Consider the following 72,089-nt stretch of genomic DNA (forward strand, 5'->3'; position numbering starts at 1 on the left):
CATGCACACGGTCTAACTTTGCACTGAAAATTAGAATAAAAAATAGCCAAATACAAACACCAGACTTTTTCATGTGACATCAGGTTCTACCAGGAATACGACATTTGAAAAGGCTTTTTTTATTTGGGAAATGAAATTAGTTAAAAACAGATAATAAACTCTGTTCATATGAGATTGTGTTGAGGATTTGGGCACAGTATCACATAAGAAAAAGAAGAAAGAGGTATAGAGTAAGAGTTAGGTAAATTCATCTAAATACATGTTTTCTCTAACAAGAGAGTTATAAGAAAAGGAGTGGAGGCCACTGTCTACACAGATTATGATGGGAATGGCATCCCTGAGAATTGTGCAACATGGTAGCTCTGGCTGAGCCTTAGCAGATGCCCCGGGTGAAGGACCAAGATAGTGCATCTGCAATCTTCATTTATCCTTACTTTCTCATAGAAGTGTACACCAAGAGACACAATGAGGAGAAAGATGTGAAAAGAAGTTATCAACCTATTAAACCTATTATCACTCTAAATGAGAGTGATCATATAATTCTTGTTTCAAACTTCTGAAAGTGAAAAGAGACGCTATCAATAGTTCAGCCAACCAAGACTCTTCTAGAAACTGGGATGTATGTTCACCCTAATTAAAATCCTCTGTAGCAAGAAGTCTTAATTAACCTTGACAAGAAGGAGAGTTTAAAAAATAAATATAATTGATTGACAATGAATTCCCCTTCTGCACTTTTTCTCTGAAGTAGTTTTCTATGGAAATATATGGTTTTATATTAATTGTCTAGCTAATGGTCAGCACATCTAAAAAAAAACTTGACAATTATTTTATTTATCACATGCATTTCTTACATATTTTCCAGAAGAAATTTCTGGAAATCCCAGAAAGGGATTTCTAAGAGGAAAACCCAAGTCATAAATGTTTTGGAACTTATGTATTTTCCTTCCTGGTTATCAGAAAACTAAATGTTAGAAAATACAATTTTTTTGCAAGGAAAAATTACCCTACAAACACTAGTGGTAATTTAACTATTATAAACGTGTAGAACGCCTTTCACAAAACAAAGACAAATGAATAATTATTAGTGATCAACATGAAGAACCAGGACATGTTGCAAAAGAAACATGGAGAATGCTGTAAGATCTCATTTCTCCTTATTACATATCCATGTGCTAGATATTCGTTCCAGTGAAAAAACCAATACCCAGAATTCTGAAATGACTTGCTTAGAATTTTACCTGGTACATCATTTACAATGATGTGCTGGAATGTATAATCCCAACTCTTCCATATATTTGATATAAACAATCCAACAAGCTGCTCAAATTCCTTCCATGATTCCGGTTATAAATTGACAGTGATATATTCCAATTGGAATGAAGCTGTAGGCTTATATGGCAGGCTCCATCTTAGACAAGTCTCCAAAAAGTTTCAGCAGACTTTACTTGTTGCAAAGTTGAGGGGTAAAACCACAGGCCTGAAAACTGTCAGGTTAGAATCCCAAAGCTGTTGGTGTTCCTCACATAACTAAAAAAGTTAGAATTCCTTTTTGAGGCAATAGATAGTGGCTAGGTCAGCCTCTGTTTCTCAAGGTCATTTGTTATGAGAATGAATATGGGAAAAAAAGAAGAAATCCTCTTAAACAGAGAAAGTGAGAGAAAGCAATAAGGCAAAGGAAAAGGAAGTGCTAAGAAATGAGAGTTTCTAGCTTAATGCAGTTTTGTTTTGATTTGATTTGTTGTAACCTGAGAAACATGGTGGCATGGAAATATCAAAGGTAGATTTTTCAAAGAGAGTAAGATATGAGTCTTTCTTTGTAGGTGAAAGTGATACTAACTGCCCCCACCCTCTGGGTTCACATGGTTTGAGTTGTTTTTTCCAGTTTCTATGCTCTGCAACATCCACGCAATGTCTCCTGCCATGAGACACAGGTACAGACTTGAAAGCCTGGCTCTTTGGGTTAATAGATATTGCACAAAAGAGTCGTTTTGTTCTCTGTGCAGAGCTAATTGACCTACACAGGAAACAAAACTTCACAGCAGACCTCATTAACACCATGGCCTACCCAAATGAGATAACAAGTCTAGGTCTAAAACATCACGATGTTAGCTGCATAAATGTAATTTTTATAGCAAAGGTCTCAATAAATATGGGATACTCCTGAAAAGCTCTTTTTTTTTCCAAATGAAAATAAGGATAGTAAAGAATGCAAATACAACAGAAAATGTGAAAATTTTCCCTCATTCCACACCCCAAGAATAATGATTATATGTATATCCTTCTCAACTTTTCTGGATATGTAAATTTATAACAAATAGAGATTTACAATTTTAAGCTATATCGAATAATATGAAACATACTGCTCCATAGCATGCTTTTTACTTGTTTTTTCTATTTATTGTAATATTGAGACTATGTTTCCACATGTGTACACAAAAATGTGTATAATGTTCTTAATGCAAATTATGGATGCATCATATTTTATTTCAATAATTCCCTATTGATGTACATTTCACTTGTTTCTAAATCTTTGATAATATAACAAAACCTGTAACAATAAAGGCCTTGTAAGTACATCTTTTCATGCTTGTCCTATTATTTCTCTGAGATAAATTCTTAGGATTGGAGTTGGAGGAATTCTAGGTGAGTAAATTTCATGTCAAAAACTTAAAAAAAATTTCTTTAATGTAGGTTTTCTCTCTGAAAATGTCTTTATTTCAGTTTTGTTCTGAATGATATTTCTGCTGTGTTTAGAATTCAGATTAGTCTGCTGAAGAAAACATTCCACAGTCTTCTGAGTAAGATTGTTGTTGTCGAGAAGTCAGCTCTCAGTGTAGCTGCTGTTCTTCGAAGGTAACCTATCTATTTTCGTTGGCTACTTTTAAGAATTCTTTGTTTGTTTCCTACAGTTGCACTCAAACATCTTCAAGTGTGGATTTCTTTTATTTTCTTTTTTAACTTGAGCCTTAAATCTAACGTGCTTCAGCAGTTCTGGAAATTTGTAAGTCATTATGTCTTCAAATACCGCATCTGCCTCAACTCTCTCCTCTTCTGGAAACTTCTCACTATCACTTTTATATCTTTTTCCAACTTTTTGTCTCTTGGTGCCTTGTTCTGATAATTTCTTTTGATGAAACTTCCAGGCTAGCAGTTCTTTCTTTAATTACGTCTCAGCTGCCATTAAACTCATGCTTTAAGTTATTAATTTTGATTATAGTATAGAAAAATGGCTTTGAGTGCTTTCCTTACTTGTCTGGAATCTCACGTTCTAAATTTTGTCTAGAAAATAAGTCATTATTCTATCTCCCCAATGCTGTTGAGAAGATTCTTTAAAATATTTTGTCTCAGGTTTTCGGTTGTTCTTATCTGTCTAGCCTGCCATCACTGAAAGCTTGTTCAACACATTTAGTCTTTTTTTTTTTTTTTTTTTAGTAAGGTTATATATTCTGTTTTTAATGCTTCCTTTGTTTTCTACTTTTTGATATTTGGTCTAATTTTTTTTTTTCCTTTTAGTTTTCCTCCCCCTTTGGATCATCTGAAAGTTCTATAGCCTTTATTTTAGTCCTATAATCTTACTTCTATAACACAAAATAATTTGCTTAAACCTAATTTCCTTGATGTAGACTCTTTGGAGGGCATCATTAATTCTCTAACATAAAAACGAGGAAATTAGCACAATTGTGCTTCCTTACTCATTTGTATTCCTCTATTTTCTGTTTCTTGTCTTGTTTTTACAATCCTATGGTTTGTAATGCTTACGTTCTATTTTGTAACACGGTGGTAGGTCCAGTTTGTATGACTTGGTTCTATATTTAAATCGAGTCAATACTAGATTTGAAAAGAGGCACAGTATCTACCAATAATATTAACTTAGGGGAGAAAGATCTTGGGAAATTGGCGCTTTCAATTTGGGTTTGTTGTCTCAGAACAATTTCTTGCCCAGGTCTACTCTGTCCGATAGCTCATTGCTCCTTAGCCTTAGGAGCTCACTTCTTGGGCTGGGCAGACCACGCTGGTCAGTAAGTTTCACTGTGCAGCCCCCTAGCTCACAGGTCATTTATTTGGTGACTTATCTCTGCTCAATAAATTCTACTTGCTGGTTCCCTTCTCTTTTCCTCACCACACCTGAGGCTATTTCTCCAGTGTTGGAATTAGTTGGGTGGGAAGAGAGAGAGAATAAATATGGGTGTCTTCACAGGTATTTCAGTTATCTTCTTACATCTCCCACCATTTGGTAGTGTAGAATTTGACTCTCACACTCTCCCTTCCCCACTCATGATCCTGATTCTTGTAGTTAAAATTTTTAAAAAGTTGGTTAGCCCCTTGGGGTACTCTAATTTTTTTATTATTTTTTTTGATAGAGATATAATTAACATATAACATTATATTAATCTCAGGTGTACAAAATAGTGATTCGATATTTATATATATTGTGAAATGTATCTATTACCACATATAGTTACAAATTTTTTCTTGTGATGAGCACTTTTAAGATCTAGTCTCTTAGCAACTTTATTATTTATTATCTACTCTCTTGGCAACAGTATTATTAACTATAATCATCATGCTTTACATTACTCCCATGATTTATTTATTTTATAACTGGAAGTTTGTACCTTTTGGCCACATTCACCTATTTCTTCCCACCCCACCCCTCCGTCTGGCAACCACCAATCTGTTTCCTGTATCTATAAGTTTAGTTTTTTGTTTGTTTAGATTCCACATATAAGTGAGATCATACAGTATTTGTCTGACTTATTTCACTTAGCATAATGCCCTCAGGGTCCATCCATGTTTTCCCAAACGGCAAGATTTCATTCTTTTTTATGGTTGAATAGTATTCCGCTGTATATATGCCACATTTTCTTTATTCGTTCATCCATTGATGGACACGTAGGTTGCTTTCATGTCTTGGCTCTTGCAAATAATGCTGCAATGAACATGGGTCTGCAGATATCTTTTTGAGTTAATGTTTTCATTTCTTTTGGATGAATACCCGGAAGTAGAATTGCTGGATCATATGGTAGTTCTATTTTTAAGTTTTGAGGAACCTTTATACTGTTTTCCATAGTGACTGCACCAATTTACATTCTGATCAACAGCGTACCAGGGTTCCCTTTACTCCACATCTTTACCAACACTTCTTATTTATTGTCTTTTTGATGATAGCCATTCTAATTGGTGTGAGGTGATATCTCAGTTAGGTTTTCGTTTGCATTTTCTTGATATTTGGTGATGTTAAGCATGTTTTCATGTACCTGTTGGCCATCTGTACGTCTTCTTTGGAAAAATGTCTGTTCAGATCCTCTGCCTATTTTTTTATGGATTGTTTTTTGCGATTGAGTAGTATGAGTTCTCTATATATTTTGGATATTAACTCCTTATCAGATATCTGATTTGCAAATATTTTCTCCCATTCAGTAGGTTGCCTTTTCATTTTGTGGGTGATTTCCTTTGCCCTGTAGAAGCTTTTTAGTTTGATGTAGTCTAATTTTCTTTCAGAGAAATTTATACTTTAACCAAGACCTGGAGGGCAGTGAGTTAACTTTTGAAATTCTCTTTGGTTTTGGAGCAAATTTCGCTGTATTTTCAGGTTTTTTTTTTTTAATAGTTTATGGTTTTGATTTTCACATGTTTTGGAAAGTTTCATGGGAAGGAACAGACTAAACATCTGAATTCCACTATCTTTTACAAAATATACCCGAGTCTGTTTCTGGAATCTTTATTCCTATATATTGACCTGGTGATCAGGGCCTGCACCACTACCACCCTCCTTTAAATACTGGAATTTTGTGTGGTATTTTGATATCTGGAGGGCAAATCTACTCCCATTATTCTCTCTTCAAAATACCTTGGTTAGTTGCCAGCACTTATGTGTCCAAAAGAGCTTTGCAATCAATTCACAATTCTGAAACAATAACATTAAAATCTTGATTATAAGTGCATTAAATTTTCAGATAAACTTGGAGAGAATTGACCTTCACTCAAATAGAAAATTGGTTGACTAAGTAAAATAATGTGTAAATTTCGTACTCATTAAAAAGAGGTAAAACTTATTTGTAACTAACTGAAAAGGAAAATATGTGATTTCGTGAGAACAGCGATCATGTTAATCTTATTCTTTCAAATATTCCCAGAACCTAACACAGTGCCTGGCACAGACTAGGAACTCAATAAAAGTATAATGAATCAACAATTGAATTTAGTAAAAGTGAATTCCTCTTGTAGAAATAGTGTTCTTGGTCTATAAGACTTTGAAAAGGAACTGCTAACCCTAGTTGATCTAACAATAAAGTACTTTGAACCAAATAATCCAAGAAAAGAAGGAAACAAGCACATTATGCTCCACCGTTTTTCCTTTTGTCAACATCTGGACCTTTTTTGTGGCGCTTTGCAAATTTTAAAATGGCTTAATTTAATTGGCTAGGATGCTCTTGGTGGAAAGGGGGAGGAAGAGTAACTTACATATGAGTGAACAAAAGTATTGTAAATAGCTCTGTTCCTTACATTATGGTTTAAACAACACAGTCACGTTCTTCTCTTGCAGAGCATGACTTTTTATGGAATTGATGGAACCATACATGCTGCAAATACTATCTGGGAGTTTACGGGTAGAACTATCAAAATCTACTGAGAACACCTACCTAATTCTATAGGCTCTTCTGACAGTTTATGTTTCCCAGCAAAGCTAATAGGCTTTTGTATTCATTTACTCTGGAGTGAGCTGGGAACTCCTCTCCAGATCTTGCCCAACACAACAGGACAGTTTCCAAACGACGGTGAGGGATACTTTGCTATGTTAAGGGCTAAATTTCACACTCTTTAAAAAGAGGTAAAGTTTCCTTGAACTGTCTTTGGGATCCAGTAAGCCTTTCTCAGGTGTATGACCTGGATGAATAGAAATGGAAGAGGGACTTCCCTATGGTCCAAAACACTCAGGGCAGTCATTCCCTGAGGCAATTAATGTTGAGCTGCATCAATGTCAAGATATTCTCATGTAGATCAGTCTTAGTCAATTTTCTTTGCTCTCCTTTCATCCTTGGAGTTTTGTCTCTTTGTTGCTGACCCTGCTGCAATGGGTCCAGCTGAGGATGATTGCTTTGCAGGCCTCCATGGCCACATGGCTTTGGCCAGCAGTCACCAATTCTGTATTATGCACACCTGCACATTTCTTTTGTTTTAATTTTCCCATGTTTGCCACCTGTGGCGTTTTAAGAAACACCGGACCTACAGTGTCTTGTTTGTTAGGCAAACCCACTCATTTACTAGAAGAGGACATTATATAACGAAGAACTGAAATGTCAGCCGCAACCCCTGTCTGCTCCTCCTACTGTGTATTTCCCCTGCGAGGCCAAATCTTCCTCACTAACCCTATCCTTTCATCTAGGATAGGCAAGCCCTGGAAGATGTGGTATCGTGTTCCCATAAATATTCTCACCCTACCTCATGCAACTCCCAATAATTCAGAATGTATATGCACTAATGAATTGATAAATAAGACAATGTAATCAACATTTTTATTGATCATCTGCAGAAACATAAGAGAATTTTGACCATTTATTCCTTCAAAAAAAAATTTACTGCAGGCCCTGGGCTACCTACTGGAAATAAAGGAAAGAACAATACAGATATGTTTCCTAGACCCTAAAATCCCTAACCCCAGGACTTCAGACCCCAGGCTAATAAGATCTATAAAAATCAGGATCTTCTAAGTTTCTATATGGCAAAAACCAACACCCTATTAGTTCAACCAGCCAGCCAAACAACAACTCGTCCCACATAATATAGTTAATTGATGCTAAATGATGGAGATAAAAAAATAGGAAATGTTCTTTCTTTTATTTCCTGAGCATTTCAGCTCTTCCCAAGTTTCATTACCTGTAGGACCCATAGTACTCCATAGCACATAACTGCTTGGAACTGGCTGTTTTAAATCTGCATTAGGTAACTGAGAACACAATGCATGAAAAGATCAACTAGAGAGGAAGTTTTTTGCCTTTTTGAGATTCTGGCTTTTTTTCTCCTAAACTATCTTATAACCAGTTATTTATAACTAGTATAATGAATAAATATTATGAGGAACATGTTGAACTTAAGATGAATATTGTTGTAATTTTACTAAGCATGCCAAGATGTCAGTTTAACTTCATCAGGAAAACTATTTCAAGAATTGGCGGGTAATTGGAATCTGTGTACATGCTCAAGTGAATGGGAAAAGAAGAGAAGGGCATAAAACAGGAAAGGCAGAGCATTTTGATATTGCCTCCAACTTTATTTTTTATTTGAACAAAATACCCAGAAAAACTGGGGCTTTTAATCAGCTGAAAGCATTCTTACTCTTAACTGGCTTTCTTCTTGATTGCATACAAATTAGAGAATATCAATCCAATAACATAACAGAATTAAGCAGGAACTAAAACATAACACTACAACCACATTCAGAAACAGAAATGTTTTGACTGTGGCATCTTCAGGAAGAATTTGAATATCCACATGGATTACATACTCTTCTCTTCCTACACCTGATCCCTTGGTATCCTCACCCTATCCCAAAGTTCCAATTACCACCTCTTAAAGAAGACACTCAGGACCAGAATGAGTATCCCTAGTTTCTCTTCCACAACCGGAATCTTGATTTCATACTACATTAAGGCTGTTAGTTGATTCTTTGCTATCAAAGCTATGTTGTTAACAAGGATATAGTTATGTTTTCTTCAAAACATTCCTTGCAGATGAATCTCTAAGTCTCCATGAGATTTATTTTCTACCACTTGTCCATGAAGTATTGTGTGTAATCCTGGTCTACATTGTGCTTATTCCTATTGGTTAATTACTTATTTGTACAGTATTCAACAGTGATAGTAATAATCAGTCATTCATTCAACAAACATTTATTGAACGTGTGCCGTTTCCCAGGCTCATTTGCGATATGGGAGACTAAAAGGCAATGAAATCCAGCCCATACCCTTGAGAATTTTGTTGTCAATTGGAAGAGCTCTGACATATAAACAGGTAAAGTTACAATAATATGGGATTAAATGTAAGAATAAAGGTAGAGACAAAGTGCTCTATGGATGTAGGGAGAAACTAACTTTGTCATGCAGTGGTAGGGAAGAAAAACTGATTTTTGATATGGTTCTTGAAGGAGGAAAAGATGTCCAGGGTTAGAAGAGAAAAAGGGGACATTTGATGCAGAGCAAACAGCGTGTGCACTGGCCATGGAAGGATAATCATCTGTTGCGGCAAGTCATCAAAGACGGTGATTAGTTCAGTGTGGCCGGGGCTTGGAGTATGTGGAATAGCTGTTGTAAGTTTGTACTCCAATCACTTTTAAAATGGCCTTTCATGCCATACTCAGAAACTTGAGTTTTGTTTCTCAGGCATGTGTAAATGTCTGAAATTTTAAGCAGTCGAATGATGGAAATAGATTTCTTTTAAAAGGAGGACACCTTTGGGAGCTGTGTGGAGGATGGCTTTGAGGAGGATACTGCAATAACGTCAGATATAAAACCAATGTAATAATCCAGGTGAGAGTTGATGGAGCTCTGAAGCAAGGAAAAGCAGAAGCTTGGCAAGGAGAGGAAGGGGGCGGTCTCAAGAGAAGTTTCTGAGCAAGAATTGGCAGGACTTGCTAACGGTTTGGATATAGAGTTCCAGAGTGAAAAAGAAATAGTGGATATCTTTGGAATTTTTGGCTTGGGAGACTGAGTGCATCATGAAAGATAGTAGGAGAAATAGGTTAGTAGAGAGGAAGGTGAGTTTGACCTTGGATGTGTCCATTTAACAAGTTTGTGGAACATCCATGTGGACATATCCATTAGGCAGTGTGAAATATGAGTCCTTGCTGGGCAGAAAGACTAGGGATGGAGTTTTATGAGTCATTAGCAAACTGATCATGATGAAAACCAGGGGCTTCAATTTAGAAAAAGTCAACTGGGGTGCCAGCCTTGTGGCCAAGTGGTTAAGTTCACGCGCTGCCCTTTGGCGGCCCAGGGTACCACCAGTTTCGATCCTGGGCGCGGACACGGCACTGCTCATCAGGCCATATTGAGCGATTGTCCCACATAGCACAACCAGAAGGACCTACAACTAGAATATACAACTATGTACTGGGAGGCTTTGGGGAGAGGAAGAAGAAGGAAAAAATGAAGGTTGGCAACAGATGTTAGCTTAGGTGCCAATCTCTAAAAAAAACCATAAAAGAAGTCAACTCATTTCTCTCCTACTAGGCTGTGGAAGGGACCCTAACTTTCATTCCTGGATGTTCTGTGTCTTAGGCTGTACTCGACACACAGAAGATTCACTTTTCTCCTGGGCTGGCAGGGATTGGGAAGTGATAAGATGCCTTTGTTTGTTACTCACAATTCCGCTGAGATAGCCCCCTAACAGATCTGCTTGCCTGCAGCCTTCCCCACTCCAAGGCTTTCCGCGTGTTGCTCTCAGACTGTTCGTCCTAATTAAGTACTGGGCTAAGCAAGTCTCACCATCATTTTACTCGAAGATCTTTTAAGCTACCTCACCATTTCATATATTAGAAATCCCTTCCTTTTCATTTGTTTTTATTGCTGTAACTTTGGTTTATAAAATTATATAAATTTCAGGTATAAATCATTATATTTTGATTTCTGTGTAGATTACAGCATATCCACCACTCAAAAACTAACTACAATCCAGCACCACACACATGGGCCTAATCACCTCTTTCTCCCTCCTCCATCCCCCTTCGCTTCTGGTAACCACCAATCCAATCTCTGTTGCTATGTGTTTGTTGTTGTTTTTATCTTCTACTTATGATGGAGATCATACAGTATTTGACTTTCTCCCTCTGACTTATTTCAAAGCCCTTCTTTTTCAATGGTACTCTTTCCTTAACTTTTTTCTTTCCCATGCATCCTACATAGCATCAACTGCCTTTCCTCAAACATGGCTCTCTTGATGGTCTGAAATGGTGCTTTTTTCCTTCTTTCTGGAATACCCTTCCCATTTGCCCATCCCTGTCACAATCATCTTGCTCTCAAGAACGGCTCAAATATCAGCAATCTGTACTCCTATAGAGTGTTGTACGTCTATCATAGCACTACATGACATTATGCCTTAAATTAGTGTGTTTGTGGTTTATATCACACAAACAGTTTGAGAAAGTTTGCCTTGTTCATTTTTGTATTACCCCGGATTGAACCATGCTGCCCCTTACAGGGTAGCTGTGCAGTAATGGTGGACATTGTCTATACTCCCCATAGTCTTGTCTCTTTAACTTTATAAAGGCGAATATGATACCTCATTTTGACCTGGTGTATTCATTTTGATTCCCAGATCAAAGTTTTTCCATTTTTAGTCAAAGTGACTCCCTGCTTAAAATTTTTTCCCCTTTATCTCCATCCACAGCCAAGGCTAACAATAGATAAGAACTCTGTGGTTATAGAATCACCAGCCCACAACCCTAGGCTTCTCTTTCTAGAGTGGAAAACATCAGGAGAAAGAGGATGACCCCAGAAATTTACAGTTTATCCTGATAATGAAATATATTTTCATATTTAGGAAAATAACTCCTTTAGAAGTTCCCAATTTCTTTGGGAAAAGGAACAAATAAAAATATAGTCCAACCAAATGAGATTTGGGTTGATATAGCAAGATAATAGAAAATCTAACCTTTACAAAAATATGTCCAATTTTTTAGTTTTCCTCTCTGGTAAAAGGAAATCTAGTCAATTTTCATGGACCTTAGACAGAATCAAAGATCAGTATGTTGAAGTTAATCAGTAACTTGAAATGCCTTTTTCGTGCATTTGGAAGAAAGAAAAGGAGACAGATTGCTGTGGAAGTGTAAGATGTTATTTCTGCAAAAATACTTGTATCTCTACCAATTTTAAATGTCAGTTTTCTTCTCTCTAAGTATATTTTACCTGTCTACTTAGATGAGATTCATAACTATCCATGTCTGAGGAATATTATCTTTCTCTTATATGTTTTGCTGTAGAGCATTTTGTCATACTTTGTGCACTGTATGTTGAAAATTCTGAAACTATATTATATACTAGAAACAATTCAAGACTTAACTTGAAAAAAGAGTCACAAATTGAACTGGAATGAAAAATAATATATTTTTGAAAAGCAAACCAGTAAGAGCTGTACCTGTTATGTTCTAAAATAATAGGTTACATTTCTTTAATCCTTGAAATAGTATTTATGTATTATTTTCCCATAAAATATAACATGTAGATACTATTTTGGAATAGGATGAGACTTTGGAGGTCACCTAGACCGATTGGAACACTCACGCATAAGGAAATCTTAAGCTTGGAAATGTTCAGTCCCCTGTCCAAGGTCGTGCAGAAATCAGTAGTAGAGTTTAAATGAGAATTTAGCTTGTGTGATTTCAGATCTGTGTCTCTTTACTCACATTATGGTGTCTGTGTTGCCTGAGGTGAAAACTAGGCTGTCTAGTATGACAATCTGATTTGACTTAAATGGAAACAATGGGGCAGAGTATTTAAAATCAAAGCTGTCCCCCCAAATCTGGACACTTGATAACTAATATGCAAGTTTATTTGTGTCTTAATTTATTTGTGCCCCATAGTTATTTTTTTCCAACGTGAAGATTATATTTTTGCACTTTATCAGTTTTCATGGTCTTTTTTAAATGAGCCAAACAGAAAAATAAAGGAAACGAAACACTGGTGCTCCACACTTAGTGAATAATTTTAATACCATCTGAATCTCCCTCATCAAATATTAAGAACCCTCAGTACATGAGGCTATTCAAAGTTCAATACAGTGGATCCTTTTGATCTGCGATCTACATGCTAAAACATGCACTAATGCAGAGCATCTTAAAAATAAAACACACAAGGAAACAATCCACTTCAGAGTTGCTAGTTGGGATGGCACTCTGTATTGAACAAAATAAATAAGATGCCATTATCCTGGCTTCTTGAATTCTTGAGCTCATCATCAAACTTATGTCATCTTTGTGTGAAATTATAAGGGGGATAGCCCTTCAGGAACAAAAGCTTTGAAGTTAGGTAAAAACATATAATAGGAAATATGTCCCTAAACATTCTGAGGAATATCTCTCTCTTTTTTCTTTTTTTGCTGAGGAAGATTCACCCTGAACTAACATCTGCTGCCAATCTTCCTCTTTTTTTTTTTTTATGTGAGCCACTGCCTCATCATGGCCACTAACAGATGAGCAGTGTGGTTCTGTGCCTGGGAACTGAACATAGGGGGCTGAAATGGAGTTTCCCAAACTTTAACCACTAGGCCATTGAGGCTGGCCCTGAAGAATACTTTTTTTCTTTTTTTGCTGAGGAAGATTCATCCTGAGCTAATATCTGTGCCAATTTTTCTCTATTTTGTATGTGGGTTGCCACCACAGTATGGTTGCCAAGGAGTGGTGTAGGTCTGTGCCTGGGAACCGAACCTGGCCTGCTGAAGAGAAGCATGCCAAACTTAACCACTAGGCCACAGGGCTGGTCCCTGAAGAATACATTTTTGAAGAGTGAAATCCTGGCCAAAAAAAGACCTCTGAGTTTGGATTCATTATTCATGGTTTTGAATAGTCAGGGTTCACAGGTCCAACCTGTACTTGACAGTAATTCTATGTTTTCCCAAGCTCCATGGTGTGCACAGCTGCTCCTAAAAGTAAGGAAGTACTGGTGGAGGTGACACATGGTAACAACACTTTTTATTCCTGTCAGGTTTGAAAGGGTGAGAATTTGGAAGAGGTAAGAATCTATGATGATAGTCTTAATTAAAGAAAATTATTCAGTCATACTAACACTTGCAAAGCCATCTGAAATAATAATTTCTTTTAGATTCAAAAACTTAGAAGGTAAGTTTTCAGTTTGCAATTTTTTCATAGGTCCCTGAGAGCAGCCTGGGAGCCACTAACAACCAACAGCTGAACCTGAGTAAGCTACAAGGATTGGTTTGGAAGGCTGAGAACCTCAGCTGACCCCCAACTCAGTTCTGTTTCTTGTACAGACTATTCTAGTCCTGTCTCCCTAGCGTTCCTGATGTTGCGTTTCTAGCTGATCCTAACTCTTCACCTTCTAAAAGGATGTGTGTCTCCATGGCCCTTCAAAGCATAATGGAAGGAGAGAGAGAGTCGCATCCTGGTTTTGTCCCTTACTGACTATGTGCAGGTAGGTAGATGAGTATGCTGTTTAATTGCTCTGAGCCACACTTTTCTCATCTTTAGAATGGGATGATAACATCTTCTAGGTTTTTCTTGTGAGACTTAAATGTGGCAGACACAGAGTAGGTGCTCAATAAATAATAGGTATAAGTGTATATATTCCACCTCTTCAACTACCAGGCAAAAACTCTATTCCAGGGCTAGGGTTCTCTTCCTCCAATTCAGACCTCTTCAGCTCTGCTGTGTTTATCTTAGTCCCTGAGCCAAATGGATAGCAGCTGGTTTTGCATGGAAGGGAGTAACAGTGAAGACAGAGATTTTCTCTCCTATCTACCTGGGATGAGTTCTGTTCTGAGGCACCATATCCCCATTGATCTAACCGTATGGACATTCCGTGTATTCATGCCTGTCGGGCCTTATCCATTGCCCCAAAAGCGAACCTTGCTAAACCTGGTGTTATTTTCCCTCTTAGTCTTCTTTCTCCTGTTGACTTCCCTCCCAAATCTTTCCCATGTGCTCTATGGAATTTTCATTGTCTTTAAGTAACCCTTTCTTGGGCCCCTTTCTTTGATTGAACTTTATCTCTGCCACAAAGATCCCAATTCTCTTTTTGTCATGCCAAATCTAAGACTCAGTCATCAGACCTCATCTCAGTTGAATTCTCACCACTTTCACCACTACTGTCTTTGTCGAAGGCACCATCATTTGTTGCCAGAAGTGACACAATGTTCTATAACTCGGTATCGGCTTCTACCTTTCCCTCCCTATCAGGCATTCTCAACATAGCAGCCAGAGTGATCCTTTTAAACCAAAGTCAGATCATGTCACTTTATTAGTGCTCCAGGGCAAGGAGTCACTTTATCTGTGACTCTCTTGTGCTTATCTTTGGAACTTAGCAGACACTCAATAAATATTTTGCTGAGCAATTAAAAACTAAGAGAAGAAAGAGGAGGAAGAAATACGCCAATCACCACCTCCTCTCTTAATCTCTTGACTATCTGTAACAATGCCTTATTTTATCTTTAACTTCTTATAATTTCATTTGATAAACAAACCACCAGCTAGAGAGGTAGGGCAGTTGTGTAAACTGAGACCCAGAATGGTTAAGGGATGTGCCGAAGGTCACAATGGCAGTGAGATTGCGAGCTTGGACCTGAACTCAACCTTTTTCTTTCTAATAGCGTGCTTTGTCTGTTATGCAATATTTCACATACAAGTTTGGGGGGTTTCCAGGCTTGTCTATCCCAAGGTGTGGTTTTACAATATATGTCATCTTTGGAAATATCTCCTGTGAAGGCCAAAGTTTGACATTATAGGAAACTGTAAGGTGGACATGGAAGCTTGGCAGCCAGCTTGGACCCTCTTAACTGAGAACCTCTTTCCTGCATACCAGCTTCAGAGTACACATCATTCAATATAGAACCTCAGAAACAGGAACAATCATTTGTTCGCAAATAGTCTCAACCCAAATTTTAAATCTGTGAATGAAAATGGTCTACTGTCTAGGAAATCTAATTTTGTTATTAGTTTTCATTATTACATTAGGTCTGTATACTCAGGAGAAAAATTGGCAGAAAACATCTAACTAATTAAAATCAGATATTCAAAAGAAATTTAATTTTTTTGTTTGAACTGATAATATGAGGCAGTGAAGCTAAACTTCTAGAAGCTGTGTTCACTAGATGAATTCATGGTGTAACAAGATCTGGGAGTAACATAAACTAATTTACTTTACCTCGTAAGTCATCATCTTCCTTCAGACCAATGCTGACGCTGGAAGAGGTTGTGGGGCAGTGTGGGAAGGGGGAGGGAGTCAGAGTTAATTTTATTACATGCTTCCTAGAGAACGGGTTATTAAACAACAAAAAACAACAGTGACAAGAGCAACAATAAAACTATACCTTTCCAAAGTGTACAGAAGATTAAGATGATATTGAAATAAATTTATGCACAGCTTTTCTTTTTCCAAATTGGCGATCACGGTCAAGTAGACTTTCACAATTCTTTGTAACCAACTCTGTTATGTGTCCACTTGGCAGTTTCAAGTTTTGCCACATAAAATTGACCTTGATAGTTTGTTCCTTCAAGTATGTTTGTCCTATTGCTTGAACTAGACTATGATGAGACTCTTGTTCATGTTATGTCTTCATACTCATTCAAACTCCCGTATCTCTAAATAATTTCCTGAATCTAAAAGATGCTCAATAAGTATTTTTGAGAAATTTATTTTGCATTCCAAAAAGAGTGTCCTGTCTAGATCTAAGGGTTTCTAGCCTCTGAAAATTGAACCCACATAAACAAAAGTGTTTTTACACGCTGCTTCAAAAAAATTTTTTTTAAGTAGTAGTAGGCATCCACTGTATGGCATCAGAACTTTTTATTTGTGCCATTCCAGGTAGGTTGACAACAATTGCAATAGAATCATGTTTTCTCTTTCCAGGAGCAGATCTAAATAACAGAATACACAGTCTCACCAAGGTCATTGTCAAAGACAATGGGGCTCCTCTGCTTAGCATTAGGGAGCTTTGATTTCCCAGTTCTTGCCTGGACCACTGTGAACCTGGCTCATAGACAAGGGATCACTCCTTAAACAAAACAAATGAACGAATCACAGACTCACAGCCTGGTGAAGCTACTTCTTTGGTATTCATAGGTTTTATGTAAATAGCTACAGCCATTGGTGGGACAAGATCTTCCTGCACAAGACACTCCCGCCTGTCCAGGGCTCCTCTGATCATTCTGATCCCATGGCCTCTCAGCCCTGACCTGCTCCATCCACTACATACCCTGAAAAGCGTTCTTGCAGCGGGCAACGGTCCCTGCAGAAGCCTATTTCACATGTCCGCAGCAAGAAGAACAGGAGAGTGCCTTGGAGAGAGTATTTTGTAAGCAATGGGAAAAGGTATTACTGTTACTAGTTCTTCTGGAAGCATATTTGCCTATGCAGATTCATCATCTGTAATAATTAAATGCAATACTTTTGTTTCTGGCTATGTATTGTAGTTTGGAAAAGCATGACAATATTCAATTAAAAATAACTTTGAAAATGTATACAGAGATCCTTCAGCTGGCTAAATATTCTATTTGAAGACAGATGAATAAAATAATTTTAATATCAAATCTGGAATATGCTTTTTAGAAGTAAAGAACAGAGAATCTTTTATAATAAGGTAGCTTGTCACCTTCTGGGCATTTTCAGATCATCAAATGATACGGGTGTATTATAGTATTGAAAAGTGTCATCCTATTAAGCGGTTATAGCAAAGTTGCAAGACACAAGGTTAACATACAAAAATCAATTGCTTTCTTATTTACTAGCAATGAACAATTGGAATTTGAAATTGAAAACACAATATCATTTATATTAGCAACAACAACAAAAGAAATACTTATGTATAAATCTAACAAAGTATGTACAAGATTTATGTGAGAAAGACTACAAAATTCTGATGAAAGTATCAATATTGGCTCGTCAATTGTAACCAATGTACCACACTCATTCAGGATGTTAATAATAGAGAACACTAGGGTGGGGGGCGGCGAAAGGCGAAAGAGTTTTATGAGAATTCTGTACTTTCCGTTCAATTTTTCAGTAGACCTAAAACTGCTTAAAAAATGAAGTCTATTAAAAATAAGTGCTATCCAAGGAATATATATTTAAAAACTGCTGGTATATTAAATATAACCCCTAGATAAAAATGCATCCCGAGAAGCAGTACAACATATTGAGATGATTCTCGGAGAAGCAGCAAAACACACTAGGTAAGATTCAGACTTTAGAAGCAGAAAGATCCGGGTTCAAATCTAAACTCTGCAAATTACAAAAGTTGTGTGAAACTAAGCAAGTGACTTTATTTTTTCCTGAGCCTTATTTTCATCATTGGTAAAGCACGCGTAAGAACAATTACCTCATTTAAATGAGAGTATGCTGGCAAACCACATAAAACGCTGTGTGGCACCCTGGAAATGTCCAACAACTAATACTGTCCGATCCTTAATTTATGCAGCTCCATTTAAAAGCTGTCCGAATTTCAAAAGCTAACAGAATCATGCCAGCAATAAGAAAGATTATTAGAGGAAAGGAAAAGTCATTAATTTGTTTGGCTATACTTATATTCTCGACCATTCAGTAGATTTGCTTACTCAAGCTTTGTGAGTTTTGTTACTCATTCGCAATTCTGAAAAATGCTTCAGAAATCTCTTTCCAAAATCTCTTTTCTCTTCTCAAGACCATAATGCACACACACACACACACACACACGTATGTGTATATATATCTCAATACCTCATGTTTTGGATTTCAATTGAAATATCTTTCTCTTTTATTTAGAGTTTGTGAAAAGATTTACATTTAACAGTATGTAATGTTGGTGACTTAGAGATAGTTCTCAAGTTCTCTTCTGAGTATTACAGAACATGTGTGTGTAAAAAAAATATATATTTAAATCATTTAAATGTGACATAAAATAGTCCAAATGCAAGAAACTAAAATGAATTCAATGACCATTCCATCCCTGAATTTTTTTTCTTTTTTTTGTGAGGAAGATTGGCCCTGAGCTAATATCTGTTGCCAACTTTCCTCGATTTTGTATGTGGGACACTGCCACAGCATGGCTTGATGAGTGGTGTGTAGGTCTCTGCCTGGGATCTGAACCCTCAAACCCCAGGCTGCTGAACGGAGCGTACAAACTTAACCGCTACACCATCAGGCCAGCCCCTCTTCCCTGAATTTTAGTGAGACATTTACTGGGGGTGTTTCCTAAATTCATGAAGGCAGATGCATCTCAGAGCTTTGAGGGCCATAGAAAATATTTTAACCTCATTGAGTAAAGCAAAAATTGGGCTTTTGTTCCTTTTGTTTTGATACTTGCTGTAAATCACTGAGGTATTAAACTATGTTACAAAGCACACGCAGCTAATTGCAGTAGGTGCTGGTAAGGAAAACCAGAAAGTATTGTTTATATTAAATGAGATAACACATGTAAAGGGTTTATCTCAGTTATTCTGCGTAGCAAGTATTCAATAAATGTTATAGTTGTTCTAATTCATTTTCTTCCTTTCCTTATGTTCATTTTAAAATGTTTACTAGTTATGACTTCGATTTATGACTTGAAGTGACATAACATCTCAGTTGCCTCAATCACAAAAGACAGAGGAGAAACAGAGGGAAATAGTCAGAAAACATCTTTGACTAAAATACACCCACCTGTTATGATGACTGTCGCTCCCTCTCTCTCCATACATGCACGTGAGGCAGTACAGAAACATGAGACGAGATCTTGATCTAGCAATAATAACTGAGTTCTATTTACATTTGCTTTTTATAACTAAAAACGTCATCCTTTCCATAGGAAGTATTTCTCTCTTTTGGAGTAGGGAAGGCACATTCACAAAAGTAGAGAAAAAAAATCAGGTAAACATCTTCATCTCCTCAAATATTATTATCCTGGCATTTTATCTTAAATAAGAATCCCTTAATAGCATATATGAAGGCATCTTAATAGAGGGTCAGCAGGGCAATTTGGAGACCCACACATCCACTTTGATTCTCAGCTACTGAATCTCTAAAGCAGGGATATTAAAATCTCGTCTGCCCACTTCACAGAATGTTATTGGAGAACTAAATTTAAAAATATAAATTGTATATTTGCATGATTATTGCTTATTTTCCCCTCAAATATAAAATGTTTTTTAATGACATTACGACTTACAGCAAATATGTATTAGTTGAACAGTTAGATTTTATAGGAGGTACATTTAATCTTACAAGATAGACATTTATTTTGAAGTGAGTTTACCTATCCTTGCATTTTCTTTTCTTTTTTTTTTTTTGAGTAAGATTAGCCCTGAGATAACTACTGCCAATCCTCCTCTTTTTGCTGAGGAAGACTGTCCCTGAGCTAACATCTGTGCCCATCTTCCTCTACTTTACATGTGGGATGCCTACCACAGCATGGCTTTTGCCAAGCGGTGCCATGTCCGTACCAGGGATCAAAATCGGCAAGCCCGGGGCTGCCGAGAAGTGGAACGTGTGAACTTAACCTCTGTGCCACTGGGCTGGCCCCAATCCTTGCATTTTCTTTGACACGTACATGTATATATGAGGTGTAACAAAGCAGGGAGGCTGGTTTCTTTCTGAGTTTTAATTCTCTAATGTGGTCATCCAATAAACTAATATGTGGAGCATGTGCCAGGCCTTGGGCAGGATGCTGGTGACACAAAGGGAAAGAAGGTGTGGCCTTACTCTCAAGCAGCTCATGGTCTAAAGGGGGAGATGAGCACTCAGAAACATAATTATATTACAGAGAGTGAGGCCACCAGGGCCACGTGTACACAGAACTTCTGGGCACATGGACATGGAGGCTCCTGACACAACTGTAGTGGGTGGCAGTGGCGTTCTTTTTTTTTCTTATGCTTTGCTTTTTGGTGAGGAAGATTGGTTCTGAGCTAACATCTGTTGCCAATCTTCCTCTTTTTTTTCTTCTTCTCCCCAAAGCCCCAATACATAGTTGTATATCCTAGTTGTAGGTCATTCTAGCTCTTCTCTGTGGGATGCTGCCACAGCATGGCCTGATGAGCAGTGCTAGGTCCGTGCCCAGGATCTGAACGGGCGAATCCCGGGCTGCCGAAGTGGAGTGTGCAAACTTAACCACTTGGCTACGGGGCCCCCCGGCAGTGCTGTTTTTTAAGGAGGCATCTTTTGACCTGGGTTTTGAAACGCAGTTAAGGGTTCCACAGTTGGAATAGAGTCTAGGGTGATAGGGCACCCTAAGCAACAGGAACAGAATGCACACGCGATGCTGTAAAGGCCTGAAACTGGTATAGAAGTGCTTTGTGATCTGTCTCATGGCTTTTAATCTATATATGTTGGAGTTAGAAAAGCTCAACGTGCTGTCACTAACATGGGTATCTGAAACATCTACTACAGGATGTTTACCAAATGAATCATTATCACGGTTCCTGTTGTGGTTGAATTTTTTGTTTTTAACCTCAAACCCCTAGTGTGAAAAGTGTCACTTTTATTCCCACCGTCAACTCTTAGTGATTGTTAAGAATTTCTTCTTTGACCTGGACTATTGTCTGGAATCTCCACTCCAGTCTTTGACCCATTCATCGTATTACCACCAGAGGTATTGTAATGTAGCTTAGAGCTTTTATTTCTAAAAAACAAATGTTCCTGTCATTCCTCTACTTAAAACATTCAGGGGCTCCCCATTGCCTACAAGATTAAGTCTTACTGTGGGAGACAATGCTCTTTACAAGCTGGCCCCAATAATTCTTCCCAACCTTTTTCCGAAATCATTTCTTTCTACTTCTGGCCAGGTCCCCTAAGCTTACACCATCGTGAATCACTCATTGTTCCTTCCTACCTTACGCCCTTGTCTAACTCATGCCTTTGTGCATGAAATGACACAGCATGTTGAGACAAAGGTAACTTGCTATGGCTGGAGCCCTGGGTGGGAGGGGAGCAGGGGAAGAAGATGAGGCTGGTGAGGTGACAGGTGTGGAGCAGATGACAGAGAATTGCAAATGCTGTGCTAAGAAGTCTTGGTTCTATTCTGCATTCACAGTACTTCTCAAACGTTTTGTCTGTTCCAAAGTGTCCTAAAGAGGAAAGAAGAACATCCTACGGCCCACAATGGGTTTTGGGTACATAGTCTAAAGTGGGCCATCACAAGTGAAAAACTTATTTGAAGTCTCCTTTCATAATTTTGTATTCTACTTTGTATTCTCCCACTAGTTTCAATACTAAAATAATATTTTAAATTTCTTACCATCAAGTAAAATTGAATTTGCAACAAGATGTTATCCTGGGTTTTTAATTCTCCCAGTATCTTGCCAGAACTGCTGGGGAATGTGTATTCCACATTAAGAAGCACACTTGTGTGATGGGGAGCTATTGGTAGATTTTAAGATGTGGTGGCTGCAGCAAACTTGAGGTTAAATGTTTAAACTTAGAAAGGGAATGAATTAATATTGTTGGAATTTGGAAAGGTCACTCTGATAGTAGTCACTCTGATAGATGGGTTGGAGGCATGAGAATGTAAGAGGAAGAATGGATCGTTTAGGGTGCAAACTGGATGGTGATACAAGCTACTGAAGAAAATTCCCTGTTTTTGATTTCTGTATTTGAGTAGATAGTATTATTATTTATCAAGATAGATACAAAAATAGAAGAAGATTTTCAATTTTTTACTTGAAAGTGTGAGATGAATTTGGGACATACAGGTGGAGACATTCAGTAGAAAGCTGAATATTAGGTTTGGAGGTAAGTCTGTCTATCTATCTATCTATCTATCTAATCATCTATCTATTTACTTTTGGGAATCATAAATCTTTAAGTGGAATTTAAAGCCATGGGAATAGATGAAAATGCCCAGGGAGGTATTATAGGGTCAGAACGACAAAGTGTTGCATAGAAGATCAAAAAAAAAGGAGAAGTCCGTAAAGAAAGCAGAAGTAGTAAGGGAGAAGAAGCCCCTATGAAGGAATGCTAACATTGTAAACAGATTTAGACACCTCCTAACATATTTTCTGATTTAATAGATTAAGAAGTCAAGGCTTAAAAAAAGCAATTGATTGCCCTAAGAACTTTGTTTTATTTTCTCATTCCTGGTTGAGCTTTCTTACCATATTTTAATGATCTTGTTTTATCAATAAAATTTTTAGCGTTTTACTAATCTCATATCCACCATGACATATAGCAAAGTGTTTCACAAAGAGTAGTCACTTAATACAGTTTTTTTAAAGAAAGAAATGAATTAACAAATGACTTCTTGGAAATAAGAGTGGATCACAACTTTATTTTGGGCAGATCAAATTAAAATGTAAGTTTAATAGTGGAATTTAAAAAATCACAGCAACTGTATATTAAAATATCGGTGGAAAAATAAATTAACTACCTAAGATCCATTGCAAAAGGAATTTTCAGTAACATTTCCCCAGACACGTCTTCTAAGTGGAAGGGTTATTTTTGGCGGTCGTTTACCTCCCTCTGGAACTTCTCTGCTTGCTCCTAGAGTTCTCTTTCCCAGGCCCTCCTCCACCTCAGTGCCCCAGACCTCCTGCTTCCACACCACCACACCCAGGCCTGCCTTCTCCAAATGCCCACACGTCAGCATCACCCCTAGAACTCCAGTCACAGATGTCAGAAGAAATAGTCAACAATTTCAGATCTCCTTCTGTTATAAGTGAGTGGATTCATCCAGCTTTAAACGCATGACAACTGTGTAGTTTTCAAGGAGGGCCCCCTGGTACTAGGGTTTGGTTACATTCTGCTGGGGAGTCCCAAGATGAAGTAGAAATAGCACATTCTTGTACTCAGAGTGTCAGAAGGTGGGTGGCTCCCCTGGAGTAGAGCCCATTTTCTACGCCACATTTCTGTCCTCTGGAAAACAGAAGTTGAAGCATTTAGAATGCTGCCCAGGCTTATTCTTTAGGCACAAAAAGCAGTGGGCTCGATTCTTTGATATCATTCTCTAAGTAACGGTTAGGTTGAATAAGGCAGCATTTGCCTTTTTTTTAAAATACAGGGGAGCCACTCTCTCGGCATCTGAGAAAACTGAAAGTGGCCGCTTGCCAGAGATCTGTGCAGCTTACTGGCTTGGTGGGTGGAAAAAAATAGCACAGACCAACGTGAGGGAAACATCTACTCCTCCTTCCAGCATGTGCCCATCATGCCTCCCCAGAAACGCTGGACAGATGACGAAGATCACCTTGGTGGCACTTCCATCTGAAATCAGAGTCTGTGTGCAGGAAGCCTCCAGTGAGAGGGGGTCTCAGCAGTCATGCACATCGACATTTAGAAGTCAGAGTGCTGTGGCTGAGTTTTGCATCTGTGTGTGGCAAGTATGAGAAAGCACATCTGACACTATGCTAACGACAGTAGTGTCACAGTGTTAAAAAGAGGCCGGAGGGTCAGAGGAGTTAATTACCTATGTTAAAAACTCCAAATGCTCAGCGGCATTAACAGGCATTCTGTAGTTAATTTCAAAAAAGACTATTTTAGTTGAAAAATATGATCTTAATATAGACATCACTAGTTAGAATTCCATCCATAGTTATTGCATTCTGTGAAAATTATCTTATTGTACTAATAATGAGTTTGGAGACAGTAAGCTACATTCTTTTGACCAGATTTCAAGGAAAATAAATTGAGAGTGCAGAAAAGACAAAGCAGAGAAAACAATACCTTTGATATCTTGCTTATTACACTGCAGTAAAATGAATACCACATACACTCTTGGTGATGAAGATGGTTTAGTTTACTTTGAATTGAAAAGACAATATAATATAAAATAGTTTTTTGGTGTTACAGATTTTCTGGTGTACTGGGATGACATGGATTAAATAATAGCATTTCTCTGTAATGATAATCCTTTGAAAAAAATATCAGAGACATTTGGGCAATTTAGAGGAAACTTTGCTGCCATTAATTGAGTTTTCCTCTTTAATCAGTTTCTGGTGCATGTCAAGATGTACCAGCCCTGTGCACAGATGAAGAAGGGAGATGAAATGCTGTAAGTGACCTGATTTTTCTTATCTCCCAAAATAGACCTATGGTCGCACTTTCCTCTTATTTCTTCTGGAATCCTCCACTGTTGCCGTGTGGAGGCTACAGAAAGGGATTCCCTCCAGGCGTGTAAATATGTCGTATACAATTGAACCCTGAGAATTTATCTATGAAAGCAATATACAAAAACCAGCTATATCAAATTATCTTGAACAGACAGAATGTTGTTCACATAATATGAGACTTAACAGTATCCAATTTGAATGAATTAATGTTACTAAAGATTGTTTATTGTGTGGGAGGATCACAGAGGCCAATACTGATAAGTATTCATCCAAGCATGGGGGAGGGGCGTGGGGGCCAATTGATGATCAACTTCCACTCCCAGTGGCAAGGCTATCAGGTTTGTGGCACTGGATGTCCTGGGCTACCTTCAACTCATGACATTATATACTCAGTTAAGGTAACTTCTCTTCCTTTGATTATAAGCTGACCAGTCAAACTTCTGCTTATGATTTGGCTTCCTGTATGGAGGCAGAATAGTGGTTATATCAATTCTAGTACTGGCGACTTCGTGGCAGGCCTATTTGTAGTTAGATTCTGGTTTTAGACATCTGTTTGCAAGTTTAATTACCGTGAGTTTACACTAAGAGCCTGTATTTGCCCTGAAAACATTAGGCTTCTGAGCTTGAGAGGCTGAGGGTGAAAATGCTGTTGCTGTGAGGACGCTTGGAGGCAGCCGGCCAGTTTTCCTCTGCTCACACTTGTATGCGACACCTTTGGCCAAGATAAAGACTAGTCACACTTCCATGTTAATTCAGCAAAGGTGGGGACATTGGTTCTAAAAGTAAGGTTCACATGTTACCAGGAAGGACAAAGAGAGCTTAAGGAAAGTAGGAGAAATAGTCATTGTCAATTAATACAATTTCAGCTGGTGATTAATAGTCTACGTGCAAGCTAGGCATGATCTTGGGAAGCACTCGGGAAGTTATAGAACTTATTTCACTCAAGTTTATGTTCTAGCCAGTCTTTTAAACATGTTGCAACAATCATAAAAGTGCCCACTATTAAGGGCTGACCTGAAGTTTATGGCTCACCAGAGGCCAGTCCTCTTGGTTGCGTGTTTCTTTCCAGCCATGAGCAGCTGGGAGGGAGAAGACACAGAGGAGGTGGAGCGTTGGGTTTAACCAGGGTTGGGATTTTTCCAAGTGAACATGCGAAGGGAGCAAAGCACAAAGGAACTGGCGGTGTGTGCCCAGGAATGTTTATGATGATTAACCATGGATTTTAAGCTGGATAAGGAGGGGAGGAAGGACATGAGAAGAGTAGGAGAGAGTGAAATGTGATAGGATCAATGGATTGTCAGTGTTGGGGAGGCTGAAGGATTGATGGAGTATTGATACTATAAGATGAATGGAAAGTGGTGGTGGGAAAGTGGGTTGTTTGAGAAAACCCATGGGCTCTGGAGCCAGGTGAACATGAGTTAAAAAAAAAACCATTCTCTGACATTTGCTATGTGATGATGCAAGTTATTTAGCCTCTCTCTGTCTCAGTTTTTTTTTTTTTTAATTTCTAAAGTGGGAATAATAATATCTATTTTGTTAAAAAAGTTGCAAAGATTAAGTGATATAATGGATGTAAATAACCGAGCACAGTGAACAGCAAATATTTGACCTTTTAGTAAATGTCAACTCTTAGATTTCCACTACACAGTAAATGCTTTGAAAGCAGGAGCGTCTCTCTCTCTCCCTCTCTCTCTTGCGCTCTCTCCCTCCCTCTCTCTCTCTCTCTCTCTCACACACACACACCCAGTACAATAAATGTTTGCTCAAAGAGAGCATTGAGCTAGGCTCTGAGGCACTGGGAGTAGGTGAGCGAGTCTGGATCATGAGGCTTCTCAGGGACCAACCCAACAGGTTGGTCCAGGGCTGGGTTTTGATGAAGGCGCGGGTAGGTGGGAGGAGCTTGAACACAGTAGGTGAGAATTGGGAAAAACAACAAGCTTTCTTACTTTTTAATTGTGGTTTTCATCAACCATAATTATGTTTGAGGAAAATATATGGAACCTGAAAGTTCTGATGAGTAGTTTAAAAAAAAAAAACACAAGAAATACTTTGAAAAAAATTTGTTCCTCGCTGTTCTTTTGAGGAGTACTTGCTTGGGAAGTGCTTTATGGGTTCCTTGGAGAGTTTTTTCTGTATATGAGCATCACAAGGAGGAGTTATCCCCTGATGAGGCAGATGGAGTCAGTAGACATTTTCTGGAAGTTCACCATGCTTGATTGCATCACGCTGGGGGGTGGGGGGAGGAAGAATGGGGGGTGGGGAGGGTGGGATTATCCCTGAGGGAGAAGGGTGAAGGGTGGCTGTTCTGCCCTGTGCTGTAATTTCAAGTTCTCTCTTTGGTAATCAGCTCATTCAACAGTCTCCAAACTTTGTAATCACAATAGCCTTGCTGGAGACAATCGTTCTGGGGCTCAGTAATGAGACATATTTGAGACATTAATGACATATGTCTGAAGTCCCGAGGTAAGTTTGAAGAGACGTCATTATGACAAGACAGAGCAAAAGCTAGTCAATGACTATGAAACCAATAGATAAATGGATGCATCGAACGCCTAGTTACAAAATAAATAAGTCCTGGGGATGTAAGGTACATTATGGTGACTATAGTTAATAATACTATATTGTATATTGGAAAGTTGTTAAGAGAGTAGATCTCAAAAGTTCTCATCACACACACACACAATTTTTTAAGTACGTATGGTGACAGATGTTAACTAGACCCATTGTGGAGGCCATTTCACAATATATACAAATATTGAATCATTATATTGTATACCTGAAACTAACATAATTATATGTTATATGTCAATTATATCTCAGTAAAAAAATAAATAAATGGATGCATACATGGAAGAAGTCATGCTTTGAGAGAGAATGTTGACTAATTCAGGGTGGGATTAATCCATCAGGGAATGAGGGAAATGAGGACAAGGAATTCTACAAACAGAGCTCTGTGACTGGAAAAGGAGTAGATCTGTTTTTTTGTGCTTTAGGTAGTAAGAAATTTTGATTACAGAAATGTCAAATTATTCCAGAGAGATCTTGGAATCATGCACAGAGATGTTTGTGAGGTCGTGAGCAAATGGGATGCAGACAAGAATCATGAAGTAAGAGGAGGAAAGTGTGTAAAAACGGAACCCTGGACAGGGCTGGCCCTGTGGTGTAGTGGTTAAGTTCAGCACACTCCACTTCAGTGGCCCAGGTTCATGGGTTCAGTTCTATACCACTCATTGTCATCCCAGCTGTGGTGGCGACCCACAAACAAAATAGAGGAAGACTGGCACAGATGTTAGCTCAGGGCAAATCTTCCTCAGCAAAAAAAAAAAAAAAAAAAAGGAAACCCTGGAGGATTTAGGAAGAATGGGAAGGTGAAGAAGAGGGGTATAGAAAACTAAAAAGGTTAGAACTATAAGAGACTGCTAAAAGAAGTACTGAAGGATGTGTTAGGGAAGAGGTGGGGCAAAGCAGGGCAGAGTTGGCTTCTTGGTGAAGGAGCTTTACCCCCTTTCTGGGAACTGGACTCTGGTATTTCAGTTATTGTGCTACATCTGTCAGGCACTCATTACGTCTAACACACCGGTGACTGCTGGACTCATTACATCAAACTTCAAAAAATATCAAGGCTGCAATAAGAACTAATCCAGCATTGCATAGTTTTATGTTTTTCTTCTAAACATTAGATGCATTAGTCACCACACGGAAAAAGCAGTGAGAAGACAGATGTGCCAAAAGTAGTAGAGAAAACATGTCAACATTCAAAGAATAATTAATGAAAAGTGTTGCTGTTTTAACGCCATAAATGAAAGTCAGTTTCAGTCTTCCCTAGTTCTTCTCAAGAGTACCCAGGATCTCCACCCCCTGGATACAGCCACACCTGCTTTCTAATCTAACCCTGCCCTAGGTACAAGTTTAATGAAAGCTTCTTCACTATAGACCTGAACTTGGCATATGACAAATCTGGATAAATCACTCAGGCATCCAAGTCCTCACTAAACTGAGGCATTCCCGGCAATCTTCATCGTTGATTTCTAATTTTCACTTTTTGTGGTTTGGGTTTTTACTTTCCAGATCTTCACTGTGACTGGGCCCATGCCTGAAACCACAGTCAGCTTGGCTAAGTTCCCAACGCATTGCTTCCCTCTTCCTGCCTCCTTCTCCTTGGGGATTAAAATTCTCCTCTCCTCCCCCATCTTCCTACTCTCCCCTGCCAGGTGAGAAAGCTCCAGCTCCTGAGTTGGCTGAGTGTGTTCAGGATCAGGTTCCCGATTCCCCTTCTTGAGGAAGACAGTCTCAAGAGAAACCAAGCGCTGCAAACTCAAACTGAAGGGTTGGTTAGACAGGCTGGCTGTGACAGTGAGGGTTAGTTAGGGAACCTGAAATGGAATATTCTTCCTGGCACGGAGGAGTCTGTTGACCTCCAGACTCTGTGACTTAAGACAGCTATGGATAGTTTCCAGACCCCACTTGCAAGTGGGCAGGGGCGAAGCTTCTAATTCTGCCGGGCTGAGTCAGTCATGGGTGCCCAGATGGGTGTGGCTGAGAACACAGATGGCAGGTAATCACTAGGGGAAGTGGGGCTGGGGCTGGGATGGCCTGAAATTGACAGCTGTGGTTCTGGTTCCCTTAGGCAGGCACCCCTTCCCCTAAGGACCGTGCAAGCCATACCATCATGTGCTATGTTTTGTGTGTTTGTTTCCCTTTTGTTATCCCTTAGTTATTAATAAACAATATTGGAAAATAGAATTACTGATGCTATTTTCCAGAGGCTTACAGATATTAACGCAGACCTTCTTCATCCTTGGATGATTCTTGTTGCTAGGCTCCCCACTCCAAAGGACCCCTTGGGTGGGGCTGGGAGCAGAGTCAGCTGACTTCATCTGTCCTTAGATAGGAGGACTTGGGCTGTTGCTCACTCCTGCAGGGCCTGCCACAGAAACCTTGTTAACCCCTCACCCCAGGCTCTGTTTTAGACATACCTCCCCTCCTCACTGTGCTTAGGCTCAGCCAGAACACAACCAGCACAATAAAAACTGATCACATCACTGCCACTAACTGCCTCTGTGACCTTCAGCAAATCACAGCGCCGACATTCCATGTTCCTCATTTGGAAAAGGAAGAGGGAGGGGTCGGCTACGAAGGACAATGAAACTAAGCCGCCGCGATTCTATGAGATTTTAATTATTACTTCTTGTTGGCTTTGGTTTCAGTGGCTTTAAATCAAATTATTTATAATAATTAACCATGATTATATAAGGTTAATTCTTCCTTTTAAACCGTCTTAGTAAAATCAGAAACATTTAACTACTGCTACCAGCTCTGTTCTCTCTCTTCCCACCCTCCCTTTCTTCCCCTCCTCTGTCTTCCTCCTTTTCTTCCTTCCCTTCTCCCTTTCCTTTATCTACCTTTGAAACAAAGAAGTCAGAAGTTTGAGTCATCTCCTTGCTGGGACAGATCATTCCAGCATAGAATTAGAAACCCCCAGTTTAGCTGTATTTCATCTGGAGGTAAACTAATTAAGTATAGGAGGAGAGTGAATAAAAGCAGAGACTTCATGGAAACTGTCTTACTTTTGTTCCCCAAAGACGCAGTTTTGGAACTTAGTACGTGTAGGGAGAGCAGCCGTGACGGTGTCGTAGAGATCGGACAACAGAGGCAATGGATGAAATAAATTATTCTTCCAAATTTAATAAAAAGAAATTCCTAGTTTAGGTGATCCCTATTCATAATTTATGTTTTTAAACCTCTTGGGATCTATCTATCTATCTAATTATCTGTCTATCCATCTATGTATCTATCATAGTCTATCTATCTAGAGAAATATCTATGTTTTCAGAGTGTGATGAGAGGTCAAAGGTTGTGATTATATATCTTTTCTAAATGACATTAAGCCAAAGCAACATTTAAAAAGTGTAGTCTTACGTTACCCGCACGAAGTCACCTGAGATTCTTGCTAAAAGTGCAGAAATCTGTGTGCGGGCTGAGCATCAGTATTGCTGGCAAGACTGCCCCCCTCCCCCCATCATTCTTAAGTACCTTGTACTTCCAGAACCCTGGAGTGGAGACTGTAAACCACAATGCATCACATAGTGGAAAGGACCGTTCTGAAGTGGTAGCTAAATGGTTGTGAGGGGTAAACTGACGTCTGGGAGCCACTGCAAATCCCTTGGGGATATTAAAATTATGAGGGAATAAAAATGGAAGGATATAAATGAATATGTAGAAAATATCTTTAAGTACTACATATCAGTTTATTTATTTTTCCTCTTAATAGGCATTGAAGACTTTGTCCTGTCCGTTCTTCAAAGAGATTAAATCTCTTTCCCATTAAAACTTGCCAGCCTGTTAGAGCCCGTAGAGCTATCTGTCTTCTAGAATAATAATACTTTTTTTTGAATTTATCTCAATGTTCCATAGACCACTAATTTATGAACTATCTCTACCACCATAAAAAAAATTGTGACATATTTACAAAAGTCCAGCATACATAAATTAGGGACATACTACAAATTATATTCTTACTATTTAAGCTCCACAGTGCTCATTAGCTTATTACAGATTATGAGAATTCTTGCAGCAACAAATTTCTTACCTTTTTTAAATCAGAGTTTCTGAAACTTATTTGACCAAAGAGCTTCTTTGAAAAGCATACATTTACCAACACCTCTCTCTCTCTTTCTCGGGAACCTGGTCTATATGTTTTGTGTTTGTGAATTCTGTGAAGCCTTGAACTATCTCTTACATTAATTATTGTTTAGCCCTTTATGCATTTGTAACTAAATTATCTCCACTCAGTATATGTATATGTCATGTCGGGTTGTAAGTTTAGTGTATTTTATTGAGTGAATTATCCTGTTCACACCTGCTAGTGGGACAACTGCTAAGTGGCAGCATTATCTTTTTTGATGGGAGTGGACTTTTCTGGTGCCAGTTAATGCGGGTGAGGTAGGTCCTGAGACAGAAAATGAAAAGTGAGATATCAGGCTTTAGGTAAGGCAAGAGGGAACTCCATTCCCTCCAGGTCTCGCTATCTTTCATGGTTTTTAAATGATCATTATTATAACGATGATAACATTAACTACCATGTATTGTGCACTTATGCTCTGCAGTGTGCCAATGACTTGTTATTCCCTTTAATTCTGAAAACAGCTCAGTGAGGAAAGCATGATGAATGCCATTTTCCAAAGGATAATAGATACTGATTGGTTTAAGGCTACACAGATATGTAGCTAGTCAGGGATTTGAACTCAAATCTATCTGACCTCACAGCCCATGACTGTGATCGTTCACCTGCTGAAACTAGAAGTCCTTGAGTGTGCTCCCAAGGTGCTAAGTTTAAAGGTGGCCTCTTCCAGATGGAGTGAGACTACGAGCTCAGCAGGGAGGCAACTCCCCAAGCTGAAGATCAACACATACACATTCTAAGCCACATTCTATTGTTCCATGGTTGGTTTGTGTGTGTGTGTGTGTACGTGTGTTTCTCTTTAGTTCTCCCTTAGCTGCTAATAAACTACATCTAAATATTCAGGCTTTACTTCAGTAATGCTATCAGTAATTTAAGGAAAGATAAGATGGCCATAATTGGATCATTGAGCTAAAAGGGGAACAGTTTATCCACTCAGAATGGCAGTGACTGTGGTTATTAGCCAGACGTTGCCAAGGAGAAAGTCCGGAGGAAAGATTGGTGCCTGCAAGAGTTGACTGCTTTCGCTTCTCCTGAGATGCTCTTTCTAACATCTAGAACTTCTTTTTAGAAATTTTGCATTTTTTTACATGTCTTCTTTAGCAAATATGTAGTAAACTACTTTAAGGAAGTGTTAATTTTTATTTTCCCTTTTAAGAACTCATAACACTTAACATGGTAACTTGTACCAAGTAGCTGCTCAATAAACACTGACTAATAAGAGAGAATAAGCCTTTCTCCAAGTTGGCAAAGCATATTTGGGAATAAAAGAAAAAGAGAAACTTCCCTCAGCACATTGAATGTGCCAGACTGTAATTCTGAGATTCGCGATGAGCTGGCACATCATTGTTTTTGAAGTATACCCACTCTCTTAAGGTATATAGACTAGTTGAGTTTTTAGTTGCTGATCAATTATGTGGCATTTAGCCTTTTATGTTGCATCATTTAGCAGCAGGCTACTAATCAGAATTTCATTTAGCTTTCAATTGCATGATATCCTGAGACCCAAAATGGATATAATTTCAGGAAGGTGTTTTACCAAATTATTTTTGACCTGACAACGATATCCACAAAGCAGTAATTTGTAGCTTTTTATTATATTGAATGGTTTCTACTTAATCAAAATTGTGTCTCTAGTCTAGAAATTATTTTCTAAGAAATGCTTTCTTGCTAAATAAGACTGTTATACATGCAGGGAAAGTAACTCTAGCCACTGACTGCTGCCGCACACTGAGGAGAAAACGCATTTCCATAGAAATCAAATACAATTTTCTTAGGTTCCATTCTAATGCCATCCCTACTGAGATGATACCTACTTCTCCCAAAGAAGTCAAGAATGAACAGCTTTAAGTTTAAGATACACTTGGTTCAAGCCTCTGCTAATGGGTAACACTGAACAGCATGGACCAGGGAGTAAAAATAAGAAGAAAAACAAATAAATAAAAAAAACTTCCAAACACATGACTGGAATAAAGATCCCTGAACTCCATCCAGTCCCAGCTTTGCCCTGTCTTGCTTTGTGGCTCTGGGTCCTACACATTACAAATGAAGAGGCTGAAACGTGCCCTTCCCACCTTTGTTGTGAAGATGAAAGTTGAGTACCGTTGTGGATCTGGGGGGCACTCTTAAAGATCAGTGCAGTAGATCAATTGTAATGAAATAATTAGTACTGACACTCAACCCCATAGGTAAATTACTGTGGGTGGGATAATGAGGCTTTTAGCCTACCAGGGAATTAGCAAGGTGGAGCTGGCACTTCCACTCATTGGTGGTGGTGAGGAGGGGTGGGTTTCTCAGCATTAAGTTTTTCTCTTACTAGTGGAAGATTCTGAGTAGTGCTTCTCTGTTTTTTACAATTGTTGCCATGCTGTTTTGCAAATGTCCTAAGATTTGCAGATACACTGTCATTCGCTAGTCTGAATTTTTAATCACACTTTACATCTTGTATTACATGTGAAAAGGCAGAATAAGTATTAAATTTGTATCAATGTCACTGGAGACATATTTTTATATATTAATTGGTGATTAATCTTTACTTTTTTGGTTGTTGTAGTTGTTATTTTGTGATACTTTCTCTATTCAAGCAACTGATCCACGAGACATCAAAGAACAGAGAGAAAAAAGAGGGAAATATTTGTCTTTTGGAATCTTCAAAAGTTAAGGTCAAAACGTAAGGCCAAGTTTGGAAGAATCTTTAATCAGCCACGGTTGGCTTTCCCAATTATAGAGTCTAGACTGGGGGAGGTGTATAGCCTAGGGGAGCTGAGAGCATTAGAGGTTGGCTTGTTCCCTGGAAACCCTTTGCCTGTACTCTTTGGCCTGAAGCCCAGGACCTGAAAGAGGCTGGAAACCTGAGACATAGTATAGCGTGGTGCCACCTTTCCTGAGTAGGGCTCAGGAAAACAGCATGGCTCAGGAGCAGAAGAAATGTCATGAGCAGTGTCTAGGCAGGCAGACCTGCATCAGCTCTCTGGGGTCCCCGCACTCCCCAGTGTGGCATGAGGAGAAGCAGACCATCTTCCCATGCTGCTGAAACTGGCGCAAACACAGCACGGAAAGCTAGCAGACCTCAAGTAGCTTAATAATCGGTGTGAGATAGAGGTAGCAGGAAAATGTGCGGACCCATCACCAAATCTCCCCTTCCCCCATGCCCCCATTGACGCCCAGGTATTTTGTCAGACCCCCTGGAAAGTAAGATGCAGCCCTGGCACATCATAATTGGATGGAAATGAAGTTTTGTCACGTGGGGGACTATGAACTTGATATGGAAATCAATTTTGGTTATAGATTAATAAAAATAATGCACTTACACATCTGATTTTGTGCACCCAAATTAGTTTCCACAGAGCGACTGTATGAACACCCAAGCAACTCCAGTGCAATACTGGGAGCCTTGTCGCCTTTTTCTAGATGTGTTCAGCTCAAACCTATCTTTCCCCTTTTGATTTTCATTTCTGAATTCTGGTGAGTGATGTTTTGATAAGTAACTAACAGCCGCTCTCTGTAGGACTTGACCAGTCTGGTTTGTATCAAATAACAAAGGTCACTTGGATACATACCTTATCATTATCTGAGGGTGCTGAACTCCTTCTTTTACACATTAACTTCTATTATCTTTCAGTCCAGAAAAAAACAAAAAAAAAAACTTATGGAAAGAGGACAAGCCTTTATGAATTGTGATTTTTGTGTCTAAAATCTGCTATTTTGTTAGCACTAAGAGTAACTTCCTTCAATTAGTCTATTACCAAATATACGGCAAAACAATAGATAACCATTATTTTTGAGTTTTTCCCCTGTTGGCAGAGAGCTGCGGGGTAGGGTGCATTTGAAAGAGAGACAGAGAATCCAGATCTTATTCGCAGGTCTCCACTCACCAACCATGTGACTTTGCTGAAGTCATTTCTCCTCACCTCAGTTGTCTTACCTGTAAAATGGGTGTTCCAGCTAAGTGTCTTTCAGGTCCTTATTAATGCAGAGATGTCCTGGTTCCATGGGTGCCCATTCTCTGTGAGATGGTAACCCAAACAAGCTGAGGTCAGTAACTGGGACACAATTATGTAAAGCACTAAACATTATATTTGTGTAAATTTTTGTAAATTAAGGATCATGTCTCCTTGTCACTGTCAGCATTGGTGATCCACAACTCTACATTTAGTGGATAAACAGTGCCATTTGGAAGATCTATCTTTGCTACTAGGAGAAAGTGGAATTGGGTGTATGTTACGGGGATGGGAAACTAATTCATAGGTTGGATACCCAATAAGGGGCTATCTCTTTATCACCATCTCCAGACACTCCTCCTCTGCCTCAGTTTCCTCAGTAGCTAACTGCTCAGTTTGTGTTCCCTCAGAAGCAGACTTTGAGACAAAGATTTGGTACAAGCAACTTTTTTGGAGGCGATCCCAGGAAGACTGATATGAGAGTGGGAAGTACTACAGAGAAGAGAAGAGAGTGAGTGTGAAGTGCTTTGTACTCCATCTTGCTGGGGACCTCTGGAAGAATGAGTAGAACACGCTCCAGAGTTGTCCCCATCTGCTGGGCCAAAAGAAGTGGGGTAAAACGCACTAAATTTCTATCCTTTCCTGGTTAAGGGCATTAACTCCCCCAAAAGTCTGGCCTGTGCCCTGGATAGGCCAGGCATACTCCTGTGGCCAGAGAAAGCCCTAGGGTAGAGAGTCGCAGATGCTTGTGGTAGGTAGCAGGTGGTGTGTATGGAAACAGGATTGGTGATGCCAAAGGGATGTGGGCAGGGTACCAACAGCATCTGCCACACTACCCTAATCCAGACAACGATACTTACATTCTTCCAAGGATTCTTCTTCTACCTCCAATTCTTCCTACTCTCATTCATTTTATATTTATCTTCTAGAACATACTTCCTTAGATATTAAGAGTTCTGCAGACTTTCCTCATCTCTGCGCAACTTCATTTCACATCACTTGCCAGCTTCCTTTCTATGCTGAAGCCAATCTACACTTATAATTTTGCCTTCCATTCCTTGCTAAGCTGTTCCTTGCACTTGGAATATGTTCCTCAGTCATTTATACTAACCCATGCCCTTCCTAGCACACAGAATTTTTTATAGAGAATATAGCTACGCTTAAAAAATTTTTTTTAGCTTGAACTACACACTATCTCAAAGGCCTTTCCCACACTGGTTTAAGTATTCCTTGAGTCAATACCCCCTCAGTCCTTGTATTCTACTCCTTTCCCTTCACCTATCCAATGTTATTAATCTTTTTAGTGGAAACATCATTAATTCAAGGAAGCCTTTCCCGAGCTGAATGGTTAGATTAGATTTTCACGTTGCCTGCTCCAAGATCATTCAATGCCTGTCCTTTGCCACGCTCATACTTGTAATTTCTGTTCACCATCAGCCTTCCAGGAGACACTGCAAAGGCTATGAGGCCAAGGACAATGATGTTACTGCACTCCTAGAATCTGGCCCGGGGACTGGTACATGATAGGCATCGATTAAAATTTGTATGAATAAACTATGCCATTTTGGGCTGATTAACATTTTAAAGAATAATTGATTTTACTTCTTCTGAGCATTTTTCTCATGAATTTATAAATATATTAAAAGTGGAGATTGTTTCTCTTGTATCCCCTCTAGAGTGCTATATACAATGTTTTCCTACAGTAGGAGCTTCAAAATATTTGTAAATAAATTAGCTCAAGAACTCCAAGGTCCCGCATCACGTGCTTTGGTAAGAGATAACTTGGACCACTGAGGGATGCTGCTCTCTCCAGGTGAGCTACGGCAACAGTTCAACTAGAGCAAAGTATTAGCAGGAGAGGGACGAAGTAATAAAATCGGGTTTCAGATAGAAAAACAATGAAGAAATATCCTGTGATTAGGAAGGATAATGAAGGTACTGAAAACAGACACTGATTCTAAATGCGTAGGGAATGCTTGGAAAGAAAAATATTGGGATATGTGTACCAATTGGTCTTAATAAGTCACACCAAGAGAAACAAATGAGTTTAAAGAGCAGAAGCAAGCGCAAGATTTGCAGTCATTAATTTTGAAAAAAAAAGCAAGTAGATGATGGGAGCGAAGCAAACTATATTTTAAAAATATAAAGTAAGTTAATCAGTTTAGATCAATATACATTAAAATAGCTGAGACACTTTTGAAAAGACCGAGTGTTTAACAGAATAATATCAATAATCATTATAAAAAGAAAATTTCTCTGAAATGTGTTGTGTTTTTATGGTAAAAACACAAAATTAGAGAATAAATAGAATAGAAGAATATTATTATCTTCACATCTATATATTTTATCTGTTTATGGATTCAATTTTCATAACATATATGAAGATATTTTCTAAACAGAAGCATAAAAATAAAAAAAACTCAAGATAAAAAGTACTTCAGTTAAGTATTAATAGAGTATGACAGGAGATTTTATTTGCTCATACTAGTCAAACAAGATTGGGTGAAAGCCTGCTAGCTTTTTTGGAATGTCATCTAAAAAAAAATATATATATATATGTGTATATATAAGGAAGTGATAAATGGGCAAAATTTCAAGTAAGAGGCTATATATACTCTCCATCTTTTAAAGACTATATATTAACATGTATATGTACTTAATTTAAAATTCAGTGCCTTTTAACATCTCCTATATTTAAAAATTCTATATGTATATGTATAAATATATGTACATCCATAGAAATTTAGCTGTACCCCACTTTGTGTCTCTTTGTGCAGGATTGATTTGTTATAAAGCCATTCGTCTCTGAAATATCTTTCTGGAAAATGGGTTCATACAAACATAAACATATGCGTTACAGTACGCTGGTGAACTCTACACTTGCTGAGTGTTCTTGTAAGCTCCTAGCCAGTGAGGGCTAGGTGGCAGATGACACTGAGGATGCTCGGCAAATGAGAATTAACACGATGCTGCAAATTCTCACTGTCAGAGAGCACTAGACTGGGCTGCCCTGATTTGAGTGTGTTCTGCAGTATGTGTTGCTCACTGCATTGGGGCCTCTTTTTTTACCATGTATTTTGTGGTCTGCTCTACAGTTTGAACAACTGTGACTTACAGAAGGTGTGTAAGGAATCAGCTTGCAAGGAAACACAGGGAGAGTAACATGGTTAATGTTAAAATGTATGTTCGTATGTTTTATATTGATGAGATATTTTCAAAGAAATGATCAAGAAGTAGAATTTAACAAATGATAGGCAATTAAGAATTATTATTGATACTTTGACATTGTGAAAGGCATCACTCATATTTCAACTGTAGCTGAGGAGGATCGATCAACGTTGCGTGAATAGTGGCTGGAAGAACCTATGTCCTGAGACATGTCATAAATTCATGGCATTCGAAGAGAACAGAACGGCAATTGCCAATTCTAAATGCTAAGAAAGCATTTCCATAGAAGGCCTGCATAATCCAGATTCAGTTAGCACCCCCAATTCCAGGATGCACCCCTCTAATAAGAGTATGTATACCACAGACTTCCAAATGATATTGATGAATATTAATTCATAATATTTTTTAAAAGATTGAAAATACAGCAGAAAATAAAATAAGATTCAGGATAAAATAACAAACATCAGCCTCATAGCCAAATACTTTCTAAGAGTCCCAAGACATAAAAAGAAAGGAATGACTAAATTTATGACGATTATCAAAGACAAGGACATTTCCATTTATGAAAGAGAGAATAGACATTTAGGATAAGTTCTTTATACTCTAAAATACTTTTAATTTGTTACTCATAAAGTTACTTTAAATGCAATTTAATTCTCCGTCTACAGCTCTTTACTCATACCAGTCATGAGAAAAATCAGATACAGGTTTAAGTAACTTGCTCAAACCATACAATATTCAGGGAAATTGAAGAAAATCATACTGAAAATTGTGTTCACATTTAAGTTGCTACTATGTGCAGCAGGATATTTAAAAAAAGAATTATAAGATAAAGACTCTGACCTCCACGAGTATACATTCCAGTAGAAGGGCTTATAGAATTAGGTTTGAGATCACTGCTCTCCTAAGTATGAGTCAGCTGACACGTAGCCTCTTTATCCTCATCCGGTGCTATGGTACTAACCTTCACTTGTATCTAGCCTCCTCCATACTTCTTGTGGAACACTGAGTTTAACTCTCTCCTCTTTCTAAGAAAGCTGATGGGGGTCCAGGATGAGCAAATCTTCCCTCTGTCTGCTCCATCACCTCAGGTCTAGTCATACGAACCTAGGCTCAGCTGGCAAGAAGCTGTACTGAATGGTGATCACGTTAAAGAAAGTTAAGATGCTATAAGTGATTTGTCATAATATACAGAAAGGAATCAAAAGACTAGCTTTATAATACGAATCTTACCTATTTCCTAACTGTGTTCCCTAAACAGACACAGAAAACCTTCTCCTTATTAAGCTTTTGAGAAATACTTCAAAGAGGGAAGCACTGGCATATTTTAAAAATGTCATTGCTGTTTTTCTTGTAGGTTGGGGATATTATTGAGAGACACTAATATTGGAGTGGGCTGCCTGCTTACAATTGAGATGGGGAGATCCTATGGTGGGGGAGCGCAGGTGCTGAGCCCAAGTCAGGTGCTTAACTTCTAGAGGTTACATAGTTAGGCTTTCTCTAATAGAGCCACGTGGGTATTTCACATTAGTTTATTGATCATGAAGTCTATAGATCCAAAATGTATGGGCAACTCACAAAGTTCCTAATAAGTTTGCATAAAAACTCCATGTCTCTTGATAGAGCTCCCCCAAAAGGAGACAGTCATTCTGCCTATTTCCAGGCTTGTGGTCATTTTCTGGTGTAAATATATTCTGAGGAAAGGAATATAAATAGACCTTTCACCTGTTTTTGGATAATAGCTCCAAAGTAATACATTCTTGACAAAGAAGGATGGTATTGTGTTTCAATGGTCAGTGCAGAAGCTTATGGTGGTCAAGTGATCAATGGAGTCTTGACAGAAGTTTGTCATACAGTAGGCACAGTGGGACCTGCAGACACATCCTTTTCTTTCTCCCTCAATTTCCTGAGTGTATTCTGGGAAAAGATATCCTAAGCAACTGGCTGGGTACTTACATTTGACTCATAAATAAGAGTTATTACAATGGAAGGATCAAGGATGGAGGTCCTGGATCTCACCTTCCTCACTAAAAGAGTAAACCAAGAGCAATAACACATTCCTGTGGAATCCCAGAGAGTAGTGTTATCATCAGTGACTGGGAAGATAGGGACTGGTCATTTCTATCACAGCTCCATTTAACTCTCCAATTAGGTTGATGGGGAAGACAGATGGGTCTTGGAGAATGAGAGTGGATTATCATAAGCTTAATTGGGTGATGCCTCCAAGTGCAGCTGCTGTTCCAGATGTTGTCTCCTTACTAACTCAAATCAATACAGCCCTTGGCAAACAGTCCAGGTTGCAGTGCAATCAGCTTTACCAGGCAGCCCATATGACCCAGCAGATCCAATGAAGCTTGAACCATTTTTGGCAGATTGGGGTGCTTTACAGAGCCTCAATAATAAACTCGCAGTTAAGACCCCTAATATTGTTTTTGCAATAATACCTATGACCTTTTCAGCAAGTAACTATTTCTATTTTGAGAAACAACTCTTGAGTTGTTACTGGACCTTGGTAAAGACTAAATGCCTGACCTTGTGACCTGAGCTTCCCATTGTGAACTGGTCATTAACTGATCCACCAAATCATAAAGTGAGGCATATCCAGCAGTACTTCATCAATTGGAATATACATACAGGAAGATATATACAGGAATGGACTCAAGTCATTCTTGAATGCACAAGTTCAATTGCACAAGGAAGATGATTATCCTTCCTATGTGTGTCTTCCTGTGCACTGCTGCTCTCTCCCAATATCATAGGGATGGACTCATGGAGGAGTTCGCATGACTAAGCCAAATAGATGGATAGAAATATAGATAGATAGATTAGATATAGATAGGTGATAGACAGATAAATAAACAGGTAGACAGCCTGTTTTACAGATGCTTCTTCCTGATTTCCTGGGTCTAGCATTAGGTGGGCTTATGCTACCTTATTGCATCACTTAACTTCAGTGGGGGTCCTAAAGGGAGGTACATCTTGTCTTGGAAGAAGTCATGGATTGAGTTAAGTAAGAACACGAACCATGGAGGGGGGAAATGTCAAAAGGCACAAAATTCCAGTTATAAGGTAAATAACTTCTGGGGATGTAATGTACAGCATGGGGACTATAGTTAAAAATATTGAATTGTATATTTGAAAGTTGCTAAGAGAGTAAATCTTAAAAGTCCTTACCACACACACACAAAATTGTAACTACTCAAGGTGATAGATGTTAACTAAACTTATTGTGGTAATCCTTTCACAATATATACATATACCAGATCATTATGTTGTATACTTCAAGCTAATACAACATTATTTGTTAATTATATCTCTATAAAACTATAAAAAAACAAGGGGAAAGGACTGTGAAAAAAACAAAAGAACACAAACCAATGGGTAGTGGTTAATGGTTGAGCAGGTGGTGAGAAATTCGAAAGTAACAAGACGATTTTGGTAGAGATATGTAGATAAACCTCTTGGGATGGACCCAGAGTGGGAAAATATTAGTATATCATTTAAATGCTCACCAAGAGTCTCTTAAGGGTCGGACAAATAAGATGACCTACTCTCTGGATGTCAGTCAGCTTCCTTCCCCTTTCTCTTCTGTGCTTGCTTAAAGGTCTCAAGAATGACGCAGCAATGGTGATAGTAATGAAACCTATTGTAGTGAGTTGAATGGTGGCCCCCAAAAGATATATCCTTGTCCTAAGGTTACTTGTCACCCAAATTAAGTGACAAGTATCCCTATGTGAAATTAGAGGAGGAGAAGACACCGCGAAGGCCTTGTGAAGATGGAGGCAGAGATTAGAGTTATATGGCCATAAGCCAAAGAGCACTTGGAGTCTCCAGAAGCTGGAAGAGGCAAAGAAGGATTCTCTCCTAGGGCTTCCAAGGAACAGGGCCTACTGACACTTTGATTTCGGACTTCTGGCTTCTGAACTACTAAAGATGAACTTCTGTTGTTTAAATCACCAAGTTTGTGGTAATTTGTTGCAGCAGTCACAGGAAAAAATATACCAAGAATTGAGACGTCTCTACAATAAGCTTATTTTACTGTCACCATTGCTGAGGCTTCCATTTTCCAGTAGAACTAGTCCACTGTGAGCAAAGGGGCTAGGACCTGGGTGGAACTCCTGGCAGGTTGATTGGACACTTTCCATCAAGTATTTGTGCCCACTGAAGAAAACATTCAGGATATGGATTTGCTTTTGCCTGCCTTTGAGAAGAACCATTGATTGTAGACTTAACAGATACCTTTTACTTCATCAAAATATTTCTCTAGCCACGAGCTGGTTTTTAGTGAATGAAATCAGGCGAGTTGCTGCTGCTCATGGGATTATTGGCTTTATCAAATAGTCCATTGTCCTAAAGCAGCTCACTTATAGAAGAGTTGGATGGCCTATGGAAGGCTCCCTTTTAGTCCCAGCCAGGAGAGCCCCCTTGTGAGATTGGAGTGCCTGTTCAGGAGACTTTTACGGAGCCATTTTCCTCAGAGACAGAATATATGAGTCTGGGGAAGAGGAGACAATAGAAGGTTGGTGCTTCTCAAGATTACACCTCATAATGTACTCTAAAAAACGGGGCTGACTTCAAACACTTGTGGCTTAGAGGTTTTGACTAGCAAAGGATGACTGTATCCACTAGGCATCATAACAAGGCTTCTTTTGAGTTGGGAGCTGAGACAGCCACTGGCCTTTAAAGTTCCTCGCCATGAGTTGACTATATTAAAAAGAGGGATTATGTGCTGTCTGGGGTAATTAATCCTGACAATGAAGGGAAAATGGGGTTGCTGTTTCACAATGGAGACAGAAAGGAATATGGACAGAACTAGCTAAGCTGAGGTGGGGGTAGAGATCTTTGTATGACCATTTCTAGCAGTAAAAAAAAAAAAATTTAAAGCTGGCTTCAGTTGTATACAGCATGATCATCTCGGTCTCAGAACTCTTAGGAATAAAGGTCTGTGTTATCCCAGGGGTAAAGTTACTCGACCAGCTTTTGTGCTGGCTAACGACAAAGAGAAAATGGCACAGATAGCGGAGGAGGCATATTTGTCTTCGTGATTTTAGAGAAGGGTATGCACTAGAGAAGGAATGGACACTACCCAAAGATCTGAGACATGTAGATGGATTTGTATATAATGGAACTTTGGATGGTCTCCTTGTTATAAGAGTAGAAAAGGGTGTTTTAATTATACAAAAGATAGTATTATATTTTACAGAAGTGGATTTTTGGGAGAGAAAGCATATATATGGATTTTATTTACTGAAAGAGGTGGAGTATAGGGATATTTGTCATATTTTTGCTGCCTAGGGATTCAAGTTCCTAGGTTAGGGGACTCCTCCATTGTTTGAAGCAGTATCCTTACTTCCACCTTAGAAGCCCACATGGGATAAATGTTCCTGTGTCTCTGTGAGCTACGGTGTGTGCACATGACCTAAATCTGGATAATGAAATGCTCATGTCAAGGAGTTGTGAATCTAGGAGAAGTGATGCAAAAGAGGTAGACAATACCCAGTCATTTTGAGGGTAGCCTCACCACTGTTGGTGTCCAGTGTGATGGTGTGGTTGTGGCAATGTCAGTGGAGGAAAGTCTATGTGGCAGCTGTGTCCTAAGACGGCCACTCTGGTGGAGAGGTTTTGCCTGTGATCCTGGTTCCCACTGATTTCCTGAGCCTGGTTCTTCAGGGTTGTATAACATAGAATTTGCCTGGTCTTTGTGTTGCTTACTATGAGGGAACATCTAAACCCTTGGAATTTCCCAAGTGATGGGAGAGTCTTAGTTATTCATGGTGGGCCCTTCAGACCCTCCTTCAGACTTGATAGTTTATGCTAATAAGGAGACTCATAGCAGACCCCTAGATAGCTTATGCTAATGAGATGGATAGGGCTGGCCATACTAGAAAAACTAACCACGTGATTAGAGTGTTGTCACTTTGAGCTACACTATATCAGCCCAACCTCCACAAAAGTGAGAGAACTGGAGATTTAGTTCTATCACGTGGCCAATGATTTAATAAATCAAGCCTGTGGAATGGAACCTCCCGAAAAACTCTGGACATCCAAAACTCCAGTGAACCTCCCTGGTTGTAATCATACATCCATGTGCTGGGAGTACGAAGCATCCTGAGGACATGAAAGCTTTGTGCTTGGGATCCTCCCAGACCTTGCCACACACATCTCTTCATTTGGCTGATACTAATTTGTATCCCTTATAATAAAATTGTAATTGTAAGCGTAATGCTTTCCTGAGTTCTGTGAGTCATGCTAGCAAATTATTGAACCTAAGGGGCTAGTGAGAGGCTCTGAATTTGTAGCCAGTTGGAGAGAAGTACAAGCGGCCTGGGAACCCTGGAGCTTATGACTGGTGTCTAAAGTGAGGGGAGTCTTGTGGAACTCTGTACCCTTAACTTCTGATATTTGAATTAATTCTGAGTAGTTAGGATCAGAATTGCATTGCATTGTTTTCCTGTCAAGTCTGTGAGCCACCTGATATCATTCTAGTAAATTCCTATTTTTCTTAGCTTAGTTAGAGCAACTTTCTGTTGTTTACAATCAAGCACCCTGGTAGGTAGAAGTAGTAAGAGAGAGAAACCGCACTAAAGCTTTAGTGGGAACCGAGGGTAAGCTTTGGATATTGATCTGAAGCCTCTAATTATTCCATTTTCTTTTCTTCCCTAGGTAAACTCATGATCAATAGATAGTAAAAAAGCAAAAATATAGTGAGATCATTTTACATTTTCATATCACAAAGAATAGATACCTGTGAAGCAGAAACGTTTTAAAAATAATTAATGGGTTGCATCTATAATGATAGTTTAATTTTTACTCCAAATGAAAGTCACTGTCTCAGTGATCAATACTACTTCCTGAAATATCTTTGTTTAAAATTTCATATCCAACTTTTTATCAACTGTATTTGTTAATGACGTGTTGAACTCTTAGCCATAAGAACCTAAAAAACATAGGCATAACAATTTTTTTCCCATGATGTGAGGAGTTGATTTTTCTCTCATGTGAAAGAAATCTGGAGGTAGGCAGACCAAGTATGCTATACACAGTGTCATCAGGGACCCAGGCTCCTTGTAACTTTCACCCGGAATATATATTCTCTTCCTCATTATTGCAAGATGGTTCTTGGGCATAGCATCAGCCTCTGGCCAGGAAAATGGGTAAAGGGCAAGGGACAAAGAACTCATGCCAGTGGAATCAACTCCTTTAAAAAATCTTTTCTACAACACCCTCCAATGACTTCCATTTACATCTAGCTGGGCAGAACCATGTTCCTTGCTCAGCCCTAGCTACAAGAGAGTTTGAGAATACACTTTATTTTTTGCTGCATATATTGCCATCGCAAATAAAAGTCAGGGTTGTGAAGAAAGTTAGAGTATTGTTTTCTTTAATTTCTATGAGCTACTTATGATTACTCTTGTCAAATAAATTTTTGTATAATCTGGAACTTATTTTATATTTCTACCAATTTAACAGCTGATTAGTAGATGGATACTCAATTTAGTATGTATTTGTATAATTGCTAAATCTTTATTTGAGTAGTGTTAAGACTCCTTTCATGCTCCTTTGGTGGAAAATTCTGCTGTTGGTCACTCTTTTGGATTGTGATTGAAGAACAAAGTTAAAACATTTGGGAGGGCAGTGTAGCAAATCAAAAATAATTGTATGTGTTGAGAATGTATAGTGCTACTGAGTCAAACTTAGGTGCTACAAATTGCATGTATGATGGTTGTCATATGAAAGTATTTTGAGAAGGGAATATGTCTACACATGAAGGCTGGAAGATAAGATTGCAGAGATTAAGAATGAAACTCTGGAAAGGAGGGTCAGAGTAGATAGTAACCCTGACCTAGGAAGGGACATAGGCAGAATGCCGTGGAACACTTAAAGAATGTGGGAGGAGACAGTGGAAGAAAGAAGAATGAATCCTTCATCCTTAGGAGGCAGGAATAAAGAATATTTTGAGAAGTACAATCATAAAGGTTTAGAATGAGGCTGTGTGTCCAGAAGGGAGAGTGAGTGATCCAAGGAATATTGTCAGGTTGGAATTTGGGCAATTTGTGGAGCAAAATTTTTCTGAAGTCAATGAGGGGTCTGACGGGTCAACAGAAAAGACCTTGATTTGCCAGGTACCTGGATTTCTAAGCAGGATAAACCAGGTTGTAGCCAAGGAATAAACGTAAAAGTGAATTTTAAAGGTTAGGACTTAGGAAGAACTACATATTGCTTTAAAGTAAATTCGGCAAACTGAGTCAAATGGGTCTGGGAAAACACTAATGCAGTCTTCTTCTCCTTCTAGAAGGAGGGTGCTTTTCTAGTATTCCTTCAAATAGTGCTCATTTTTGTTTTTTTCTTTCCTGCTTGGAAATATCTAAAGAGAAATAATCGCTAAGTAGTCATTACAGGCTTCCTTATTTTGTGGATATAGCTATAATGAAACTGGAGAAATGATGCCAGATTCTTTTTGTTTGAAAAAGGGGAATATTTTAAGTTTATTAAATGTGAAAATATAATTCTTTAAACTGTAAATAATACAGTAATATCCCTTCTACTTTCCACATGAGCAATTTATATTCTTTTCTCCTTAGGCTCCTCTTTTCCTTGGTAAGTGTGTCTGTAGTGCCTTGAAAAATGATTAGAATTGACTTAATGTTAATCTATTCCTATAACACAGTTTTGATATCCAGCTTTTTTTCTTGAGTATCTACAAATCCTTCTTTCTATATTTGTGAAATTTCCCCTTTATATCAGATCTTTACAATGGCTGCGTCTACTTGTGTTATATTCTAATAGAATTGTGTCTAACATTTGTTACAATCTTAGTGATCAGTGCTCAATAAAAATACTATAATAACAATAATAAAAAACCCGGGGGACGGCCCAGTGGCGCAGCGGTTAAGTGCGCACGTCGCGCACGTCGCGCTTTGGCGGCCTGGGGTTTGCCGGTTTGGATCCCGGGTGCCGACATGGCACCGCTTGGCACGCCATTGCTGTGGCAGGTGTCTCACATATAAAATGGAGGAAGATGGGCATGGATGTTAGCTCAGGGCCAGCCTTCCTCAGCAAAAAGAGGAGGATTGGCAGCAGATGTTAGCTCAGGGCTAATCTTCCTCAAAAGAACAAATACAAACAAACAAAAACCCGAATGAGTTATGTGAACTAGAAAGCTTACTTGCACTGTAACTGAAAAATAGACGTGGAATATCTTCGGCCTTTCAGAGGGTTGATAAATTGATTTCAGATTCACAGTTTTCTGCAAAAAGCCAAAATCACCCAAAGGAGTTCAAATATTCCTGGGATTATGTAATGCGTGGCAGCTGGTGGGTTGAAGACAGTACCCCACCCGAATTCTTACTGAGAAACCTATTCTATTTGGATGATAAAGAGTAATTCTAAGTACTATTTTAATGAGATTTGGCAACAGTTACTGTAATATGAACCCACATCACCCAACACACAATGGACTGATCAAACATTAAAGTATCATTAAAAATAGAAGACTGAACATGAACTTCAACAGCAAACCTGCTTCTTGTAGGCACGCACAGAAAATCATCTTAATTTGACAGCAATCTCTTCTGTGGTAAAGTCCTCCAGGGAATGTGAGTATGTCACCTCCTTCTTTACCCAGTACCAATGTTTACAAATCTTCTTGTAAGGAAATATTTTCTTATATTTAACCCAAATCCCTGTGTGGAAGCTTAAGCCCACTACTTCCTCTTCTAGCTTTAGTGAAGATGCAGTACAGCTGCCTCTTCCAGATGGTCCTTAAAGAAAAAAAAAAATCCTAAGGCTTATTTACATGTAATCAACTCAGATAGCCCCTCTCTCTATCCCCATCAACGAGAAAGAAAAGATTGCATTGCCTCCTCTTACATTCTTTATTCCCTCTAAGGTTTGCACATTACCATCTTATTACATCTTCGTAGTTAAATATTTCCACCTGTCCCTAATTATTTCCTTATGATCAATTTCCAGAAGTGAAATTCCTGGGCCAAAAGGTAAGCACGTTTCAAATATTTTTAAATTTGTATTGCCAACTTACTCTTGAGAGAGGTTGTGTTTGTTTATCCATCTTCTGACTGTGTAAAAACAAAAAGTCTCTTTCTTTTCACTCTTACCAATGTTGTATATTACCATCCTTTTTATCCTTGCCAATTTGGCATCTCATTTTAATTTTCACTTATTTTCTTATCAATGAGGTTGCATATTTTTTCATGTATGTTGGTAATTTGTTTTTTTGTGTATGTAAGAATTTTCTATTCCTTTGCCCATTTTCATGTCGGCATTTTGCTCATATAATAGTTTTTTTAATAGGAAAGAAATTAACCTTTGTTGGGTACATGTTACCAATCTATTTGTTCCACTTGTTGCTTGCTTTTTTATCCTACCTGCCATAGTTGGAACAAGCAGATATTTTTAATTTTTCTATAATAAAATTTATGAATCAGTAAATTGTGAGTCTTGCTAAGGAGCCTGTTCACACCCCAAGATTATGTAGATATTCACCTTTATATTTTCTTTCTTAGAACTTTTATAATTTAAGAGAGATAAGGAAAGGCATCCCTGAGAAGGTGATACTTGAGCAAAGATCTGACAAGAGGAGGAGGGAGCCACGTACATATTTTGGAGAGAAGTGGTCCCTGCAGAGAACCACAATTGCAAAAATCTTGTAATTGGAACCTTTCTGTATTGTTTGAGGACCAGCAAGGAGGCCAGTGAGTTGAATGACTGAAGGGGTAGAGAAAAAAGAAATGAAGTCAGGGAGAAAATAAGGGCCACGTTACATACAGCCTTCAGGGTCAGTAGAAGTCCTTCAATCTGCGGAGATGTGAAACCATGGGGGCATTTTAAGCACAGAAGTCATGTGACTTGACTTTCCTTTTAACGAGATTACTCTTTATTCTTTTATAGTTTAATAAGTTGACTTCAAATTATTTACTTAATAATCTTATTTTTTCTACAGATAGAAGCTTATTTTTTTTGATGCAACTTGTATAAATTATTGAATTCTTATGTATACTTAGAGGTAAAATATCCTTGAAACTTTCATTTTGTTTGCTTTACTCTCTTTTTCTTGCATAAACACAATACTGTTTTAATTGTTGTGCCTTAAAATATATTTAAAATCTTGTTGGGAAGACTCCTTTTTGTTAGTCTTTTTTCAAATTTTTCTTGCTTCTTTTTGGGCATTGTTTTCCTCTATATAAACTTTAATGTTATGATCAAGTTAAAAAAAAAATCCCTTGGCTTTGGATGTTTGAATTAACTACCTAGATCATTTCCAGCAAGAATTGAGATCTATGTAATACTGTCTTTCAGTAATTTAAGCCTCATTTAAAGTCCTTTAGCAAAGTTTTGTAATTTACCACATTTCGGTCTTGCACATTTGTTGTTATTTCTTAAGTTTATTCTATAGTTTTAAGATATCTTGATGTTTATCTGAACCTGAATTCAGTATTATGAAAAGTTTTTTTCCCCTTAATTAACCATTATATGGATGCCTGGTGTTTTTCTATTTCCTTTGCTCCTTGCACTTTGTACTAAAAGACATCTTGGTATTTGGAAAAGCAAGGTCTTTGATTTTGGACAGGTCTGGATATGAATCTAGGTTCTGCCATATACACTGCCTTGCAAAATTCACCTGATCTGTTTGAGTCTCAGTTTCCTCAACGGTATGATGACAATAATCTCTTAGAGAGTTTTTATGGAGATTAAATGAGGTAAATTATGCAGGATATAGCATAAAATAGTCCTTAAGTACATTTTTATTTCTTGACTTTTCTAATGATTTATGTTTTCTTCCTAGCCTTCCCATCTATAGCTAATCTTCCCAGGGCAGACCTAATGAAACATGAAGAGAAATCATGTTTCCATTTTGTGCCTAAAGTCTTGGGCTCTTCAGAGCCTTCACACTTTATTTTTCCCTCCCTTTTCTCAGTCTTATATAAGTTGGTTCTCTTTAAATCATTCTAAAATGTTAGTAAATAATATCCTAAGAAATTATCTTTTGTGACAGAAGGGAACTTCCAGAAAGAGGCATTCCAATGGTCTCTATCATGTCACTTCACTGAAATAACTTTCTATTACCATCAACTGGCAGAATTGAGGGATTTCCCTCAAAAGATTTCACTATGAAATAACAGCCTTGCCCTTCTCATGTTATCTGAAGTAGTGCACATATCAGTGAGACACAAGAGTCAACCATTTAAATGAACACAAAAAAGTTTATGACAGAGTTCAGAAGTTTGGGGTAACAACAGACTATACACAGAATACATAACTATCAATCTTATTTAACCCAGTTTGTTTGGCATAGCCAAGCTCATCTTTCCATTTCATTCTCTTCCAGTTGGCTTCTTCTCCATAGTTGAGTTGAGACTTTTGTTCTCATGGTTTTACCTTTAAGTCCTTCTATCAGGGTGAATTAATTCTCTTTTGCTTGCAAAGTTGGTTATTGGAGAAGCAAAGTCCTTTTCTGTCTGGAAAATAAACCTGTTCTATAAACTTCAGGTGGACACTGGCCTCCTCATTAAACTTGATCCCCAATTTGGCAGCATCCTCTGGACAATGCATATAGCAGTGCCTTTGATGGGCCTCTGGTGTGTTTCCCAGCCTGTTCTCTTTGAATAAGCTTCATCTGGTTGTTTCAGGACCTGCCAGCAGCCTGATGGCCTCTTGTTCTCATTTACTATAAAATGATTATACATGTTTTCACATTGCCATCTACAGCATGGTCACTCTCATTTCTGGAGGTTAACTGCATCTCTTCATCTCTATGCCTTTTCTCCTGCTATTATGTTTTTCTGGAATTCTGTTGGTTTAAATACGTACCTGGTGGAATGATATTAATGTTTTTTTTGTGTGTGAGGAAGATTGGCCCTGAGCTAACATCCATGCCAATCCTCCTCCATTTTGCATGTGGGGTGCTGCCACAGCATAGCTTGACGAGTGGTGTGTAGGTCTGTGCCTAGGATCTGAATCTGCAAACCCGGGGCTGCCGAAGCAGAGCACACGAACCCAACCACTACACCACTGGGCTGGCCTCATGAATGATATTAATCTTAAATGGCCCATGTCATATATGACAATGTCCATGAAGTCTTCTAGATCTATCCAACAGGACATGGTTCCTCCCTCCTTCACTCTTGTAATTCTCTTCACCTTTTCCCAGGTAGTCATGGTATTCTCCTATGTATTACCCTGCAAGTGCTTAGTGCTAACCATTTGTAGTTACTGGACTAGGTACTGAGAATACAAAATGAACAAGCCAGAGTAGCTTCCATCAGGGATACCAAAGTGGGCAGAGAGGCATGCAAAAACATTACATTGAAACAAAAAATATTATACTGACACAAACATGGCTCAGGGGATGTAATCATAAAGCAACTGTGGCTTATTTCCCAGAGCCCTTTAACATGAGCTCTGCAGGGTCTGTCCCTCCCCTTCTCCTGGATAAAAGTCAGGAAAGAACTGTGACTTTTAAAATTCATTCTTAGGGCACAAAACCCTCTCTCAATTTAGTAATAAGAATGTTCTGTCACCAGAAATGTCACAAGCTCAGGCTTGCTGTCAAGTTGAGGCATCTCCTACCGCCTGAAATAGAGGGATGGAGACTAGAGGGCTTCTCCTTCCCTGCCTTGCACATCTATACCTCCACCTCTTCCTATTAATGGAGTTTTCTTTTCCCTTCAGAGTCAGAGCTGGTGGGGGAGAAAGGTAGGAGGAGAGATAGGTTGGGGCAAGATATTCCTTCTATGCCCATTACTGCTGTGGGCCGTGTAGTGCTGTTCTCTCACTCTGGTGGATGCTTAACGCTGGCACTTTCTATTACAGGTGCTTTTATGGTTCTTTGGAGCCTCTCCCTCCTCTAACTTTCCAACTTTCCCAGCATCCCTTCCCTTGCCTGAACAAATAGCTGAGGATTTCTATCTTTATTGCGGCTCATCATTTCCTGCTCCCTCAGCCCTAGGAATCCCGTGATACTGCCAGTTGCTCTCTAGTGAGTCTGCTCCTGCTTTGAGTAGCTTTATAGGGCAGGACCTAAGGTGAACCCAGATAATCACTCTTTCACTCATTTGGCTACATCTGGTCCAATGGTAACTTTCAGGTATTCATTGCCTACTCCTTTCCCCCATCCCTCATATCCTGCCCCAATAAACTCTGGGTCTACATACTGATCTCAATTCAGCAACAACCATTTCACCCTTCCACAAAGGAACCTGCCAGCCCACCTCTGACACTTAAGGTTTCCAAGCAAGAACCAGGAGCCAGTCCACTGTATCTCCCAAATAGTTGGCTTTAAGGACATATATTGAACCCTTCTAGTTGTTCTTTTAAAACTCTGTCTTTTGACTTGAGGCAGAGGGTAAGCACCACAACCTCCCCCTACAGCTATCTCTCAAAATCTTCCTCAATATCTGCTTTCACTTTTCTCAACTCTTCCTAACTTTTTAAAGGTGTGCTGTCATCTCAGGGGCTACAAAATTATTTTTGCCATTATTACTTTTTCAAATCTCAATTTGAATTGTAGTATCTATTATTTTCATGCCTCAGCCAAAACAGAGAGAGAGAATCTCATTTTAATATCCAGTTACATAATTATATTATAATGTCATTGTTAAGGAAGAACACTTATTCCCTGTCTCCTTTTATTTCCATGGTGGGGAGGTAACGTTAGCTGCTTTCTCCAGGAAGGGGCAGTACATCTTTTCCCACTGCTGCCCAAGGAGCGCTGGTAGTGTCAATACTGATTGGTGAAATTGGAGAGAGCTTGTATCCTTTGTACCACATCCCACATATTGGTGGGTGAGGGTACTTTGCCTAAACAGGTTCTAGACTCACTCTTTTCCTGTCTTTAAAATCTCCTGGGGGAGAGTCTCTTCCATCACAGCACTGGGATGTTAAACCATAATGGAAGGTAAGAAGTCTCACTGTGCTCTTTAATTTAGTTGCTACTAGACAGCTCTATCTAAAGGTAATACATTTGGCTCATTTCTTTGTGCTTCGACTCTTGGCTAGAACTCTAGATGGAAGAAGTGTTAACTAACATCCTGAAACTAATTCTTCACATTGGTAAAGTGTAGTCTAACTTTTGATGGTTAAAAAAATATCTTTTCTGCACAATATTCAGTATCTCTTACAACAGATTGAAATAAATGGAAATTTTGTTGACATTTTCTTTAGTAGTAAGTGCTCTTTGAAGAATAAAATCAAAGTGCTAAATAAGCACAGAGAGGGGAGCATCAGGTCCGTAAACAATGAACAAAAGGGTGGATGACATTACAGTCTGAGAGTTTAGTTGGAACAAAAACACATAACATAGGAAAATACATCAGAGGGTTGTTCCATAGTGGGCTTAATAGAGTGAGAGCATAGAGTACATAATGGGCATTGTCAAGTGTTGTTAAGCTTGTTTGGTCTGCGATTTTAAGAGCCCTTAAATTCCATGTTAAGAAGCTTGGACTTATTCTCATAGGCAAAGAGAATCTGAGGCTTGGGCAAATATATGGTAGCAGATGAAAGTCTCTGAAAGCTGAGAGATGTACAAGGATGCTATCTGAAGCCCAGAACACCAGAAATGTTGAATGCCATTGGTGTGGACAATGGGACAAGGAATGGATTTCAGCAGTGATGTTTCTTGCTACCAGCCACTGTGGGATGCCCCTAGGGTTGAAAATGGACGGGCAAATCTTCTTTTTAAAGTTTATCCTGGGTGGTTGGTGAGCATATTAGTAATTGTTACCCATTTCTTAAATTCCTACTATGGGTCATATAAACAATTACCAATCCTCACAAAGCTGCAAGTTGTTCTCGTGTTTCCTTTATAGATGAGGAGACAGGTGCTCAGAGCAGTTAAGAAAGTTGTCCAAGTTTCCAAAACCATGAATGCAACCTGGTGTGGTCTAATGCTTTTCTGGGCAGAGTCTGATGAGCAGCTTCCTCCCTGCTATCCCAATATTGAAGTCCCTGAAACAACTGGAGACAGGCTTAACTGAAATCTGTTCCTTAGATTGCTGATAAAAGCTGTGGACAGGGAGTGAGCAGGCATGATTACCTGATTTACTCTTAAGTACTTTAAAAGTACACTGGAAGTTTACAAGTCTGTATACAGATTGTATCCCATGGTGGTGAAAACTGAATACTGCTATGGGTGTGGTAGGAAAGGCTAATGAAAGAGACAGGGTGGGGAAGCAGCCCTAGGGACAAAACACCATCTCTGGTCACATTCCCTGCTTTTCCGAAAGTCGATGGTGGAAAGTGCCCTACTGGATGTGGTCAGACCTGAGAGTGAAAGAGCAGCCACTCTGTGAGAATCATAGGAAATGCTGTTTTGTGAACATTTCTATCTATTCTTTTCCCTAACAGACTTTTGAAAACAGTCTAGCTGCGCAGAGAACCCACACTCACCTTTTCCGGCCAAATACTGTACCATAAAAACTGAGAAAAAAGGGGAAAATAAATTCAAGTACAAATTAACTTTCTCTGAAGCCACAATCAGATCGCCACCACTTTTTGTCCGTCTGGTACTCTCTCCCATGACTAATTGACAGTGAGGTAAAAATCTATCTGTAATCCATTACTAGTTGGTCATTACGTTCGCCTAGACTTCTACCTCCAATGTTCTTGTATGTCTGTACTTTGCTGTAATTTATTTTTCTGCCCATTTTTTTCCTTTAAAATGTCTCCTTTTTAAGAACAACTTTTAAAACTGTCTTCTCTATTTTTTTAAAAAGTATCATCTTGAGACGCACACACACAATTTCACACTACACTTCAAGAATTGTCTCGCTAGAAATGTCACTTGCTGGGAATGCTATTTGCCCTCCAGGCTGGGATGCTGAAGTAGTTTTTGCAGAGACTGTCATCAGAGGAGAAGGCGAAAGGTTATTCTGGCCCCTGTTTCCCTCAAAACCTTGAGATGATAAGAATTAAGACATAAGGAATATTAAAGAATTTTGGCATGACAAGTGGAGATGAGAGGCATTTAAAAAGTGGACATGAATATAGTTATTTGTCAAAGAAAATTATTTCTTGTCTAAGATAAAGAGGAACAAAGTAAGAACTAGGATATATATTTTGTTGTAAAATACATTAAATTGCTTTTAACTATATAAAAACCATAAATATATTTATAAAATTAGCTAGAATCAAAGTTTAGAAGTAGATGAGCATTTTCTTCTGTCAAGATAATAGAATAAGGCTACAAAATGAATGGTGTCAAAATACGTACAACTCAATGGCTCACATAAATCAATTTTTGATCTATGTGCTTGGTTACAAGACATTCTCCATTTTGGGAGATTGTTGCAATTTTCTTGGTGGGTATGGAAAAGATTTTTCCTGCACAATAATTCAATATCTCTCACAACAGTTTGAAATAAATGGAAACGTTGACATTTTCTTCAGGTAGATGTAAAATTGTTCTTACTAAACATTGTCAGCAACGGAGAGATTTCCTTGGAAATTCTTGTCAGCGAGGGCTCCCTTCTGCCTTCACAATGGCCTTTCTGGGCACACACCTTCAGAAGCGCAGCTCAGCCTATGAACACTTGGGACCATCTCAAAGTTCAGCCCGGTCAACCTCAGCAAGGTTCGTCAGTTACTGGAGGGGGTTGGCGGAAGGTGGGGGTGGGACCTGCAATTTGACCACAGCCCTGGCAAGTATGACTCAGTTTCTAATCAACAAGCTCAAAGCTCCTCTGTGGCGCAGCTTCATAACTAAATGTTAAAATAAAAGTGCTTTTCTAGGAAGGAGCACACTCTACTTCCCAAATCCTAATTTAATATTCGTCTTCAGAGCTCAAAGCTTAGTAGAAAATTTAGCCATAAGATTCTGAGCATTTAAGCAGGTGGTATACAATTAAGATGCTGCCTTGGTGGCAAGACTTTTAAATCCAGTGCTCTTGTTTGCCATATAGATGGTTTATGAATCTGGGCAATCAGATCTCTGTATTCCCTCCATGATAGTCCCACATATTATTGTCAGCATTTCCTGTGGATTCACCTTGCAAGGCTGGGGACCTAGAGAGTGAAGCATGCTGATGGTCTGGGGTTCCCTAGGGCTACAGGGTTACAATGTTAAGATCTCTGCACACCGGCCTGGCCTTAGTGTGATGGAGGTGCCTCTCCGGAGAGGCGGTGTGGTGGAAATCAAATCTATGGGTGACTGCACACAGCATGTGCAGAAAAGGAAATATGGAAATAATAACTTCAGGGAAGAGGGGAAAAAGTAAACCAAAGAATAGGAATGAACCAAAGAACCAAAAATGAATAGGAGGGGTAATGACATAGGAATGAGTCCCAGAGGTTACAGACCTTCAGTATGGTTTCACTTCTGTTCCTGAATGCTCTGAGACTTAGAACAATTTCTCTTAATTTCTCTAGGTCTTAGTTTTGCTCCTGGGTGTGTTTTGACTATCTGATTTATGTGGTATTTTATAAGTATAACATCCTAGTGTTCTATTATCTTTACACTCACATTTTGATTTTCAATATGTTTACAGATTTTTTTTTTTGAAGATTGGCACCTGAGCTAACAACTGTCACCATTCTTCATTTTTTTCCCCTTTTTTTCCCTAAATCCCCCCAGTACATAGTTGTATGTTCTAGTTGTGGGTCCTTCTAGCTGTGGCATAAGGGACGCCGCCTCAGCGTGGCCTGACGAGTGGTGCCATGTCCATGCTCAGAATCCGAACCGGCGAAACCCTGGGCCACCGAAACAGAGCGTGCGAACTTAACCACTCGGCCATGGGGCAGGCCCCCTATAGATTTTATTAAAGCAGAACATAAATGTGTCTTGATTCTTGATGACATATTATAATGATTAGTAAAAATAGTAGTTAAAAAGTGGCCAACCAAAAAGACTTAAAATTCACAAAGTTCCTTTACCTTAAAAACTAAGAATATGCACCTTAGTTCCCAACCTACCCAACTGGACATATCAGAGGAAACACAGACCACAACCTGCACAGAAAAATTTTTCCTTTCTGTGTAAATCATCTAAGCCATTTGAAAGTGTCTTCCGAAAATTTAAGACTATTTTTCCAATACTTACTATTTTCAATGGTTACATCATAAACAAGACGCTTTCCTTTGATTAATAAAACTACTAAGAAGATACTATTGGCATAATCTAAAAGTTCTGTGAAAGCCTCATTGCTATTTCTTGCTGAACTATAATTTGGAAAAGAGCAAAACAAGTGAAAGTGCAAATAAATCCAATGGAATAACCCAAGAGTTTTGCATTGATAAGTCAGAAAAATCAATTTATGCAGCCAAGGCATAAACTAAAGGTTCACACCGTGTTTCCATGCAGCCACTCTTTCATAGGTGTTTGAGTTTCTGCTAATTAATAAGAGAGCATAAGTGAATGAGTAGACTGAGTATTAGGCTGGAAGTCAAGGGATTCTTCCATTTTTTTACTCCATGACTTTATCCACTCTCAAACCCTGTGCCTCTGTTTCCACATCTGTTAAAATGGGGATAATGATATTTACCTGACTAATGTGAGATTAAATTATAGACTTTAAAGAACTAAAGCATATGCATTCCTAGAAAAAACACATGATTATTGCTATTTTAATGAGACTGAGGCTTTTGGCAAAAATATAATCTATAAGCATGGATAAAAGTCCTGTAAGTTTCTCAGAGCCCTTAGAAATCTCCAGGTGTGCCTATGATCTTGTCATGGATGAACTCACTCTTAATGCCCTCAGGTTATCCAGCTGACCTATGCCTTTTAGTCCCACAATGAGGTTGAATGCCAGGTAAAAAATCAGGGGTGGGCAAATCTTAAAACAGACTCAGAAAGAAAAAGTCTTAGAGTGGATGTGAGACTGTTGTTATTCCAAATGTAACCTTCAGGCGAGTGGAATAAGCCCCCGTTCTCAGAGAACAAATGTAAAGCAGTGCCATGATTCTCGTAGAACACAGGACTCCCAGGGTGGTAAGTCGGCTCACTCTGCTAAGGCGATTCCTTCGTTAGAGTGCAGAACGTCATGCTCACCTTGAGGGTGATGAGACCACAGTCCAGTCTTCCTTTTCCATTGATGGAGTAGGAGAGTCAGAGGCCAAGGCTCTGCTCCTTCTGGCTTTGCTCAAATTGCTTCTAATTCATCCCTCCCTAACAAAGAGACAGAGTGAACCCAAGTCTCTAAGCCTTGTTGGCAATGGCAACTTTGGAGGCTGGAGGAAATCCTTTCAATGGGAATACCATTGAAGGGTGGACATGTGAAAGGGGTCTTTGCCCCACTCCCATGGTCTCAGCTCTCAAATGTACTATGATGCCCATGAGAATTATAAGTTGCATAGTATGCTTACAATATGTCACAGAATTATGACAATATTCCCACTTATCCAACATCCTGTATTCTATTTGAAAGTATAAATACGTTTGCTTTCACCCATCATGAATATGACCTCTTAGGTAAGCATGAATTCCCTGAACTGTGAGGTAATATATTCACTCCATTGTCATGGTCATGAAATCAGAGGTTTATGAAAGTTCCTGTCAACTCATCAATTTTCTCTCCATATGGAGAAGAAGTTAGTGCACATATCAGTCTTCATGGGGTTCAGGGTTTTTATTATGGGCATGTGAAATTCTCTTATGACCCTTTATAACACTTTCACAAGATCAAATATGTATAGCCAGCCTTACCTGGTATTTTTCACACCATAGAGAATTTGGCTTCTTGTTAATTGCATCTGCAGTCTCAAAGCTCTTTATAGGATCTTTCCTAAGTGATATTAATAGTAATGGTGGTCCTTTATTAATAATGAATAATAAGAATAGCTTTCATTAAAACAACATCAGTTAAGTGATTAGAGAAATGGTCAGAGTTGTGGTTAGAAAATGGACCTATAGACATCAATGCTACTAAAGTCATTTATTCTTTGCCTCATAAAACAGAAATAAATATAATGACCAACTAAGATCTTAATGAAATTCTGCCACAATTGCATAACTGCAGACTGGCATTTTCATTTGTAGGAGCGTTGCCTTGGTGGTATTGTGTGATGGGGCATCCCCAGGAAAAAGAACAGAAAACAAAGGATTATTTGCATGATGTCCCTGCATGCCCTGTGGTTTTCTTTCGTTCTTCCCAGGCTAGAGTTACCATCGGTAGCAGAAATGTGAGCAGGAGGCTGGTTCCTTGTCCTGATTCTGTTCCATAATGCTGTGTGACTAAATGACAACATCCCTGAGCCTCAGTTTCTCTCATCTGTGACGTGGGAAAGATTATATCTATTTGTCAGAAATTTCATTTAGTTTGCAAGTAGAACTTTACACCTAATGATGCTTTGTAAAAGAACCATAAACACTTCCCTGATAATTCCCAGCAAAGCCCTGAAGCAAGTGCACTTCTTTCCTGCACTCAGACCCTGACTTCCAGTGTAGGGCCATGGCGGCTGATTTTGATAGTGGGAGTTCTACCATCGTAATCATTTTTGGCACTTGCTTTGGCTTCGCATGTGTATTTTCCGCATGGTGTTCGATTGGGTATGCCGTCTGTGAGTTTTATGTCCACGTCTGCTTTTTAGAATGGGGACTCAGAAACAGAGATAGAGCCTTGAAGAGAATGACCCAGAAATCATTTAAACCAAGCTGTAGCTATCATTTTTACTTCCCTTGGAAGGAAAACTCCTTGGAATTATTTCATATATAAACTCTCAAAAATATTTTAAAGTAAGCTTCATTAATCACGGCTTGGCTGTTTCCTAGGCCTTGTCCCAAAGGTCTGGTAAGCTTTAAATCCCTAGTGACACCTGCTGGGCAGACCTTGCTCACGGCTGCAGGCTTTCCATCAGCCTACCTCTTCTTTAACATGCAAAGCTGCAGGCCGCGAGGTAAGGGGCTGGCCGCCGCCTCCTCAGCTCGCAGCCAGTCTGCTCATTCCTCATGCAGGTGACCTCTGCCAGAACAACGCTGCGCTAGATTCTCCCCAGCGCTCTCTCGGGAATTGATTTCCAACCTGTCCACCCCCCAGGAAACAAACAGGGATCTTTCAAAGTTGGAGAGCAAGAAGGAGAGATAGAGAGGAGAGATCCAACAGGATCCGCCCCCACTCCCAGCCCCAAGTTACTATAAGCTGCTTCTTTGTCTGAAAACTCGGAGGTGAAAGATGCTACTTGAGACGTATGTTTTGTTCAGCACAAACCAAATTATGCTATACTTGCTTATATCTGAACATATTGGTTTATCTTACATAGAGTTTAATTGATGCAAACTTGAACTTCAGTATGTTAAATTCTCAGAGAAAACACCATCCCTGTGATTTAGATTGCTGTGTTTTTCTTTGAACAAAGCAAAGAGGAGCAAAGCAATTACACCTCAGCTTCTGTTTATTTCTTCCACATTCACCAACCATTACAAAAATAGCGTTCAACCTCTTGTAGTGTTACTTCTTGTGTCCTTTACTGTCCAATTGCAAAATTTCTTTCTGAGCCGACATCTGCATCCTTGGACAGATCAACTAGTGTGTAAAGTCCGTGTTAGCCGATCAAGCATGGCTTTGTTTGCGCTTATTCACTGCGCATCCAGCACTGCGTAAGTGGTTTTGCATATTAACTAAGTGCACAGTAACCTTCCTTTACCTCCTCAGAGCTCCACCCCCTCCCACCCAGCCTCCTCGGGAAATCAACACTGTTACTCGCTGAGGAAGCTGCCAAGAGGTTGCCATGGCAACTGTTCTGCTTTCAGCAGCTACTTTTCTGATTTGAAGAGGGGTGGGGGGTTGGGGGGGAGAAAAAAAAAACCTGAGGAGAACTAGGTGGCTTTCTGATCAGAGTTCAGATAAAGAGGGTCACAGTAATTTGCGGGCACTGCCTAAAATAACCCAATGGATTCGAGAGTTACAGCCAAAGAAGCAAACAAACAAAAAAGGTAAGTACAGTGGAAGGGCAATAATTAAATTATTTGGTAGTGGTCTGAAGCTGAAGCATTTCAAATTCATATCAGTCCATCTCATCTAGGATGCTATTTCATGAGGCTTTTCATTTTTGTCCAGAGCCAAACAAAGATGATGAGCTTTATGAGATTATAAACGGCAAGGGGGTAAAACAGCACCAGAATGGGAATCTAACATCTGAAAGTCATTTTCCAAAACTTCATTCAGCACGGGAACAATGCCGCATTCAGGCGTAATGAGCTGAGAAGGCGTGGTGCGCCAGGTCAAACTGGCGGTCTCTGAGCTCCTCTCAACGGAGTGCTTTGCCAAGGTAGGCCATGAAACAGTCTCATTTCAAAGGAGGGCTGGGATTAGGCAGGGAAAGGTGGAAAAAGCCAAAAAATGGAAGGCTGGGCACATAAGACTGGTGGTTTTCAGCGACATACAGAGAGCTATGCTAAAAACTGCCCCAGACACCTGGTTCCTGGGATTTCTGCAGCTCCCCATGAAAAAGCTGAACAGTTCACAGTGATTCCTGGCAGAGAGCTGGCCAGGCTCCAATAGGGCCAGGTTGTGAGGGTGGCAGTGACTTAGTGAGTCTGCGCCTCATCCCTCCTGCCTCTGTTCTGTCCACCGCCCAGCATACACCTGCTTCCCACTGGCCAACAAGCTTCCCAGCGCTCCTCTGCATTCCACCTTCTCTTGCATTATTTATTCAGCAGTGTTGGAAACGTAGTTCTGTAACCTTCCTCACACAAGCTACTATTTTCTGAATCTATATAGTTTTGTGCAGAACCCAGTAATAGCTACAACACCCAGATAAATTTAAAGGAATTGTAAGTTACAGGCAAAACAAGTGTAGAGAGACCAAATGGGATTGTACCATGCAGTGTCATTCTGGTGACATTCTCATTAGCGTTTGATGACAAGATTATTAATATTCTTAGTGGAGTAGCAAGGGAAGCACTAAGATCTCAGAGGTTAGCACCTCTGTAAGGATATGTAAGAGTATAGCATGGAGGACTGAGTTTGGAGCAAAGAGAACTAGCTCTTTGCACATAGCGACTTGTTTCTGACCTGAAATACAGCCATTTTTGCCTATGGTTGGAATGTTTGTGTCTCCCCCAAATTCGTATGTTGAAATCCTAACCCCTAAAGATGATGAGATTAGGAGGTGGGGCCTTTGGGAGGTGCTTAAATCGTAAGGGTGGAGCTCTGATGAATGGGATTAGTGCCTTACAAAAGAGACCCCACAGAGCTCTCTAGCCTCTTCTGCCACAGTGAGGATGTAAGAAGTCTGCACCCAAAAGAGGGTCCTCATCCTGATCTCAGACTTCCAGCCTCCAGAACTGTGAGAAATAAATTTCTGTTGCTTATAAGCCACCCAGTCTGTGGAATTTCATTTTAGCAGCCTGAACGGACTAAGACACCCCATGTTGTGGCCAAGATAATAGGTTTATTGTCAGCTTTCTGTAGACTGTTGTTGCTTGCATTTTTTATTTGTTCCTGACAAGTAGAGACATTTTGAGGTAGGAAGGAAGAGGTGAAAAGGGAAGGGAAGAAAATATAAACATCAGAAACAGGAAACAACTAAAGCAAATTTACCCTAAAGCAAGATTCAAATTTTTCATGGTTTATATCCTGAATGATCTTCGCAGATGACAAGAGGGAATGAAACAGAAGTTTGAAGATGCAAAATAAAATAAGGCCAAAGACCTAAAGCATTTTGTTTGAGCAAAGTTGTGCAAAGAACTAGAAGCCAGTCTAGAAGGGGAGTAGATATATGGGCTGCACCCTACATCGGAGCTCTCCGAAGTTAAAGCGAGGTAGGTAGAGTTCAAAATGGTGTGGGTTCTCCTGTGTATCATCGATGTAGCTGGAGGCCCTCTGTTATATAAAAGAAACAGGATGGAGAATGACAGTTCCTCTCAGACTACAGTAAATGTGATTAAATTATCTCATCAGCTTCATACTCCTGAGTATTTCTGCAATGCCAGGAAACCATGCGTGAATCTGACCTGTCTGCCGGCCCCTCAGACAGCACAGGCTAGAGGTATTGGTATTCAAAAAAATCCCTCCCTCAAATGGCTGAGTGGATGGCTACCAAGTTTTGTCTGTGTAGCAACTGAGTCCAGGAATGAGACGCGGAGAAATAATAAGGGGGAAAGGAATGAAAGCAAAGAGGAAATTCAGAAATTTGTTTTAACTCTGCCACAGCTTCTATTTCATCTCTTTTCACTGACCTGATCTAATTCAAGCAGCTATTATCCCTGTGAAACACTGCCACAGCTGAATGTATTTTTATTTTCCCTGCTCAAAGGCGATGTAAAGGGAATTTGAGAGCACATCACCTTCAGGGAAAAGACTGCAGCGTATTACTCACCGCCTCCCTCCTCCCCTTTGCGTGAAAAGGTTAATTTGAATAAGGCTGCTGCTGCCACAAATAGAACAGTAACCAGCGCACAGAGGAACCGCCAATGAGAATGTTTTTCAATGACGTCATACTTATACCTGCTCCTTATTATTTGCTGAGTCGTGACAATGTGTTCCTTGAATCTCACGTTTTATTGGTGGAGGGCCCTGTCATTTTGAGTGCTTCTGGAGACTTTTAGACCCTGCAGTTTCTTTCCAAGCCCAGGATTTTTTCAGCTTTTGTACTTCTACTGTTGGAGAATACAGAATATTTTAAAATGTTGTCCTGAGAGCAAATGAAAACCTTTTATAATTTATGCCTGATTTCCACGGCCCCTGATACTAGACTCATTTGCAGTGCAAAAGCAGCACAAAAAAGACTGATTTTTGTTAAAAAAAAATAAAAAACCTTTGAACCAAACTTTTATCAAAGTGTTCATAGAAAGATCATGCTTAGCTTAATATTATCACCACTGGCAGAATGGAAAACAAAATGATTCCATTTATTCTACAACAACTTGTTGCCCCATGGGGCAGAGCTTTCTTGAAAAGACCTGGTTCTAAATTTCCCGGATTGTAGCATGGATGGCATTGGAGGAACGGAAACGTTCCTGGGTTATTTTTGTCCTAAGTAGATTTTATTTTTTAAATCAGTTAGGTTTTTGTGTCGTTAAAATGTGTGCCTCAGGTCACTCAGATTCCAGGCCTTTTCCAAGGAAACTCCTGGAAACAGGTTTGAAAACCACACTACCCTATAGTGAAGTCCAGAGTTAGAGAAATCAGTTGTTCATGAGTTAGGAATTATTCAATGAACTGAAGGATTCAAAGAAATATTCTGGTCATCAGGAGATACAGATGTGGTTGGGAGAAAGAAATGTTGGTGCTCCAAAAGGTCTCAGAAGCTATGGTGGTGAGTGGGCAAAGTCAGGTCCTCAGAGACTTAGAAGAGCAAGTCAAGCTGTCCATGGTGAGTTGGTGAAACAGAATGTATATATTGGAGGTTAATCTATTACGCAGGCAGGCCAGTATATTAAATGCTCCAGTGAGAAGCGCAGGGCGCGAAAGGAACAGGCGCATTGTAATGGGCAGAGAGGGACTGGAAAAGGTTCTTGTGTGGGACATGAGATGAGAAAGGATGAGTATGTATGGAACAGACCTCCTTGAGTGGATTTATGTATTGTGAGATAAATTTAGAAAAGCAGGTGCACAGATTAGCAAAGACAATGTAATTAGAAGTAGAAAGTACCAGATATTTTGAACATACGTATCTCAAATTCAGTAGCTAATATCAAATATTTTAAAATGGAAATGTCTTTGCAGCTGTGTATCATGGTGTATTGTTTTACCGAGTCTGATGAGGGGTTAACTAGATGTTATAAAAATTTGATTATTTTGTACCTTAAATAAATGCTTGTACAAAATTAACGTGGACTTTGAACTTTCAATGAGAATCTTACTGTGTTAAGAACATGGAAAATGTGACCAAAAATAAAGTATAATTGTGGTAAAGACTAGAGAATATAATTCTACCCTTCTATTATAGTTAGAAGGACCTGCAGCCGTATTTACCGTACTTGAACTTCACAGAACTTCCACCAATAAACTGCATGGACATTTTGATTCCAGACATCTGTCTATAATGATAGCATCGTGGAAAGTATAGTGGCCTCTAGTGTCAGACTGACCTGGGTTCAAATCGCAGCTCCAAAACTTAGTAGCTGTGTGACCTTGGTCATATTGTTAATGTCTCTAAGCCTCAGTTTTGTTGAGGGATAATGATGACACCTGTATATAGGATTATTGTGAGGATTAAACTGGGTAATATATACATTTTTATTAGTGTTGTGCCTGTTGCAGTAAATGAAAGATTTTTGTTTGTTTGTTTATTATTTTAACCTTATTGCCTTTAAGGTCCTTCAAGTGCCTACATGATCTGGTACCTGGCTGACCATTTCCTTTCACTCTCTGCCGCTCTCTTCCAGCCATGTTGGCCTTCTTGCCACTTTCCAAACATGCCTGATGTGCTTTGCCTTTGCTGATCTCCTTTCCTAGAGCTCTTCTCCTCCCAAGTTTAACCTCTGTACTTTATTCAAGTCTCAGCTCTTATATCACCTCCCTGGAGAAATCTGACTTAACCTGTCTACACCAGCATCCCTATTGCTCTCTTTCCCATTACACCATACCATGCTCTTTCATGGTCACTTACAACTACCAGACATTACTTTATGGTTGCAGTTTTTATTTGTTCATTATCTGTTTTGCTCAGTTGAATGTTAGGTCCATTTGAATAGCGGTGTTGTTCACCTCTGTGCCCTAGAGCCTAGAACAGTGCCAGAACATAGTAGGTTCTCAAAGATCTTTGTTAACAAACAAAGATGAAGACAGCAATGGGAACCCCAAGTTCTTCAGGACAGTGCCGTCACAGGGATGGAGTGCATTGACAAGAGAGGGGTTCTGAAGATCCCCGCCCCTTACCAAAGTTCAAGATGTATGCAAGCTTTTCTTATTGAGCCAAGAGGAACCATTTTAATTTGACCATCACATCTAAAGGATTAAATTATAAGACAATGAGAATATATAGTTCCAGTATTCTTTACACAAAGCATGCCAGTGCTTATCAGGGTAGATGAGATGGGGGGAAGCTGGTACAAATTACCGGGCCAATGGTCCAGAAGAGATTCCAGAGCAAATCCTGGGTGAAGATTTTGGGCTGGTGTACTCTTTCTGAGGTCTACCATGTTTTCCCCCACCAGGCTTTCCCAAACCTACTCGTGTTGGCCCCGATTTTCATGATTTTTTTGGTACCATCTAGGGAATTTGGATCAGTAACAATTAGAGAGCAAAATAGTAAATTCAGGACAGTATTCAAGACATTCTCAACATTGCACACACTTACACATTAATACACATATGTATTGAATGAACCAATTGCAAATTCAGAAAATATTTTAAGATCTTTCTACTCTGTCTCCCAGTCAGTCAATCATGATGATAAAACACACCCTCTTTCAGATTTCTATTTTCCCGGTAGCTGAAGGACAATATCAGATAGCATAGAGCTTATGTAAGCATTATCCGTGCTGACATTCCAAATGAGCAGACCTAATGCCACCTAATCATTTGGTTACAGCTTGGACTTGGCAGTCTTTTATAAAGTACTGAATTTGAAGGAGCATCTGCCTTTTACATCTTGGCTATGTCAGCACCTGTGGCTGCTGCTGCTTCTTGAAACTTCTTAACATAATAAAAGTAATATGAAATAAAATCGTTGGTAACCAGAATGCTTTTGAAAGATTATAGATTCGTGGGCAAAATTCAGAATGTAGAGCCTATTTTTAAAGAAAATTGCCTCTCTTCTCTGACACCTTCCTCCTCTGGTTCCCTCAGTTTTAGTTCTCTTAGGGTAGGGCTTCTTTCACCTGGAGATCTTGTTAAAATGCAGATTGTTTCAGAATGTCCTGAGTGGGGCATGAAATTCGGCATTTCCAACAAAATGTCTAGGTGAAGCAATGTGCTGGTCTTGGACCACACTTTGAGTAGCACGATTTAGATAGCATAATACCACATGTCTGGTTCTGCTCTTCCAAATTAACATAACATTTTAAAACGAAGCAGTTCACTGTTCTCCTCCACCCGCATTTTATCATATCTGGGTTTAGAGATTTTACTCTGAGGTGTATTCACATCCAATTGGTACTCAAGCTTTTTTGAGTCTCTCTAAGGAATGTTTCTCTGCCGTCCATCTGCACAGGTACTGGCTCGCTGAGACCATCCTCATCTTTCTCCTGCAAAGCTACAATAAACTGTAACTTCTCTCTCAATCTCCAGCCTTCTCTCCTTCCAACCCATCATCTATATTCGGTCACCCTACTTTCCTTACAAAAAAGTTGTTTTTGATGAGGTCACTTCCTTGATTAAAGACCCCTGCTGGTTCCCCTTGCTTAAAATAGAGGTTGATGTGGGCTCTGTCAGCTGACAAACCTGGGCTGGAATCCAAGTTCTTTCAGTGTCTTTTTATGTAACTTTGGACAGCTTCCTTAATTTCTGAGAGCCACACTTTCCTCATCTGCACGACGGAGATAATGCTACTTATCTCACGGTGTCATCACAAGATTTAGATGCAAACTTGAGGTAAAGCATCTGGCATGATGCCAGCCATAGTAAATGTTCAATAACTTAACTACTTCCCCCCTGTTTTTCTGTCCAGTCTGACCAATTTGGCTCTTTCAACCCCTTAAATGGACACTCTTGAACCTCTTCTTGTCCTCCCTCCACATCACACATATGCATTCCCTAGCGTCACTGAACATTTCCTTTTCTGATGCATCTGCTGAAAGACTCTTCCCATTCTCCTCCATCTGGCAAATCCCCTTGGCTCCTCAGGCCACAGATCCTTTGCTTGCATCCCTAAGAAGCCTGAGCCTGCATCTTCGGGCAGAATTTGCCATTCCCCTCTTGTCTTCCCACACGACTGAGCTCACACTTCTCCCATAATGCACTTGCTGTGATGTGCTGTTATGATTGATGCCATGGCTGTTGCCCTGACTCAATTGTAACCTCTCAGTGGCCAGGACTCTCTCTTATTTCCCAATCTTTAGTGACTTGAGCAGTTGTTGAATAAAGGAATGGAATAAATGTGGCGTGTAGTTTAAAGAAATGAGTGCTTAAATATTATATTGTAGAAACTAGAGAAAATAATTATGAAAGTTTTCCTAGACCAAAATAATACCTTAAAGTAATAACCCCCATTTTCTAGCTTATTTGACTGCTTTCCAGGCCCTGTTTAAAATGCTTTATACACACTATCTCACCAGATTCCCTTGACTGTCTTTTATTGTAGGTGCTATAATACCATTTCACAGATAAACTGACATTCAGAAAAGTTGCAGTTTATAATTGTTAGATTAGGGATTTGAAGACTTGTCTGACTCCAGAGTTTCTCTTCTGTACAGCACTGTCTCATGCAATCTGCTGCCCTAGCCTGGTTTCAGCTTCTTAGATGTAGATGAAGATCATGGACAGAGATCTTTACTAGAGAAGAATCTGTGAAGCAGATAAAGGCATCTCTGCCGAGTCGTAGACTTAAGTGGTCTGGAGATAGCGGTTATTAGGTAGATAAAACATAACTCAGAACTCTAAAATTCTAACATCTGGACACCTCATAAATCCTTTCCTTTTTGCTTATTATTTGTTTTGAAAAAGCCATGAAACAGTCTTGTTCCTGAGGGAGGACTATTTTAATGATGCCTTTTTGACTTTGGAAGATACTTTTCATTTTCCCCACACCGTAGTTTCATAGGCAGGCCTCACACAGATCATTTCTTTAACTAAATTTTGTAGGAGAGCTCATTCCTGTGGTCTCAAAGAAACCAGCTAACACTAAGGCAAATCGTGAAAACTGCTGTGTGTTCTCTGCTCCTGGGAACTGCTCTTTGTAACAGATCCTCCAGGTATTTTCAGTAGGGGAAATCTTGTCTACAAGAGCCTGCTTATAGGAAATAATCATATAGCTAATTGCATCTGCAATTAATGACAAATCTGTAGCTTGATGGGCAATTGTGATCCCAGATATTCGAAGCCTCTCAGCAAAGCAACTATAAACCGTTAGAAAAGTTCTCAGTGGCAACCCTAGGAACAAACGGTGGAAGTTTATTTATTTATTTAATGGTCTTATTGACCCCTTGGAAACTTCTCAACCTAGACATACCTGGCATTCTGTTAAATCCGTAGGATTTCTGAATCTGTTGAACGTATCTAGATGTAGAATAAGCCAGAATATTTGGAAATAGGAAGTGGATACTTAGAAATACTTTAATACCTGGACCTTATTTCTCTAAGAGTGTTCCCTGGAACATTAGTTCCAGAGGCTGTTAAGAGATGTCAGGTGAGAAAATAAAGTGTTCCAAGGTCAAATTCACAGAGAAACACTGAGTTTAAAGAAAGCCACTGGTTTCTTTGCTCCTGGACGTCTCAGAATCTTTACTCTGTCAGTGTGTGTTATGAGTCTCCTGGGATAGAACAGTGGTTGTCTTTTTGATTTGTTTTGTTCAGGGAGCATCTCAAAACACTGATCTGCAGAGTAGGCACTGTGGAGCTGTGGGCACAAGTTTTCTGCCCCCTGGGCTTTCAACGTATTTTGTCTGGCTATGGCTAACGTCCTACTCACTGGTGGGCACCATTGTAGCAACTCTGCAGAGTTGATGTCTAGAGAGTAATAAAATAGAAGTCCTACATACAAACACAAAGAAGCAAAGATAAATAAAACTTGGGTATGACCCGTGACATGGAGGGATTTCTGTAATTATAAAGATTGAAAATTTAAGAATCAAACGAATCCCAAATAGTACCATAAACACAATTTAAATTGAGTGAATTCATTTGGATAAGCTTGAAATTTTATATTTCTCCAGATTATTGCTAAGAACACTGTTAATTTTCAAAAAATGTTAAAATATCACACGCAATAATAATGCATTGACAAAAATAAGAAAATTTAAATTTATGTAATCAAGCATATGGATAATTCAGAAGTCTGGTTATCAAGGTCTCCAAGTCACTTTCTATTTCTGTTCCAAATCTTACCATCAGGAAATCATGGCCTATAAGTACCTGTACAGTGTGGTCATGAGGAATAAAGTTAGGCATATTCTACTATTGCAGTAGCAGAGTCAATGGGCAAGATTCTAAACCCAAAGTTAGTGTGAAGTCCTGGTTTCATTTTATTATTGATAAACATGTGCTCTCTCATTAGAGATACTTGAGTGGTGGCTGGCAAAGTAGTTTTTCACTTTATACCTGAAAACATTAGGAGTAATAAGGTGTGTGACCAAGAGATCGTCAAGTGTTGATAACCATATGGGGTCTGGAGGTAGACATAGATGTAGATTGCAAATTGGTGGAGTGTCATCCGTTCTTTCCCCGTTTGGTAGGAGAAATTTATTTTCATTAAAGACCCCCTTCTGGAAATTAAAAACTCAGTTCCTCAGTTGCACTAGCCATGTTTCAAATGCTCAATAACCATGTGTGGCTAGTGGTTACTGTATTATAAACAGTGCAGATATAGAACATTTCCATCATTGCAGAAAGTTCTATTGCACAGCAATGCTTATATACAGATTCAAACCCATGGAAGTGTTAGGAGTAGGGAAAAAGAAGAGAGACTAAAATGGCAGGATTCTTTTCAACAAGTGGTAGTTTGTGAATTTATAGAAGATGGAAAAGTATAATGTCCTAAATTCTTTTAAAGTTTAGAGCTCTATAAAAAGAATTTTATACCAACCTCATACTTGCAGAGAATAGATTGTTGGTTGCCAGAGGCAGGGAGTGGAGGGTGGGAGAAATGGGTGAAGGGAGTCAAAAGGCACAAAATTCTGTTATAAAATAAATAAGTCATGGGGATGTAACGTACAGCATGGTGACCATAGTTAATAATATGATATTGCATATTTGAAAGTTGCTAAGAGAGTAGATCTTAAAAGTTATCACAAGAAAAAAAAGTGTTGTAACTATGTAATGTGACGGATGTTAACTAGACTTACTGTGGTGATCATTTTGCAATATATACAAATATCAGATCATCATGTTATACACCTGAAACTAACATAATGTTCTGTGTCAATTATACCTCAATTAAAAGAAATAACAGGTAAAAAAAAGAATAAAACATTCAGAGGAAGGAAATAGACAAAAAGTTTCATGCTGAAGAGTGAAAAATCATAAAAAATTCAGAAACACTGGAAAAAATAGGTTAACCTTTAGCTCTGTATTTAACAAATTTCTGCTTCTCAACTTATTACTATTAAGGAAAGGAACAAGCTAGCTTGTTTTGAAGCGCATCTTTCACATGACTCATCTCAATCAGGGGCCCCTCTGCTCAAACGGCTTCATGAGAATTCAGTTCCATGAGAGCTCTCAGTCCGCTGTATTCGTCTAGAGATTACAGTCAGATTTACCTCAAAGAGCTGAGTTCCCACCAGGGAAAGGCCAGGCCATGTGCTGAGTAAGAGGAGGACCATGGCAGACAGAAATTAGAAAAGTGAACTGAGAGAGAACAATTCCTAGTTTCAGGGGCTTCAGAGACATGGATGGGAATGGGGAAAACATTAAGAATGAAGAGAAGATGGAGGAGAGTTTTCTGTGTGGGAGCCAAATGAAACACAGATCGAAACCAATCAAGGAAATTATTGCATGAGAGTTCGCTGAAAAGACCAGTGAGCACTACTGTTTTAGTTTTTAAGCAAGGAGAGAAGAGTGAAGGTGGTATGTATAATAATGAAGGAACAAAAGAG

The 72,089-nt window shown here is 39.1% G+C and overlaps 1 long non-coding RNA gene across 1 annotated transcript; it reads left to right on the top strand.

Moving 5' to 3' along the window:
• Nucleotides 1-11,771: 11,771 nt before the first annotated feature.
• Nucleotides 11,772-19,179, top strand: LOC139046569 (uncharacterized). The gene is made up of 3 exons (XR_011506717.1): nt 11,772-11,823; nt 13,862-14,144; nt 16,578-19,179. It is a non-coding gene; the product is annotated as an uncharacterized lncRNA (long non-coding RNA).
• Nucleotides 19,180-72,089: the final 52,910 nt, after the last annotated feature.

Source organism: Equus asinus, chromosome 11 (genome assembly GCF_041296235.1).
Source record: "Equus asinus isolate D_3611 breed Donkey chromosome 11, EquAss-T2T_v2, whole genome shotgun sequence".
In the NCBI taxonomy this organism is placed as follows: Eukaryota; Metazoa; Chordata; class Mammalia; order Perissodactyla; family Equidae; genus Equus; species Equus asinus.